General features: G+C 41.0%; 1 protein-coding gene across 1 annotated transcript; it reads right to left on the bottom strand.

Moving 5' to 3' along the window:
* Positions 1-26,784: 26,784 nt before the first annotated feature.
* LOC104286679 (opsin-5-like) lies at positions 26,785-47,758 on the bottom strand. Its single transcript, XM_009885296.1, has 6 exons — positions 47,601-47,758; positions 39,501-39,620; positions 35,537-35,707; positions 31,425-31,759; positions 28,168-28,412; positions 26,785-26,881 (listed from the first exon to the last, which is right to left on the bottom strand). The coding sequence occupies exons 1-6, from the start codon at positions 47,737-47,739 to the stop codon at positions 26,818-26,820; spliced, it is 1,074 nt and encodes a 357-aa protein (XP_009883598.1). The 5' UTR covers positions 47,740-47,758; the 3' UTR covers positions 26,785-26,817.
* Between the last annotated feature and the right edge of the window lie 22,513 nt (positions 47,759-70,271).

Raw genomic sequence — 70,271 nt, 5'->3', positions numbered from 1 at the left:
GGAGAGCCGTAGATGTCATCTACCTTGACTTTAGCAAGGCTTTTGACACTGTCTCCCATAACATCCTCATTAGGAAGCTGAGGAAGTGTGGGCTAGATGAGGTGACAGCAAGGTGGATTGAGACCTGGCTGTGTGACAGGACTCAGAAGGTTGTGGTCAGTGGCACGAAGTCTAGTGGGAGGCCTGTAACCAGTGGTGTCCCCCAGGGGTCAATACTTGGTCCAATATTGTTCAATATATTCACCTGGACGAGGTGACCTGGACGAGGGGACAGAGTGTATCCTCAGCAAGTTTGCTGATGATAACAAACTGGGAGGGGTGGCTGACTCTCCAGATGGCTGCGCTGCCATCCAGCGTGATCTGGACAGGATGGGGAGCTGGGCAGAGAAGAACCTAATGAGGTTCAACATAAGCAAGTGCAGGGTCCTGCACCTGGGGAGGAAGAATGCTGGGCACCAGTATAGGTTAGGGGTGGACCTGCTGGGAAATAGTTCTGAGGAGAAGGACCTGGGGGTCCTGGTAGATAGTAAATTATCCATGAGCCACCAATGTGCCCTTGTCGCCAAAAAGGCCAATGGAATCCTGGGCTGCATAGGGAAGAGTGTGGCCAGTAGGTCGAGGGAGGTCATTCTCCTCCTCTACTCGGCACTGGTGAGGCCACAACTGGAATACTGTGTCCAGTTTTGGGCTCCACAGTTCAAGAGAGAGAGGGAACTGCTGGAGAGAGTCCAGCGAAGGGCAACCAAGATGACTGAGGGATTGGAGCATCTCCCTTATGAGGAAAGGCTGAGAGAGCTGGGACTCTTTAGCCTGCAGAAGAGAAGGCTGAGGGGAGACCTTATTTTTGCTTACAAATATCTAAAGGGTGGGTTGAAGGAGGATGGAGCCACACTCTTCTCGGTGGTTCCCAGTGACAGGACGAGGGGCAATGGGTGCAAGTTGGAACATAGGAAGTTCCGTTCCAACACATGGAAAAACTTCTTTACAGTTGGGGTGACAGAGCAGTGGCACAGGCTGCCCAGGGAGGGGGTGGAGTCCTCTTCTCTGGAGATTTTCAAGACCCGCCTGGATGCAGTCCTGAGTGATGTGCTCTGGGCAATCCTGCTTTAGCAGGGGAGTTGGACTAGATGACCTCTAGAGGTCCCTTCCAACTCTGAAAATTCTGTGATTCTGTGTGATTCTCTGATCTTCTCGGACACTTCAGAGAGGAATATAGCTGCATGTGACATGGTAAATGGAAATAAATAACAGATTTTTCACTTACTGAGACAAGAAACATGCACAGAAGGATAATGATATTTTTAACCCTCAATCTCTCCTTTTCCCCCCAACTCTCAAAACATCTGGGCTCAGATTTTCTATCCATTTGAATACAAAAAATCTTGTTTTAATTGTCCTGCAATTCCTGCTCAATTTCTGTATTATCATCACATTACAGATATGCTTATCCAATATTATGTCCATTTCAAAATGTGGAGCCCCACTAAGTAAGAGCATATAAAGTGCCTTAGCTATGTTTGATACAATGGACAATAATAGTTTTGAATTTAGGGCAACCAAGATGATTGAGGGATTGGAGCATCTCCCTTATGAGGAAAGGCTGAGAGAGCTGGGACTCTTTAGCCTGCAGAAGAGAAGGCTGAGGGGAGACCTTATGATAGCATACAAGTATCTAAAGGGTGGGTTGAAGGAGGATGGAGCCACACTCTTCTCGGTGGTTCCCAGTGACAGGACGAGGGGCAATGGGTGCAAGTTGGAACACAGGAAGTTCCGTTCCAACACATGGAAAAACTTCTTTACAGTTGGGGTGACAGAGCACTGGCACAGGCTGCCCAGGGAGGGGGTGGAGTCCCCTTCTCTGGAGATTTTCAAGACCCGCCTGGATGCAGGCCTGAGTAATGTGCTCTGGGCAATCCTGCTTTAGCCTGGGAGTTGGACCAGATGACCTCTAGAGGTCCCTTCCAACTCTGAAAATTCTGTGATTCTGTGAATTCACCACTGCAATTTGTGATGTCAATAATCTATAACATAGCACTGCAGCATCTGCTATTATGTTATAGCAAGCGCTATACGCTGACTGTTACTCCTGGATATAAAACTTAAGATCAGATCTCAAGGGCAATTATTCTTTTAGAAATAGAAAGTATTTTAGAGATTTGGAAACTGTATGGAGGGCACAAAAAGGATGAGAAAATAGATCTGATTCCCGCTGAGGGTCTGAACACCCTCTGCAATTCACCCGCAGGCAAAGGAACACTTTGGAGCACTTTCACACCAGATCTGGGCTAAATGCATGAAGGCAGACTCCAGAGCTGTCTGTCCGTGGCATGAGGCTGCTCCCTCTGGGTCAGCGTGTCCTGCTGAGAAGCAGGTGGCGAAAAAAAACCCACCAAAAATAATCAACACCAAAACCAGCATAGGCAGAATTAGAGTAAAATATCTCCACAATAACAACTCTTCTGATCTCTTATTATTTAAAGACAAATGCAATGTCTGGAAGAAAAGATTCAAAATCCCTAACAAAAGCCTTTTTTGTTCTTATTTACTAGAATTTCTTTTGCTATCCTTGTTATTCTTGACCCTCTTTGAAGGTCACTGTGGTCCATATAGTACTTCTGAGAGCACAAATTCCACTGACCATAAATCATGTAAAAAAAAAATCCTATTCCATAGTGTAAAATTTGCCACTACTTGATTTCATTGACAATCTTGTTAGACTTGTGCTGTATATTCCTCTTTTGCTACCCCAAAATCATTCGTTGCTATGCATGCTCTTATCATGTCTCCTCTTACAAGCTGATCTAATGCCCTGGCATTAACAGAAAGTCACCCTCTTTTGGTGGGATCATGTTAGGTAAAAAAAAAGAAGAAAATCCTATTCCTTTCTTCCCTTTCACAGGCATAGATTCTTATGCCACTCCTGTGACTCCTGACATTGAAATGTAATTTCCAGAAAGCACCTATATATTTTAAATGTCTTTGATACCCTTGCATTTTTGTCCTTTCAGAGAAAGGCTAATCACATTGTCTATTTTTTTGTTTCACTTTCCCTTCCTGTATGCTCTGCTGTTTGCTTCATCTTTGAATTCCTCATGTGAAAGGCAGCGCTTTGCAGACACAAATAGTCCATTAACCCCACTTTGGAAAGCCTACTATCTCTCACCTCTGCAAAAGCATAACCGAGCAATGGTCATAACATATTTTCTGGGCCACAGTTTATAATAGCAGCAATGTTGAAAATCAGTTTTCTGACATCCTCTCCAAATTGATACCTACAAGATAATTACAGCAGCCCTAAAATGTGAGATAATGTTAGAAAATTTAGCATTATTTAAACCATTTTTATATTACTTAAGCTTCAGTACTTCCTATTTTGCCTGTTTCATGTTCTTGTCCTTGCTTTCATCTCAAAAAGGTCAGTGTTATGCAAAAACACCATCAATTTTCTTTGGTTGTTTTTTTGTGTGGAGATTGAGAATAAAGGTGAGAATTGTTACTGGGATCTCTACAGTGACTGTAACCTGAAGACTTCTGTATGTGGGGAACAGGAGAAGTTTTCAAAAGGTGGGATGAAGTCTCTTCTTTGGCAGCTGTGCCGTGACTGATGTGCCTACTCCAGGGTGAGGGTAACCTCTGATGTAGCTCCATACATGTAGACACCCAGGCAGGAGTCTGAATATGGAAACGAGTCCCTCCTGCAAAGTTAAGTGCAAAGAATCCCTTAAATTGATCCCTAAATCAAGTGAACCGGTTCCCATCTAGTCTATTTAACTGGGGGGAAAGTACCCGAACAGGGTCAGATTTTAATCATTTGCAGTATTTTAAGTCAGTCATTTTGCATCATGGTAAGTGAGGAAGGATTTTGCAGTAGTTACAATCCCACTCCATCTTTATTTATCTGCGATGGACATAAGGCCAAGGGGCTGATTTCAGGAATGCAGCCACTGCTGAGACTGCCCTGCCAGCTCAGGCACATATTGAAATGAACGTTCTCCTCATACAGCATTCTGTGGTCTGCATTTATTACTGTCAGTATTAGTAAATGCAGAGAAAAATTGACACAAAGCATTTGGGTTTAGTATACCAGATCACCCTGTCTTCCGTAATAAGGGTTGCAAATGAAAAACTGCTTCAATGAGATTGCTCAGCACAGCTTTCCTGTGATGACTAAATTCTCTGGGATCTCCAAATGATCCTAAAATCCATGTTTTCCTCCTATGCATTACATATAAATATGAATTTCTAATCAAGATATGCACTCTCCTCTTGGTGTATATAGTAGAATAGTCCTGAGTTAGTATGAAATAGCTTTCTACTCTCTTAAAAATTCAGATTCTTCTCTAGTGGGTCTTTAAATCTTTGTTCCAGGGATTGATCATCCCGCTTTGACGTCAATGGCCAATACTGAGGTTATTGAGTGCGGCAATTTTACAGCCAGCTCCTCTGTTTTCCTTCATGTTTTACAATTAGCCAAAGTTTTAGCAGAAGTATCAGCTGGGAAGAAAGCCTCTTGTCATTTTAGATTCAGCAGCTGCAGAAGCTACCAAGAAAGGTCAAAAACAAAAGCAAACATATGTCTTCATATTTACATTTAAAACAGGCAGCCCAAACAGCAGAGAGCTCTTTGCATTTGTTAAGCACAAACAAAGCATCCTCTGTAGTGGAGTTTGAAGGTGAGTGATAAATCAGCCAACAATATTTTATGGTAAGTGTTTACAAAAAGAAGTATTTAGGACAGAAAACACCACTTGTCCCCTGGGAATACGCTAACCCATGATTCCACCTTGAAAATGGCTCCACATCAAGAAGAACAACAAGAAATCTAACTTAGCATCTTAATTTCTTTTTTTTTCTATTGTTTATTTACGTGCCAAAATTTTCCTTTTATTCCATCTTTTTTTCATCTGAAGACAAATCTTCTCTCTAGATTGTTGGGTTTTTTATTCACTAACACATTTTCCTTGTGGCCCAATAGGCAGAGCTGCACAGATGATAAACCAGAGGAATCTGGTTTACCTATTGGTATTCATATAAACCACCCCCAAGCTAAATTTAACAAGTTTTCTGTTCACCTGAAAAATCTGCACATGCCTTTTATAACCTGGGATCAAGCTTGCTGACATTCTGCAGTGATCCAGACTCTGATTTAAAATTATTTTCATTTTTTTTTCTCTCTGTAGTAGCAGAGCCCATTGCCTGAACCATTTGCATCATGAGAGTACTCTTCTCTGAACTGTCCGTTCTTAAAATAGCTCAAAACCTTGACATTTCATTAAAAAAGCTTAGGTTTACGCACAACATACTTTTCATGGAGCAGAGGCACGGATGCTTGATCAGTTCTGGCTCTGAGCTCTTTTGCTTTCTGTACCCAACACAATCTGAAAAAATGTGGCTAAAACTGTAAATGATGTAAAACAAAAGCTGTGCTATACTCACTCTCTGACAAATGGCCACGCTGTCCAGTATGAAACACTTCTCATTGAGGGAGTCTTTATTCTAATAACAATCCTGCTATACACAGTGCATTTTTGGTTTCATCCATCCTATATCGTCACACTAATGCCAGGACCAGGCCTAGCCACCAGAGCTTCGTTATCTATGCTAATAACCTGTTAGAGCAGTCTTTGGCGTGGTTTTGGCCAGAACTTTGCAGTGGAGTGTCCTGTTATATCCGTCTCCCTGCCCAGCACAACAAAGACATAGTCAAACTGGGGAGATTTCACTTGAGAGTCACTAAGATGGTCAGGGAGTTGGAGAGGTATATGACACAGGTAGACTGTCGAAGTGGAGATGATTCACACTACTAAAAAGCTACATGGCTGATCTCGTAATGCACTTCCACGGTCTAATTGGGGTTAAGGAATAAATATAAAGCCAGAGTTTTGCCAGAATTGCACAATGAAACGACAAGTGACAATGGGCACAAAATTTTACAAGGGAAATTTTGGTGCGACACAGGAAAATAAGTTTCACCGCAAGGGTAGTGAAATGTTTAAACAGGTTACCCAGAGAGGTCGTGGAATTGCCATCTTTAGACATACTTAATCTCAGGTGGGCATTGAACTGCTCTCTGAAACCCAAGTGATCTTGAAAGATAGCCCTATTTGAGAAGGGGTTTGGATTACGTGACCTCCAGAGGTCATCTTCCTCTTCCAAGCTAAATTAGTTTACAATCATATGATTTTATACTTTAAAACCTTATTTTAATATAGATCTGTCCAGATTGTGCCCGTTGACCTCTGCACCAGAGGTTGGACCCTGACGCTATTTAATTCTAGTACAGATGGAGTTTTTCTGCTCCAAAAATTGGGTATTGTGTGCCAGAAATCTGTCATTTTCCTTCCTTGTCTTCTGTGATTATTCACAATGCCAAATACATGGCATTATATACATATATAAAGTACATATCTGCATCAACAAGCCTTTGTGGGGAGCAAGAAGAGATTTTCACATTACTAAGCAAAGTCATTTCTACTTTTATTTCCCCCTAAAAAATTTTAACAGCTATTAAAAGGGAAGAAAAAAAAAACCCCAAGGCATTCATAAGTGTTGGTTTGTATTTTAGGAAAGATGAAAAAAAAGGCAAAGCACAGAATCCCACACTATAGTTTTCTTGAATATTCAACGTATGTGACCAACTCTTCATCTAGAAAAAGTCATCAAAACTCTACCATGTTTCTGAGGTTCCGGATTTAATTGCATCAAGGTCAGCTAATTTGTAACAACAAACTATGACATATCCATAAAATAGTATCTAAATGATAATAAATATACAATTTAATTCCAACTGTGGCATATCGACTTTGGCTGGACACTGGGTGCCCACCAAGCCATTCTATCACTCCCCTCCTCAGCAGGACAGGGAGGGAGAAAATAAGATGGAAAAAAATCTCGTGGATCAAGATAAAGGCAGTTTAACAGAGCAAAAGCAAAGGCCACATGTGGAAACAAAGGAAAAATAAAGATTTATTCTCTAATTCCCACCAGCAGTCCAACCACTTTCCAGGAAATAGGGCTTCAGTACACGTAACTGTTGCTCCGGAAGACAAATGTCATAATAACGAATGCCCCCCCCCTCCTCCTTTCTCTTAGCTTTTGTTGCTGAGTAGACATCATATGGTATGGAATATCCCTTTGGAGAGTTTGGATCAGCTGTACCAGCTATGTCCCCTCCCAAGATCTTGCCCACCCCCAGCCTACTGGGTGAGACAGGGAGAACGGTGGAGACAGCCTTGATGCTGTGCGAGAACTGCTCGGCAGTAGCCAAAACACTGATGTGTTATCAACACTTTTCTGGCTACCAATACAAAGCAGAGCACTATGAGGGCTGCTATGGGGAAAATTAACTCCATCTCAGCCACACTCAATGCACAAATCTTGTCTACACTCCCTTCTGATACCGTACACTAAGTGCTTTTCAGGACTGCAGTGTTCTGAGACCACTTGTAGATGATCCGTTGGGATACAGGCCATGTGGTAAGGAAAGCAGAGCTCCAAAGAGCATGCCAGAGAAGTCATCTCCTTCATGGCACAATCAACTGAGGAGAAAACTAATAAAGCATCAGTGTAGGCTAATACATGAGCCATATGCAGCTATTTCTTTCTTTTCAACTGAATCAGCTTTGGAGATAGCCATGGTAGGGTTCTCCTATGTTCCTCTCTGCTTTTACTGAGATTGGTGCCAAATTCTCATTGGCTTTAAGAGGAAGATAGGAAGAGAGCTCGATCTACCATGTCTTTAGCATCTTCAATGCTTGAAGGATCAGTAAGCTCTTTCATATAGATATGAAAAGACTCACATCCAAGTGACCATTTAAGTCTTTTTTTAGTAATTAAGACCTGAATCACTGAAGTAGTTAATATATACAATAACCTTTGTACTGTGCCTTTACCCCAGAGGAGCAATGACTGTGATTCATAAGGTTCATTATGTGCTACATTTGGCATATTGTCAACAGTACTACCTTTTAAAGAGTCCGGATTAAGGGTAATGGAATGGAAAATTTCCTTTTATCCCATCACTGGGTCAGTCTGGGTGTATCCCATGTATTAGCTTGCAACAAAAAGGCAGATTGTGTGCTTTCAAATCACAAGTCCTTTGGGAATTTCTAAAGGGAATACTACCAACACAAAGGAAAAGGAAACAAAGTAAAGTGTGTTCAGTGACTTGAAAGAATTAGTTCTTTTCTTTTATTTTCTTTCCTTTTTCTTTTTAGTTGGCCTTTCCAGGTTCTTACTAAAAGCATAATTTAGTCAAGGGTTGTCTTCCTTTTTAATGCTAAATATGTAGGTTGAAAAGTACACATTGTCTGGAATTCAGGGTTACAGATAAAAACCATTTACCTTCCTCTGACAATGCAATCAGCGTCTGGCATTAGAAACTGGGCCAATTTCAGAAGGTTTTACAAGTTGCCTATGCAATCCCCACCAAAACCAAAGGGGTTTTTAATTCAATCCTAAATTATCTGAGGGAACTGGGGTTGTTTAGCCTGGAGGAGACTGAGCGGAGACCTTATCACTCTCTACAACTACCTGAAAGGAGGTTGTAGAGAGGTGGGGGCTGACCTCTTCTCCCTGGTGACAAGTGATAGGACGAGAGGAAATGGGTTCAAGTTATGTCAGGGGCGGGTTAGCTTAGAAATTAGGAATTTTTTTTTTTCACTGAAAGGGTTATTAAACATTGGAATAGGCTGCCCAGGGAGGTGGTGGATTCTCCATCCTTGGAGGTGTTTAAAAAAAGGGTAGATGTGGTACGTGGGACATGTTTTAGAGGTGGTTTTGTCAGGGTAGGTTGATGGTTGGACTTGATGATCTTAAAGGTCCCTTCCAACCTCTGCAATTCTATCATTCTATGATTCTATCATTCCATCCAAGCCAGTGTTGCCATATCCCAGTTATTACTTACTTTTATCTCAGATCTGATAAACCTCTTTCCCCCAAATTCCCTGTCTATCCTATCATGCTAGAAAACCAAACAACATCACATAATTATACTGGTAAAATAAATGTCTGTCTCAGTATAATTCTTAATTGTTATTAGGTAAAATTTTCATATGCAAACTGCCTGCTAGAAGTCATCTTGACTATGAGAAAAGAGGAGAAGGAAGGGGAGGGAAGGGGAGGGGAGGGGAGCGAAGGGAAGGGAAGGGAAGGGAAGGGAAGGGAAGGGAAGGGAAGGGAAGGGAAGGGATCATTTTGGTTGGAAGGGACCTACAATGATCATCTAGTCCAACTGCATATATTACTGGATATAGAATCAAGAAAGCAACAAACAATTCCAGTTCTTCATGTCTTACGCACCCAGGTTTCCTCCAAGGTAATTGGAAGAAGGTCCTAGGTTAGGCAGGCTTGGACACTGTGATCATTTGTTGCTTTCCAGGATCCAGTAGCTTCAGACAGAAAGCTTAGATCCTTTGTGAGAATGGGAATTACTGAAATTAAATATTTACAGCAACCTGACATTCTAGACAAACTGCACATTTTCAATTGCTGCTTCAGTAAACCTGGAGCTGAAGGCTATATGAACACACTAGCTGTTGGATAGTCACACTGAGTTAATTTCAAGAACTTGTCACTTGCACAAAAGAAGTGGTGATGAACAATGATGATTTATTAAACTCAGTGGCAGAAAACAACTGGAAAAAAAAACCCAAACATTTTGAACTGTCTCCATCCATCAACACTTCTGTCTGAGGAATCAGGTATTACACATTGTGAAAAATGGCATCCAAGTGCTTGCTTTTGGTTATTTTCCTTTTTGTTTTATTGCTACAGGCAGAAGCAAGGTTACCCTATGGAAATCATCATGCCTACTCTTTGAAAAATGCTATTCCCTTGTCTTCTCTTAAGCTTTGTGGTAAATTCCCTGCCACCCCGTCTCTTTAAAATAATGTGAGTGGCCTCAGGAATGTCTTTATCTAATTCCTGCTGCATGCTAGGTTGTATTCCATTCAGCTGGGCTGATCTGTATGCATTTGGATTTTCCAGCTAATTACTTTGCTCTATTTGTATCATTAGTTTTATTGTTGCTGTTTTTAAGAGGCTTTTCCAGCCTAACTAATTTCCAGATTTTTTTGTTTTCCTGAAATACCGAGTTACAGGAGACAGCAGCAAACCTCTTGTGTTCCTAATCATAATCCCCAGTTTCTGAAACCTTTAGGCTTTCCCATTACAACTCCTAGCAAAAAGCATTTAAAAGATGTATTTCCCTTCTTGATGTCCTCTAGCAAAAACAGGTTTTCCACATATAAAAATTCCTACACACAGGGCATTTGCAAGTTACCCCTGGAATTTTAAATGCTGAATATAAAGCACAGAGGACTTGATGCCATGAGGAATCTTGTTCCCCCAGGTACAATACCCTGTTGACATGCTTTCAGAGAGGAGCAGTATGTCTGTACCCAGGCAGTGTCCTGTTGCCTTCTCAGACGACATCAGCCACTGCGCAACAGAGCCATATTCCCACTTGCTCATACTGCTTGCAGAAAAACATGGTGCTTTTCTTCCCCAAGTGCAAGGAAAAGACTCCTCTCCCTTTATGTAAACTGCAGCCAGTTACCCTGCAAGAGACAGTCAGCTATCTCCATCTGTCCTTCAACATCACATTTGCAGGAGCTCATGAGGTTAAGGTAAGGACCACAGTTGGGCCATCTGCCTTTGGCCTCTTGCATATCACCACCACTGTGCGTCACCCAGTTACCCCCATGTGACAGGCAGTAATTTGCATATATGGCTAAACTGTATTTTCACAGAATCATAGTATCATAGACTATCTCAAGTTCGAAGGGACCCATAAGTACCGTCGAGTCCAACTCCTGCTTCTCACAAGGAGGAGACTGAAAACTAAACCATTTTCCTTAAAGGCACTCAGGTTTGAACTAAAGACATATTGCAATGGGGAATCCACCCCATCCCTCCGTAATCTGTTTCAACTCTTAATCAAGATCAGTGCTTAAAATATATTATCCTGGTTTCTTTTATTTATTTATTTATTTAGTATTTATGTTCTGTATTTTCACACAGCAAACTGAATCTCCTCTGAACCATCTTCCAGACTCAGTCACTGGATGCAGTAGTTACAGTGACTTTGTTCTGGGATGGAGGAAGAGCGCTCACACTCAGCTGCTGCTCAAAAACCTGCTCGTTGCCACCCTGCATTGATGTTAGCAGCCAGCTGACACTGCTTAACCTGCTGGTGTGTCTAGATGTCTCCCCACACCACAGTGAGGAGGCAGCTCAGGCTTGCTGATGAAGGCTGGCTGTCCCCAAGACACATGGCAGCAGTCTCTTCTATCAACAGTGGACACAGCTCTGGCAGCAGCTGATGCACAGCCCCAAAAGGTGTTAGAGACTTATTCTGGCTTTGTGGCCATTGCAACACTTGCTCTGAGAGCAGAAATGGCATGTTTAGGGAAACCTTGTGGACATCTACTGGAAACTGACTGACTTCGTTTGGATTTTACCCCAGATTTCTAGAAATAGTAGGGCAGGTATCCTAAAGGGGCTAATGTTAACATTTACATGCACATTAAATGTGGGTATTTCAATTCACCTTTTTAATGCTATCTAGATGGCAGTACCTTGAACATCAATCTTTTTGAATGAACACAGTCTTCACCATGGTATGCCTCTAAGTTTATTGATGTTTCCTTTGCTTCTGGTGTATACATGGTCCCTATTAACAGCAGAGGAGGAAAAAAGATCTTATGCACTTTCATAGGCTTGAGAGTCTATATTTTTCTCTTCCAGCAACAGTGCTTTGCCAAGTATGCCCCTTTTATTAATACAAATCTATCGGAGGTGTCACACTCTCCTACCTTCTGCTGAACCTGACCTTGGAGGAGCACTGGGCTCATTTGGTATATGGAAACAGAAAAATATGCTGTCCCCCCTACCTACTGCTTCCTTCTCAGCCAGTTGTCATCCTTTAACAAGCAAAGGAGCTGTACATGGAGGTAAGCAAATATAATAAATCGATCTTTCTCAAGATGAATTACACCTTTCTTTCTTTTTTTTTTTTTTTTTTTTTTTTTTTTACTTTATGGAAGCCTTCAGGACTGAAATCCTAATAAACAGCTCTTCATAAGATATCCGCTGTCACTTTTTATTTGTCTAAAGCATTTCTTTCCCATTGGTGTATCTTTCAGCATTTATCCAAAGCAAAAAAATAAAAAAAGAAATGCTACTTACTGGTATAAACAGGCTTGCAATATTTAAGCAAAACATATAAGCTGTTCAACAAAAGACGGGTTGACAGCAACATTTCCAAAATGAGACTATAATCTAATAAAAACATTATCCTGGCTTGTGTCTGCACAGAGAATAAGAAAATTAATGAAACATTGTGACAAATAAGGACTGGGAGAATTTTCCAGAGAAGGGAAAAATGAAAGTGGAGTTAGAGAAGAACAAAGCAAAACCTTCTGAAAAGGCTGTGTTTGACTACAAGAATTTATGGCTTCTCTTCTTATATCAGTGGCCCCTCTGTGAAGGCATTCCCCATGCCAAACAAGGATGATTTGTCAGCTGTCCAACAAACTCTTTTTCTTCAAAGAGCTTCACCCCAGTTATATGCCCATTGTATTTCCACAGAATGGTGTATCCCTGTTTCAAATAGCAGAGCTTAATGCATCCCTGAAAGCATCCCTGTCACTGGTGTTAGCAGTAATAAACACGGCGAGCTGAGGTTATATTCTCAGCAGGACTTTGACAGTACTTAATATAAGTCCCTATATGCCTACCTATACAGAAACAAATCTGTTACTTGATGATGTCTCTTTCTATTCAGCCATTCAGGTGAAAACCTTTCTCTTGCTGTCGTTCCTCTGTGAGATACAGCTTTTCTGTAAATAGCACTGCAGACTGATTTCTTGCTTCTGTTCCTTCAGATTTTGAAGCAAAATCTCTGGGAGCAACAGGCTCTGGCTGTGGCACCACCTGTGGAGGAGGTTTACGGTACTCAACGTGACGTTTATTATTCTATATGCTAATATATATATATATATATTGCCTTGGCGCCATACAGACCTTTCTGGTATTAATCCCAGCAGTGTCCCTGGAGGGTTGTTTGTCTTAACTCAATCCCTTTGTACAGGGGAAGAGGAATGGGTGGCAAGAAACTGCAGAGTTACCCAATGTCATAGCCAATGGACTATTGCCCAATCTAGCAATATAAATGAGTCAAACTGACACCGAAACTGAACAAACTGGAATAAGGCGGTCCCTTCATGAGGTGGAGTCCATGGAAGACAGCAGAAAAAGGGGAGTGTTGGAGTACAGCCAGAATATTAGTGTGCTGCAGGTTTTTTTGCTTGCCTGTCTTCAAGACTCATTGTGACCTTGGAAGAGTTAGCATGGCCATGAAGCTGTCCCACCCTTCAAGCTGTGCACAAGGAAAGCACAAAACAGACGTAAAGCCAGCTTAGTATACTTCTGTTTCTGCTCAGCAGAGTTCAGTCAAAGTATGTTGAATATTGTGCTTGTAATCCTATGATCTGTACTCTGAAGTTTCTTTGTTCATGGAGTGCCACAGGAACTGCATATTGGCAGAAAGGAGGTGGGTGGTGAGTATGTGGATCCTGCACACGCACCAGTGCCCTGGTGGCAGACCATGAAGAGGGAGAGCTTGGAGCGACCAGCGGATAAACAACTGCGTTTCACTCTTTAAAGCCTCAAGTCCAGTTCAGTACACCACAGAAGCTGACATCATCCTTTTCACACTCTGTTTCCAAAATTCTACATGGCTCTTTGTCTGCTCAAAGATGCCTGTGATGCATTAGAGCACTAATGCTAACCAATTCCTATGCAAAACTCCGTATGGCTATAATCCAGTGCATATTTTGCACCTTCTGGAAGACTATGCATTGGATGAGAACAGACCAGGAATAGAAAACTTCAAAGTTTCAACTTCAGACCCTGTCTTATTTAAAGCTGGCAGTTTTATCTCTGCATCATTCGTGATGCCTTCATCCTTTATTCTATTTCCTTTGCATAAAAAGAAAACTTTTATTTTTCCCAATATCTCCAGACCTACCTTACTGCAAGTGGGGTACAGAGAAGCAAACTGCTTTCAACTAGAATATATTTTTTTTTATTTTTTTCCTCTCTGTTCTTTTTTTTCCCTTCTGATTTTATTCTTCATATAGCAGTAATTCACATTGGTTACTGAGATAGGCACAGAATGACATCCTATAGCTATTGATTCATGCAAAACCCTAAGCACCTTTCTAGGCACTCCACTAAGGGATTTCAAAACCCACAGAATTATTCCAGGATAAATTCTAAGTATTGCAAGATTCATCTCTATTTAAATGAAGGAATCCCTTGCTAAAAGACTTTTCTTTCACCATGGTATCGAAAATATAGTCCCAGGAAATAACTTCAGCGAAGACTGATTTCGTAATTTAAGACACTGGTCACTGAGAGTGAATTCAGTGAAGAAGACATTCAGAGACATAGACATTGAGATGCATATCCGTATCAGAAAAGTTTGTGTGTGGTATTGGGGTAGCTCTTTCAAGGTTACAGTCTGATTCCTTGGACGAGAATCCTTGTTGCATGACGGTCATCTTTAGATTGATGAGGAAAAAGTAAGAATATTTCTTGGAAAGGTGGGGATGAGTCTCGATTTCTACTTCTCAGTCTCTTCAGAAAGGCAACTCACTTTGGCCAAAAATTGGGCCAGAGAAAAACAGAGAAACTAACTGTACAGGTATGTATGTACAAGTCAAGAGTCTTTGAAATACAGCAGACCCTGATTAAAATCTCTTTTCCTAGTGGGAGGGAAGAGACTTTTGAACCTTCATTGTCCACTTGTTCAGTGTACACCCCACACTACTTGTTATTCTGAATCTCAACTAAAGCTTTCAAAGGTCTTAATAGAAAATGGGAAAAACATCATGATTACACTTGGTATACAGGTGAGGAATTTAGGCAAAGAGCAGAATTTTATGAAAGCCTGATATTTGACCCCCACTGGATGTATGTAGCCTTTAAGTCCACCAGAGCTTTCTTTCTGATGGGCAAATACCTGTCATTTGCTCGACATGGTTTTAAAATATTCTTTTAAAATCAAGCATGCACCATTCCAAGTGGAAAAATTATGCACACAATTTTCCACAAAATATCAAGACAAGTGGAAGCACAGCAGCATACTTCACAATATTTTAATCAGAAAGAAACTCTGAAAAATCAAAGTTAGGAAAGAATCAAATTATAAAAAAGAACGCTCCAGAGGAATGAGATCAGTGAGCAACCCACTTCAAACTTTTTCCAGTTGAGTCGTGTCCCTTTCTGATGTTGTTGTTGTTCTGTTTAACAGTTAAAAGTAAAGAGAAGGAATTGGGGGAAAAACATCTAAGCGAAAACTTAAATTGTGGTGACCACCCTGAAATATCCTAAAATGGCACTGCTTTCCACAAGGTGAATATCCATCTTTTTTGAACACTGGGTCCCTAAAGGTGCCTTCACCATTCCTTCACCCTTTCTACCTACTGAATCCTTGGGGAAATTAGAGTAAAACTAAAGATGGGTTCACACAAACTTGTTTTCCTGTTACACAACAATTTTAGGAGCCCGTTTCTGGCCTGACCAGATACCCACATACCGCAGCCCTGCACCCTCAGGGACTGCAGCTACTGCCGAGCAGGGAGAGCTCTCACGTGGAGAAGGTTTTAAAAACTCAGTGTTGGCCCAAAACACTGACTCCATGCGATCTAGGATTGCTCCAGTGCCACATCATAGACATACTCACAGTTCACTGTATTTTACTCTTGAAAATAAAGCTCAGATAAAGAGCGAGCCTTAGTTTAATACAACAGTGAAACCAACATTTTATATTGATGTTAAAGCCCCTGTTTGACTGCTCGCTGCAAACCCTGGTTGTTTTAACATTCACACATAAGTTTTACATGCACCAAAACCTCTTCTTTTTTTAAATCCTTATTAAATTCTTCTTTTATTTTCAGCTTCCACTACAGAAAAAGCTTACCATAAGCAGAAAGCTCCTCACTAATCTCCAAATCTCCATGGAGAGTGAATCTGTTACGGTGCTCTCTCTGATCTTATAGTTTTCCTACTGATCTAAAAATAATTTTTTTGCTCATAATTTTTTTTTTTACAAAAGCTGTTGTTTCTTTTTCAGTATATCAGAGTATCAGCTATGAAATAAAAGCAAAAAAAAAAATCTGTTCTTTTATTCTGGCTTTGAAGAAAGCTAATAGAAATAACCCCTGATTCACTCAGAGAACTATTTTTATGCCATTTATAGCCATGACCTTCAAAGAAAGACAAAACACCTTCTTCAGTGCCTTGAAATACTTGACGTTGGATCTAAACCTGCATGAATGAAATCAAAGAGCAGCATGCTCAGTTTTGGTGGACCCATGCGATGTAGGGAGGAGCACCCCTCTCCAGGGCCATTAAAGGAACTCTGTTCAAGCATCCTTGAAAGCTTTGTCAGCTAACATGCTTTGTGTCACCTCTGTGGGACCAGACCCTGTCAGGAAGAGCTCCTGTGGCTCCTACAGAAAAGTCGCTTTGTACCTCTGCCTTTGTATGATCACGGAGTGCCTCTGCGCAATCGGCCAGCGGCCCAAATGCTGCTGCAGGATGAGCGCCCCCCTGCCACTTAATGATGTGCTGCCAGGACAATGCACGTCCTTTTCTTTACCTCAAGCCTACTGTTTTACACCAGAACGTTTCATTTGCTGCCTTCCAACTTCTGCATTGTGAAAAAATTGTAAATCAGTTCCTTTCACCCTTTCTATGCTATGGGTGATCCGTACTGTATACCATCAGACTTCTCCCTCTTCTGAGGTGGGCCCATTTAACCTGTTGCTGTGCAGAAGCTGTTCCATGTCTCATAACAAGGTTTTGCTGCACTTCACCAGAACTTTCCCTCTTCCACTATTTCCTCTGAGACAGGGCATTGGAGCTGTGCATCTACAGTGCAGATGCAGCATATGTTCCAGCTCAATCCCGTCCCTTACTGTTCCTCCCGTCACGTTTTTGACTGTAGCTGAGCTCAGTGTGGGGACCGAGCAAAATAAGATTGAAATACAGCCATGTCCAGTGAATACCACCCAGCATCCAGCTTTGCGCTGGTGTTATCCCCAGCAGTTTCTGAGCCTTGGCTGGCCAGATTCACAAACACATTACTGCTGAAGGGGGGAGCATGAGTCTGGGATTAAAAGATCCTGAGCGTTTTACCTGCTGCCAGGACTGCCTGGAAAAGTTTCCCACTATGCATCTTTTGTCAGATGAAAAGAAAAAGGAAGATTAAGAGTGCTGACTACCTTCCCTTGCTCTTCACAGCTGGACTGCCCACACGTGCAGGCCACCAACCCCTCCAAGCCATGAGAATCCAACCTCAGCACTGCTGTTGCTCCAGAGAGGCTCCAGCTCATTTCTCACCAAGCATGACCACTAATCAGAGCACTGTATGAACCAACAACATAACACTCTTCGGTCCACCTCATGTAGCAGGGACCCTCCTCTACCCCTCCTCCTATTGTCCTTTCACGTGGAGGCTGAGCCACCCTCCTGAAAACCCTGCAGGGTGTTGGGGACATTGTCCTTGAGCCAGGGCAGCCCAACTGCAGAGCCCAGAGCAGGAGGACCAGCTCCAGGCAGAGTTTCTGGGATCTCCCTTGCAACCATCACACCCTGCATAGTGCCCAGTGGCAATGTGCTGTGTGGGTGGAGGTGGTGGCAGGAGCACCGCTGAGGGCAGGGAAGCCGGGCAGCCCTGCCTGCCCACTGCTCCCTGGCCACACACTTGCCGCTCATCCCATCTAGTCAATCCCCTCACTTTTGCCTTTTCCATGTGATGCTACTGTTCAGCTGCATAAACAAATTCATCCTGGATAGCAGCTATCAGCCCATCTAAGTTGACACCCAACCCAAATATCGATGTCTGTTAAGAGTAGAAACTGCCCCCCTCTCCCCAGTTTTCAACTCCCCTCAGTTGTTTCAAAGAAGAACGGGGCAAGCTACTTATAAGAAGGAGAGCATCTCAGTTTAATGTCCCCTTAGGGAAGAACATATTAAAAACCTGTTCAGGTAGCACTCCACTAGGCCAGGATGCCCAACCCATGGTACCTCCTGAAGCTTTGCAGGATCCCTTGGCCAGAGCTGCCAGCTGCCTTTTGGGTTCATGAGGGCAGAGGGGAAAAGAAGTGGAGAAAATATTTTGTTCTGTATTTAGGTAATCCTTTTAACTAGGGTGGTAGAGACAAGGACAAACAAATTCTAACCTCAGGTTTTAGGTGCTTCTCAATACACCAAAATGGGCCTCACCTTCTTTCTGCAGCCACTCAAGTCATGGCAAAGCACTTGACTACAGACATGTGCAGGTTGTAGCTTGCACTGAAATGGCACTAAAACCAGCTGTGTTGTGAAAACACACAACTTTGTAATCAAAACCCAGAAACAAAGCAACAGGTAATGGCATTGATCCATTCTCTTGCTTTATTTGAAAGCACATTCAGATAACAAAGTGCAGAAAATAAAGTCTGCCCGTGATGCCATCAGTCTGGTTGTGTGTTTAGAGGAATAAAAAAGGGCAGAGAAAAATGAAAATAACCAGTCTGTTGTTCCAATACAGTGACAGCAAAGTGTCCCCTGCTGTTAAGTGCAGCCAGGATGTTGGGTTCTTTACCGCTTCATAACACAGTGTTATACATTAACAACATATTAACTCAGCAACACCACTTGAGAACTTACACAGTTATTTACAGGTTCACTCCATAAATTTTCTCTTACATTGTTGATTGCAGTTCCAGGACGTTGCACTGACATACAATGTGTTGGAAACATTTATGGACACTAACAATTGAATTTCGTACTGAGTTACAAGACTGTAGCAGTTTATGACGTCTCCCACCGCTCTGACCTCTGACGTTCATCAATAACCATACTCAGAACTTCCATGACCCTTTGAGCTCCAGTATACCAAAAAAATGTAGTAATAAGTATTCTAGAAAAGTTCTGTATTAATGTCTTACAGCTGCATACAGCTTTGAACGTTGCTTGCAACACCAACACGCTATTACTGACACTCCAGCTGTGTAGTCTAGTAGGTCATTGGGGAGGTTAAGTGCATTTTAAAAAGAAGGTAAAGAAGCAGAACATAGAGGAAGCTGAAATCACTCAGCGACAGGAACAAAGTGGCCTTCAGCCTTCCTCGCCTTTGTGCTACTGGTCAACTTAAATCCTTGCTGCAGTCAGTACCTCCTCTCAGCCAGAGGGACCCTCTTAGCTCAAGGTCTAGTTGTCTAAGTCAGAGCTGGAGAACTGGCCCCTAGGAAGTGGTGAATACATCTGGCATTTCTTGGGTCTGTCATGATCCCATAAAGCTGACAAGGCACTTTGTCCTTTTATTTCTGCCATCGTTTCAGAGCATGGCCATTCCCACGATTTCAGTGGGGTTGCTCCTGATTTATCTCATCTCTAATTGAGAGAGAAGCCCAGCCCCTGCCTAATTTGCCTTGTCCCTATGGACCTGGACCCTCTATTGTAGGTGTTGTAAATCAGGTGCAACACCAGCAAGGCTGGTAAGGCTGCTGTGGTGGAAAATGTGCAAGACAAATAGTAAACGCAAGACCTTTTTTTTACAGTAGAAACTGGCAGCAGGAAGGAATCTGATTCCCTAAACAAAGAAGGAGAAAGCAGGCTAATACATCCCTGTGATTTCTTGCTCTACAGTACTAAGCAGTATCTAATCAGCATCAGGACATTAAATGTGAATACAATTCTACTGCCAACAAACTGAAACAATAAATATAGCATATACACTAAAAATTACCCTTGAAATAATTTCTTAATAGGACAGACCTTCAGTAGTAAGAATGTCTTTCTATACAATGAATACACCTAAGCTTTGAGATGACAATCATATTTCAGTTATTTTGGGTCAGTATCACTAAAACTCTATCGATATCTTTGTAAATTTAACTCTATTAGAAATAGAATTCCTAAGACTGAAAATGTAGATTACAAACCGCCAACAAATTTTTTTCTAAAGGTAATTTTCTCACGTAATTTCCCTGTGGTTATTTGGAATATTTTATTTTAATCACTTTGAGATTCCAGATTTATTAGCATATTCTCAAAAGCTCAATAGCATAACTGGAAATATTTTATTCCAAGAAATTGTCTATGGCAGAAATTACAGCGCTTTAATTCAGCTTGAACTGCAAGTGTTGCAAAATGATACCTTTCTGAAAAGCTCATCTAATAACTGAGAAAGCAAAGCTACTTCTTTCATAACAAAGTTTAACTTGGCGTCTGCACATGCCACTGCATTGCACCAACTTTGGATTTTGAAACAACTTCATTGGAAGTGCAGTTTCACTGCATGACACGTCTTTTGAAGCAGGTTTTAGTGTATAAAATCTATCTGTCCATACAGCGAAGTCATCACTCATTTCCCCAGCAATAAAAATAGGTCCTAAGGTAAGATACTACCAATGTTTAAATTTGGAAATTTTTCAGAAAATCAGATATCGGTACTAAAAATGACTATTTAGATGTATTTCCAGTTGTAAATAATTTCTGCCAATGGATTAGCTAATCTGTTCTTGAATATCTGACAAGTCATACCCTAACTTCTCCCCTTCAATGTCTTCAAAACTTGATTGTTGCTGTAGTTCAGAAAGTCTCAGCTTTTTCTGCCTTAGCTTCCAGCTTTGATTTCGTATTCTATCACCTTATGAGACTGTGAATAATTCCCTTCCTTCATTTACATTATTATTGCCTTAAAACTATTTATAGACTGATATGATTTACTCTCAGAACTTTCAGCTTCTAGACTACTTAACTTAACCCTGTCATCTTCTCCTCTTACCTTCCATTTCTTAGGCATGATCACTTTTTTTTATTCCCTGTTACAGTTTCTCTGAGTTTCTCTAAAGCTTTCCTTAACTTTGAGGACCAGAACTGCAGGTAGACAGGCAGGTTCTCCACACACTGATCAATCTAAGATAATGGCTTGTAATTCAGGATAAAGGATGTTCAAATGCTTCAGAGGAACACTTTTAGGTGTTGCAAATTGCCTCTATGAAAGCAAAAACCTAAGGTAAGATCTATTTCTTGATACATTTTGCAAGATTGGTGCAGAAAGAGCAAGACTTTCACACCAGACTCTGATTTTAGGATGCCAAGCCTCTGCGTAGTCCCTTTTAAAAACTGAAAAGATGTTCACATCTCTATTTTCAGATCTATTTTCTACTCATATGTTTTTTCTAAACATTTAATTTTTTTGCTAATGTAGGATTATACTTCATGCAATGTAAACATTATTCATCATTTAAAATATGTACTATACCACACTTTGTGTCCACCACCTATGACTGAAATACGTTCTGTGCAACAGGCAGTTTTTGGACGGTGCACTATTTACTTGATATTTCACAAATTTCATTGTCATTTTATACAGAGTAAGAGATCTATTGCCAAAATTCCCTTTAGGTGCTAGGTCCAAAATACAGACCAACAGTCTACCTTACTGACTCGGGGAACCTGCTAAACCTTTGCTATTTATTGGTATCTTTCATTCCGATTTTGCAGTTACCTGATATGATACTGAATGTCTCTCTTAGAATAGATCTCCAACAAACTAGGTGGTCATTTTCTCAGGTTTTCTTCTCTACCCACTTGAGACACAAAACTGCAGTCAGTGACTGATAAGGGCTCATTATACATAATCAGTGAAGAATCCTTTAAGTTCAGAAGTAATGAAAGCATGAAATCCTCTAAGCTTTGCATTTCAAAAGATTTTGTTCTGACCTATAGGTCCAAGACCTGCCTCACCAGCTACAGAGTGAAACAGAGGCATAACTGGGGAAGTGAGGATGATGCTGGGCAATTACAAAACTAACCCTTTCACTGTACGCACCATGTGCTAAGTAAAAGGGAATACAAGCATGTAAAGAAGAGAAAGGTCAGTATGGGATGCACAATGGCTCAAGTACAGGCTCAACTTCTTTTAGGAAGAAGTTTTTCACTTTAAGGGTGGTGAGGCACTGGAACAGGTTGCCCGGAGAGGTTGTTGAGGCCCCATCCCTGGAGGTGTTCAAGGCCAGGCTGGACGTGGCCTTGGGCAACCTGGTCTAGTGGGAGGTGTCCCTGTCTATGGCAGGGGGGGTGGGACTCAATGATCTTCAAGGTCCTTTCCAACCTAAACCATTCTATGATTCTATGATTCTATGACATATGTAAACATGGTGGTGATAATAAAGGCCTCTTCCCGTCATTGCAATGTTCTAAGGTCAGTGACATCTTTCCAGAAAATCTAGTTTCAGGTGGCTAAATGTTCTTCCTTGGGGATGGAGAATGTCAGAGACGTGTGAAACTTGGAAAGATGCAGATGTGGAGGAAACCAGCCAATCATCCATCTGTCTTGGGAGAGGGGAGGGAGAGAAATGGGTGTTGCAGTGAACATTATTAAGAGCTTCTTACCCAGGGCAAGACTCATCTGGGAACATCCTGAGCTGGGAAACGTAACTAAAAAGATATCAAAGGAGCTTTCCTGAGGGATGCAGACTGATGTGTCTGAAAGTCCCCTAGTGGGAAGAAGAGGTAGAAACACAATCATAAAGTGAATAATGTAGAATTACAGAAGAACTAAGTGCCTAGTCAGTTAAAAGCAGTTCAGATTTATTTTCATGACCAAGACTGCCCTGCACACTGGAGATAGGTCATCCTCCAAAAGCCATTGTCCATACACAGTCATCCAAGAGAAAAGTTCCACTAAAGAATCCAAATCACTAGCACTGTGCCTGTCAATTCTTAAATCACACTCTTTTCATATGAAGGGGCATCAATTTTCTCTCCCTCTGGATGCCACAGAGCCAAAAATCTTCTGGATGTGATCTTGCACTGTAGGCCATAAATATTTTTAACAAACCACTTGTTGGGTTAAAGTTTTTTTCATTATTGTTACAGGTGTAGAAATAAATTTTGCTGCAACTGCATTCACCTGCATGGACAAACAGTCTCTATGATCTTCCAAAAGCTCGCAACCATAACTTTCATTTTTATTGCTTACCTTTTTTCAACTTTTTCTGCCATGAAAGTTTGCTTAATTCCCCTATTTCAAGTGCCCCTTCAAGCATTGTAAATCTTGATAGTTCTACATTGTCAACAGATTTCCAAGTCTATAGGAGAAGATTTATAGGCATTTTTCATTTACAACTGAAAATGATCAAACTAGAAATCTCCATATCCACATGCTTTGCACAATTTCACTGTCTGTAACCTTGAAATAGAGAGTAGTGGCTTAATCTCACTGGGAAAATCTCACTGTCCAGGTCAGCTCATTATCTAAACTGAATCTTAATCTGCGTCAATTATTTCCTTCAAGCCACTGACAGTGAATTTAGATAATATTTTGCTTCTTGGCAGCTCAGTCTGAAAGTGCACATAAGATACATAACAAATGATTCTCATTCACAGCTATTATTCTTGATGGCATTATTTTCATTGAAAAACATTTGGTTTCATGTTAATACATAAAAGGATGAACTTTCTTAATGTAACAAGGAGGCTGAAATATTGAAAACGCAATAAACAAATCTTCCTCCACAGTCGTATTCCTTACTCATTCATCACACTGAGTAGATATTACTTTGCTGGTGATTTGACTAAGCTCAAAACAACATAAGTTTAAATCTTGCAAAACATTTAGAACATTTCTTGAAGAGAAAGTGAGAGATTCGCTGCCTTTTGATGACCTTAGGCCAAGGTTACATGTCTCAGTTTTATACAACCATTAATTATTAGACTCAACACATGGAGAGGACAAAACTTTGTCCTGAGCATCAATGGCCAATGATTACCTTTTGAACAATCAGGCTACAGCCTTCAATTCAATTCAGAGCTGACCTTGAAAATTTGAATCCATAATAAGGCCCCTTATTCCTCTACCACTGTGATCCCAAACAGAGCACGAACTCACTGTATGATCTATTTTGTACAGGTGGACAAAGAAGGTGCTCCAGTACTCTTTTATCATCAAATCAGATGGGACCCGTGAGTTTTTAGGTTCAGATTCTGCATTCAAATTACAGTACTGCATGCTTGAATGTCTATGTCTTGCTTCATTCAGAAAAACATCTTTCACTCAAACACATGCTCTCTATAAACATGTCTCTAATTCCTTCTCAACTTGGAGCCCTAGTGTTTCTTACAGAGCAAAATACTATTCAGTAGCGGTAAAACAGTGTCTTCATTGTATATAATATAATTATGTGCCATAATATAATTATGGCACTGAATAATAAAAAAAAAATATATATATTTAAATAAATCATATGAAGCATCTTTATCATGATTCTGGAAGTTCATATTTAAAGTATACTAAACCTGTATCTAGTATATTCCCTATGGTGGAATTAAAAAATACTTTATAGTTTTTAAGAAAATAAAATTTAGCCCAGCCACAAGTATGTATCCATTTCTCGGATTACCCCGCAGCAATTTCAAAGAAAGTACGTGATTTTAGGACATAAGGAGAAAAGCTGCCCCGACTGAAACTGCAGAAAGGGTTCGGTTCATGCACAAACTGTGAATTGATCTACTCTGAAATCTGGTCAGACTAGTGGGTAACTCCTTCAGTCTTACCAGCAGCTCTGCTCCAACTAATTGCATTTGTGGGGCCACAGCATGTCTGCTTCACATCAGACCTTAATTACAATAAACATCTATAGATATCAACCAAAGTTTGCCTGAATGAAGAAAGGAATACAAGCTGCAGGAAAATGGAGGGCAGATTGGTAATGGCTTCATAACCACATCTGGAAACATTGTGAAGGAGGCCTTCTGCTCTGGATCTATTCTTGGATGTAACTTGCAACCATAGTCAAGAAATAAACTTGCCTTTTACTAAAAGGTCTATAGAGGTGAAAGAACTCAACTTCCTGGAAAAATGTATTATTAAATATTGTATAGGTGACATAGCAGCGCCTTGTACCTCTGTGAGCTGTCTTAGTGTTTATTCAAACTTCTTTTGCTCAAATATTGCTGAGGACGAAACAACACTTTCATGTGCTCAGCTTAGGAAATTCAACAAAATTCAAATTCTGCTATATTGTCTAAATATCATTTGACAAAATAGCAACTGTTTGCGCTGCAGAATGGGAGTGCTGGGACATGCCAATAAACACCAGATTACTTTAAACCTTTATGATATTATTGTATAAAACAAGATTACCATCACTACAGATCAGCTACAAAAGAAGTTCAGTTCAGTATGGCAAGGAATACATGTTAAACACAATTGTGAAATAATAGTATGGTAAAAGCACCATTAAATGTTAAACAGGAAAACAACTGAAACTCTTTCATAAATGTTTTTTATTCCTCAAAGGAACAATTTAGAAGAAAACTTTAACCCTTGTAATTTCCTTTCTTTTTCTTTTTTTTTTTTTTCTAAAAAGCACAAATCAGTGTGGAAGAATCTTTGATTTACAATTAACTTATTTTTATGGTATCATATTCTTCCCAAAGAAATTACTTACAAACATTAAAATCATTATTTTAAGCATTAATAATCTGCTTATACTGGACTGCTAATTTTTGGTCTGTAGTGATGCCTCTTCCTTAAGGTAAATCCAAAAAAAAAAGAAAAAGAAGGGAATAGGAATAATTACAGTTCAGATCCAGTGCAACTATTTTGGCTTGAAAACATTGTTTTCTATTCAGTGCATTAGGAACTTACAATCTTTGTTTTAGTGGGACTGTTGTTCTCCTAAATCGTTCCTAATCCTCATCCTTCCAGGACTTAGTGTTTAAAAATTAGAAGCAACTGCACCTGAAAAAGACTTTTCTGTTACCTGTGCTGTAACCTTTCTCACTAACTGAGCAGTTTTGACTCTGGTTTCATGCTTAGGATCAAGGATTCGTTATTTTATATTTAATAATGAACTCATAAAGAAGGGTGAAATGTACAATACAAGTTGAAAAAAGTCAGTTACCATTCAAGCCAAACCTGTCTGCTTATTGCCATCACATTGCAGTGTGGTTTTGGCCAAAGAATGGTAAAAAGATGTGCAGGCTCCGGCTTTGCTCCGTTTGCCTTTCAGGGGGCTGACTTGATTTGAGTTCTTCTTATTTATTAAAAAGTCATTCATGATTCCAAATTGTTTAAATGAAACTAGCATTTGAACTATCTTTCCCCTCTCATTCACAAATACTGATCATCTGTGCTGTATGTGTGCCTTGACTAAAAGTGAAATATTTCTGAATATTGAAGGACTAAAGTCAGTGGTTTTAAAATAGCTTGTAGCCACATGAGTTGGAAACATACTCACAAGGGATAATCAGTGGGCTAATGTTTCTCTAATGGGTGATTCAGAGCCCTGATAAGTGAAGCTCTGACTCTGATTTGTCCTCTAAGGAATCTTTTCTCTCATGCTCCAGTTCTCCAGAGACTGCAGTAAGAATACAGGGAGATTAGCTTTACTACGCTAAAACTGGCCTTTGTGAATATTTCCCTTTCCATGAAGGAAAATATCATCCAAACTATCACTTCTGTTAGTGCTAAAAAAAAAAAAAAAAAGTATTTTAAAGTCTCTGAAGTGAATAAAATTTTTTTTATACATATGAGTCTTCTCTGTTCCTTCTTCCTCTGAGTACTTAAAGTATTTGCCCAGCTCTAATTGCACTATTTTGGTCAGGACGGAAAGAACTACACTGTACATAGGACTAGGGAGTAAAATAAAACTGTCATCATGTTTTCATTTATTTACAGAAAGAGGAACTTGAGACAGTGTGATTGTTAGTCATCAGGTTTTCATCTGCTGTATGTGAAATGAGCCTTCATACTTCCAGTTGGGTTTCGTTCATCGCCGTTGAGCCTCTGTGTGCAGATATGGTATACATCCTGTGGGAAGGAGAAAGCACAACAATCATTGTGTTCGTACCAAGCTGACAATTAAATTCCTAATTCTGGGAAGTGATTTTTCCAGGTCATTTTCTTCACTTCACAGGCCTAGGAAAGCCAACTCGCATTCAGCGTGAGGGACTAGGTGAAAATTCCTTCCTCCTTTGGAGTCATAACCTGGAGGTTAAACACAAATCCATCCTCCAAAGATTCACTGAACGCTACTTCGGATTTGTCTGCCATTTGCCTAAAACCGCAGATGGGTTTTTGATAAACTATAAGTTCAGCACCTCAAATACTTACAACATATATAAACACTATATGTTCTGCAGATGAGATAAATCTGAGCATACGATTGCAGAATAATCTGCTATGGGAAGCTGTGGAAGTTCAAGATACTGACTCACTCTCTGAACAACACATCAAAAAATGCTGGAATTGGTATGAATGATGAAATGGGCCTTCATGCCTGTAATAAGTTCATACCAGGCTTTTGAAGCAAATTACTCTACTGGAATTCTATGGATTCAGAGTCAGATATATGTGGTAGGGCATTTATTGCCTTTATATCAGCCTACACTGTCAGATTAACATCCCTCATTATCTCATTGTTGCTCAATCATTGAACTAAGAGACTTGTCTGGCATAACAGAACTAGAAGCATTTTTCCTCCAAGTGCACAATTAGTGTTTCCAGAAACTCCACTGGTGGTCAGCACAGATTTTGCCAGAAAGTTGTAAATAGAAAAAAAGGCCTTTTTATGAGACATTATTACACTTTGATTTGTTTGTTTGGGGTTGGGGTTTTTTTTGGTGTGAGTGGTACCTACAGGGTGGTTAAGGAACTGTTGTCTCTCCCTGCTAATTCTGTGGCTGAAAGGCATAGTATTGATAGGTTAATTATGTAGGGAATTAACACAATTCTCTCCCTTTTACTTCACAGGCAATGGTGGTCATCAACACATTCTGGAGATGACCCATATGATGACATGAAAGAAAAGGAGCAGGAGGATGGGACTGATCCAAAAACCACTAAAACCAATGGGACTTTTTCCAACTAGATCACTGGAGTTGCAGCTGGATCTAAAAGTAAGAACATCTCCTTGCTTCTCTTTTTACACTTAAAAACACCTTACAAATTTCCATGGCAAGAAAGACCTTGAATAGGTCATGGTCAAAAACAAGAAATAAGATTCGAAAAGCTGTGACTCTTGGTAGATCTTATTTTGGTACATTTTCAGAACATTACGTACTTAAAGATATCTGACTTCTGAAAGAAGTAATTACCTTGATTTCTTCAAAGAGCCCTTCTTCTGCAGTGTCTTCAAACCACCTGACCGGCAACAGGCAAACTTGCAATCAATGACCTGGTAAATAATTGGGTTGTACATGGCTGCTGACTTTGCAAGCAAAGTTGGTACCACTGAAAACTGAATGGGAACGGAATCCGGCTGTCCAAAGGCTGACCACACGGAGACCACAGCGTAAGGGATCCAGGCAATGAGGAACCCTGCGCAGATCAACATTGCCACCTTGTGAGAGGAACAGAAAAAAAAAGAGAAAGAGGTTAATCTAGCAGAGTTAGACACTGACAGCACAGCACAGGGCTCGGCGGAACGCAAGGGAACATGCCACAGAATGGAAAACTAATAACTCACTTCAGATGAACTTACAATATGAACAAAAACTGTCACGCATTTCTCTTCTCTTTATCTACCGCTTGTTTTTCTTTCACCTGACATAGAGCAGTTAATGAGTCCGTTACCACAGACCTTTAAAAGTGCTGTAAGGTCTGGCTAAACATGAGGAAACTAAATGAGATCTCATAAAATAATAATTCTTTGATATTAAATTTAAAATTTTTTAAGGAGGAGAGTCCTTTCAAAGCATACAGACTTTCTTTTTTAGGTTAATACATAACATGGAGGGGTGAAAGTTTTTGAAAATCTTGGCAAAATCTTTGAGATCAACACAGGTTAAACTGGAAACATTTCCTACAGGGTTTCTCCTTCAGTTTTTTTCATTTTCTTGCTTATTTGAGGAGCCTCTCACTTCTATAGTCTCTTCCAAGCAAACATTCCTCAGATTGTCAAAAAGAAACCCAGTCTCTTTTCCATTCCAGAGTGAAACAAGCATGCACTGAGAAAACAAAACCAAAGAAATTATTAAGCCCAGGTCTTCCAGATTCTGGGTCCTTTGAAATCAGATTCCAAAGTTCATAAAATCAAAGCCTTTGAAGAAGTTTCCAGGACTGAATTAGGTCCTGATGGATTGTGTAAGTGGGGGACCCTGACTGCCTCTGTAAGTGAGTTTGTTTAGGAGGGTGTATTCCTGTCTTTATCTACTACAGCTCCTTTTTCTGAATCACTCAGTATCAGTCACTGAGGCAAAAGCAACAGAAATCAGGGAAAGAAGATAGGAGAAAAGATCTAATGCAGGGTGTTTTCCTCTCTTGTAGGCTGTGCTGATGTCCCACAGAGAAGGTGTCAAACCACAGTGGGACCGATAACCTGACACGAGGATGACCACGAGGAAAGAGAAGAGTTTTGATAAACTAGGTGTGTCTTCTGCCTGCACCCAGGAGGGGGTCTATGGCCTATCTTCCACTTGAAAAACGCCACCAACTGAACCCCTTACAAGACACATATGGAAAAAGGGAACATAAATTCATTCAATAAGGCATGAGCTGTCAAGTCTTTGGGTACACCCATTCCAGCAGATAAAAAATGACTGTATTCACCTGGGTAAGCCAGAATTGAAACTATTGGGAATTTAATTGAGAGTGAGAACGCTAATACAACGTCTAGTTTTCTTTCTCTTAGGCCACAGCATGGGTGTGTGCTCCATTAAAATCTGTAGATGCTTTATAAAGCAAATTTCTACCAAAGATTCAGGTTGCATTCCTGGTAAATGAGAAAATGATTTCCTTAAAACATGAGGAAATGTAGCCATAGGAATGTTTAGTATAAATAGTAAAGAAAAACTATTTGGGGCCAAAATTTGTGATTTCTATACTTTACCTGAACCAGTCTGACTGCACTCAGTCACATCCTGATATAGCTTCACATGACATCATGTAATAGCACATCCTGAAGAACACATGCCATTATACTGCTGCCATTGACAGATTATTATTCTGCATCCAAATTGATAGTAGTACATGTGCACTTATTTGGAACAAGGCAGGATTGCAACAAAAAAATCGTCAGAAAACACAAGGGCTTTGGATATCGCATAACCTTTTGTGCAGGCTTTTGTTCCTCATCTTGATAAAATATTATTTTCAGGAAAACTTCTTTCTTTTATGCTTTTTTTGTTGTCAGTCACTGAAGAAACAGTGCCTGTGAGCCAAGGATCTCAAACACAGCCTGTTTGTTATAAATTGTGCCATGAAATTAAGCACGTTATGATGGAGGCTCATTTTCTGTATTTATATCTACCCCAACATTATGGTCTCCACAGTAGATCTAAGGCAGAAGGGACAACTGCTAGTGTTTCAACTCAAATCACATTAAAGTTTTACATGATCCTTCCAGTATGGGAAAAATAAATATGCAACCTCAAATCAAGGGTTTTCATTGTTCTTCAAAGGAAAGGTCCTGAATAACCCCAAAACAGTACTACATTGAAGCAACACTTTTAAAAGGCAAATACAGTTTTACCAGCTGTATTGGCAGCACTGACCATACAGGTAGCTAGCTGAGATTCTTTGATATGTTTAGACATAATGTCACTTATCGCTGTGTATTATGTAACTTTCAGTTCAACTCCCCAAAAATGTAATAAAATTCGATCAGCCAAGCAAAGGATGCTGCTTGTTTCCCTCTTGGCATGGCTTACAGAGGCTGATGAGTCTTTTACAGCTAAGGAATCTGGTTTTGTTCAGTACAAGTGCTTATTTTGAGAGATTTCCTGGCACAATAGCCAGTATCAGTGAGGATCATGGCTGTCACCACTGCCAAGTAGAAAATAGATTCAATCAGAAAGGGAAAATAGGGTATGGTCTGAGATGGAAAATTAATTTTGTCACTTGAACGCCTTTTTATCAGCAGCTCATGGCTGAACTTAAATGATAAATTATTTGCATAAAAACAATTGCAATGTCACAGGAGTGACTTTGGTTTATATCTTCATTAACAGAGGAATGTAAGCTGTCTGAAAGTTTTATTTCCCTGTTACAATAATCTGTTTTTTATCTGTTTTTCTGTTATGATTCCTGGGCACCTCGAATGCCTTAATATAATTCTTCACAACTGCTTCTGAAAGCAAAGGGACTTTCATGATGGGGAGCTGGGCCATGAGGAGATGATGTGACTTGTGTAAGGTCACAGTGAATCACACTCTCAAGGACTCGAGTGCCCTAATCACAAAATTATGTTTCAACTCCTGTCTTTTCCCATCTTGATAGTAACAGAGGAGAAAGCTAAAAGAACCACCTTCAGAGCATTGTACTATTGCTCAGCGCAGGAGAGCACATGGCTGAAGTTCTCCAAGCCCACTTTCACAGCTCAACAAAGCAAACTGAGTTAAATCCTCCTACCTACCTTGGTCAGCTTCATTTCAAGTATGTGACTGTTCTGAATCCTGGTGTCATAGTGAGCAACCTCTTTGGTGGATGATTTGACTTTTAAAATTATTTTGGCATAGGAAAACACGATCACTGCCGTTGGGAACAGGAGGCAAAAGAACAGAATACTCAGAATAAAAGCCTGTCCAGCCACTGAAGCCTGCGCCAGCCACCAGTCCAGAGTGCAGGAGGTCCCAAAGGGCTCAGGGGCATAGCTCCCCACACCAGCAAAAGGTACCGTAGCCCAGAAAGTGGCATAGGCCCAGATTATTGCCAGACAGATAAATGCATGATGTCTCTTAAGCCAGGTACCTAGAAGACAATTCAAGAGTTACAACCTCAGGTCCATAAGTATTTGGCACAATTGAACATGTCATTCTACACGCGCAGTAGGAGTCTGCTTGGCTGTTTGACAACAAGTCTGTAGGGTCAACCATTCAGAGGGCTGGAGCATGTCTCTTATGAGGAGAGGCTGAGAGAGTTGGGGTTCTTCAGCCTGCAGAAGAGAAGGTTCCGGGGAAACGTTATTGCAACCTTCCAGTACCTAAAGAGGGCCTACAGGGAAGGTGGGGAGGGACTCTTTATCTGGGAGTGTAGTGATAGGACGAGGGGTAATGGTTTTAAACTAAAAGAGGGTAGATTTAGATTAGATATTAGGGAGAAACTCTTTACTGTGAGAGTGATGAGACCCTGGAACAGACTCCCCAGAGAAGCTGTGGATGCCCCATCCCTGGAGGTGTTCAAGGCCAGGTTGGACGGGGCTTGGAGCAACCTGGTCTAGTGGAAGACGTCACTGCCCATGGCATGGGGGTTGGAACTAGATGATCTTAAAGGTCCCTTCCAACTCAAACTATTCTATGATTCTATGATTCTGTGACTAAGTGTTTAATTCAGCCTTTCAGTATGAAGGCTCACTACCTGCAACTGTATAATGGAACTTACGTTATTTCCTGTTCCTCTTGTCATATATTAACTGGCTAAAGTTTGATCTCAGGACACTTGCCAACATAAATTATTAACCAAAGTGACTGAAAGACAAGGATTTGTAGAGGAAATAACATATCCAAGATTTATTTTTACCTTGTCATTCTTTTCCAGTACAGTAAATCACCATGTACATAGTGTCAGAAGTATTTTTACTAGGTTTTTTCATGTATCCTTGCCCATTTTTCTTATTAAATGCTAATGGCATGCCTTGAGTTGTGGAGTGGAATATTGTCTCTCTGCTCATCTTGCATACAACTCTAATTCATCTGGAAAATGCTTCAGTCTACAAGCTTTCCATCATCACCTATGTTCAACATGTTGAATTCACATAGGACTAACAAGTCTGATTTATGCAGAAACTCAGCCTATGGTATTATAACAGCTCCTTCCACCTTGAAAGCTCTAATCTGTTTTCACTCCCCACCCACTGACATTGAGGAGCTTTCTTCAGAGTTTGAGAATGACTTAAAACAAAACCAAAACAAAGAAATAACTGTAATTTGGATGTGGCCAGTGCCCCTTCCCCCATTGATTTTACATTTCCAGATCACTGGAAGGAAAATGAACACTGACTGACAAATGATGTATTCGAGCACAGTGGCTGAGAGACATAAAAGTTGTTTGTCATGTTCAGGTGTGAAAAAACAAAGCAACAGTAGCATGAATACTAAAAGAATGACATTATTTTCACTGCTATTGTCAAACCATAGCAACCTATTACAAAAAAAAAAAAAAAACCAACCAAAAAACAAACCCAAAATAAAACCAAAACCAAAAAAACAGTTGCTGTTTTTGGAGGAACATGAAGATGTAGGTATACAGTCAGGTGTTCCAGGTTCCTGATGAATGATTTAGGTCTTATCCAGAAAATGGCTAAGTTAACCACCTAGACTGAACATGTTAAATATGTTTATTGCTCTCCATCATTTTGTATGGACAGCCATGATGAGACAGCCCATGAAGAAAAAAGTATTGAAGTGTTCTGTCTCTCTGGATCAAATATGTCACACTAAATACCAGAGCTCACGGCTTGAATGCTGCAGGCCGTGAAATATTTACTTCAGCTCCCCAACTCTGGGAAAAATTGTCTATGATTTGGGTTACCACTGAATTATTTTGATAAGACTTTTATAGAAAGAACTGAAATCCTGCTTAATGTGAATGGTGTATTTAAAACTCAGCTAAGGAGACCTTCCCTGCATTCACTTTTAAGGAAAAAGTATAGACGTGATCCATGACAGCAGATCTTAGCACAGTACCACAGCTTTTAATTGACAGCACACTCAGTTACTGGACAGGCTGGTGTACTTACACTTCCCAGCTGCAAACATTTCTTATAACTTAACATTACATGATTGATATTATATGTCATTATGAAGAAATGTGTTGTATGTCCCTCAAGTCACATAGGCAAGGTGTTTCTTATATATAAAGTCACCTTGAATGTTTCCTGTATTTTGTTGGGGAGTTAGTCCCCTTCAATGCAAGAAAAATATCTTTTCTAAACTGTGACAACATCTTTTAACCAGAAAGAATGAAGCATATAATACATCCTATGCGAGAGATATAAGATACTGATGTGTATGGTGATAACAGCTTTCATTCCCAAACTCATTTCATCCTCTCAGGTTCCATCTCTATATTAGAGAGATGATACCACATTATGACCTATTGCATATCCAAATCTTTTAGCAATAGCAATAGATTGCCACATATCTTAAAGGTATTTAGGCATTTCATAAGGAATACTTTTGTGTGTTGGTGTGTGTTGGTCCATAAGAGAACCATAGAATCATAGAATCGTCTAGGTCGGAAGGGACCTTTAAGATCATCAAGTCCAACCATCAACCTAACACTGCCAAGTCCACCACTAAACCATGTCCCTCAGCACCATGCCTGCGCATCTTTTAAATACCTCCACCTGTTTAAATAACTCCACCTGTTCCCTGGGCAGCCTGTTTCCAATGCTTGATAATGGTTTCGGTGAACAACTTTTTCCTAATATCCAATCTAAACCTCCCCTGGTGCAACTTGAGGCCATTTACTCTCATCCTATTGCTTGTCACTAGCGAGCAGAGGTCAACCCCCACCTCTCTACAACCTCCTTTCAGGTAGTTGTAGAGAGCAATAAGGTCTCCACTCAGCCTCCTTTTCTCCAGGTTAAACAACTCCAGTTTTCTCAGCCACTCCTCGTAAGACTTGTGGTCTAAACCCTTCACCAGCTTTGTTCCTGTTCTCTGGACACACTCCAGCTCCTCACCAAAACTAAACAGCGCACTCAAGGTGGGGCCTCACCAGTGCTGAGTACAGGGGGATGATCACTGCCCCAGTCCTGCTGGTCATACTATTCCTGATACAGGCCAGGATGCTGTCGGCCTTCCTGGCCACCTGGGCACACTGCTGGCTCACATTCAGCCGTCTGTCAACCAACGCCCCCAGGTCCTTTTCCACCACACAGCTCTCCTTTCCAGCCACTCTTCCCCAATCCTGTAGTGCTGCATGGGGTTGTTGTGACCTAAGAGCAGGACCTGGCACTTGACCTTGTTGCACCTCATACTATTGGTCTCAGCCCGTTGATCCAACCTGTCCAGATCCCTCTGTAGGGCCATCCTACCCTCAAGCAGATCAACACTCCTGCCCAACTTGGTGTCATCTGCAAACTTACTGAGGGTGCACGCGATCCCCTTGTTCAGGTCATTGATAAGGATATTAAAGAGAACCGGCCCCAGTATCAAGCCCGGGGGAACACCACTTGTGACCAGTCACCAACTGGATTTAACTCCATTCACCACCAAGATCTTGCAATATGTGCAATACTTGCATCTGTTAACATTGATAGACACAAGGCGATTTATCTATGAGCAATTACTAAAACTCATGGCTCTAAGCAGGCAGCAGAGAGACACCAGCGAAGGTGGTATGTCCAGCAATACAAATTTAGCTGGGATTACTTGGATCATGCAAATATATTTCTCTCATCTGTGTATTCCCCTCTATATTCAACAAAAGCATTCTGAAGAGCTTAAGTATTATTTCAGTCTAGAAAGCGATATCACCTAATAGAGTTTTTCTGTAGTCACTTAATATAGTTTTCTTTCTTACCATAAGACAAGTGGCAGATTTTTAGGTATCTATCCAGGCTGACAGCTGTCATGGTAATAAGGCTTCCACAGCCAAAGAAGAAACCAGCCCATCCATACCAGCGGCAGCCCATCCATCCAAACACCCAGCGGTGAGAAAAGAAAGAAATGATACTAAAGGGTTTTCCTACAACTGCAAAAGGAGAAAAGAATGTCAGGCGACTGACAAAATCCATCACTGATAAAACCACCCTCTTTCAGAAAAGCAAACCCTCCCCGTTGTCTAAAGCTAACACCAGTAAAAATGCTCTGCAAGGTGTAGAGAGGGCTTCAGGCACAACAGATGTGATGACTTGTGCGCCTTCCATCCACAGGACTAAGCCTGAGACAGCTGTAGCTAGATCCTATAGCATCTATGCCATGGTAGGATGAGCCAAGCCTGCAGAACGGCTGGAAACAGGTCCTTTACTACAGATCACATAAACCAGAAGTAAATCTGGTACTGAGCATGTGAAAGCTCTTCCCATTATGAAAACTTCAGAGTATGTGTTAAGTCCACATGTAAACACATGTAAACAGTACAGCTGATGGGTGAGTCTGGGTCTGAAACAGGCACAGATCTAGTTAGGCTACATCCCTATAATCAACTGAGTGTCTTCAAACGTAGGATAAAGAAATTTTCCTTCAAAAAGGACTTCTGCAAACCTACTAAGTCCCAACAGTAAGATGCAGATTGCAGTAAAGTGTTCGATTAAAAGGAAGACAGTGCTACGGTTGCAGCAGGGACTTGAGCTGCAGAAGTGGTTCCAGCTGCTGTCCATACCACACTCTTCTATGATGACTCTCAGAAAGCCACCTGGTCACAGATATTAAAAATTTTTAAGCATCCCTAACCAGAAGGGAAGTATCGAGCTATTTTGTAGACTGTCCTAGCAGCACCTTAGCTCGTTTCTCCATTTGTAAAAGTTGGGGGTGCACAATGGAGTATGTTGTTCCATTCTCACCATAAAACAGATTGACATTATTCATATTCTTTGTAAGTATCATGAAAATGAGAAAGTTTGGAAATTGCAATTTTCTAGTTGGAAATCTCCATTTCCTGATTTTTATTTTTTTTCTGTCTCAAACTGGACAAACAAAAAAAAAATCAAATTTGATGTAACAGAAAAATCAGAAATTTACAGTGTAGGAATATCAGCATGTTTTCTGAATCCTTCATTTCTACATACCAAACTGACCTGAAATGCTCCTGGCCTAAGCAGTTCAACTGTGACATCCAGAAAACATTAAATATTTAACTCTACCGTCCTGTGACTGTATTCCTGCACAGGAGTTGCCAGAGCACCTCAAAGAGCTGAAAGCGTCTCAGCTGCCCTGGGCTAGTTTCCCTTACTGAACCACACTGGGTTCCATGGCAGCTCAGTGAATTGGTTTATAAAGACAACAAAAATTGTCTTGCAAACTGTAATTCCCACAAGGTGACCTATTCATAGAAGTCAAGACAAAAGTCTCAATTTTGCTCAAGTGAGCCATAGAAAAATGGTTTGGATTGTTCTCGAAAATATTCCATTTCAGATCACACTGATGCGAAACTAAACATTCTGTTTTCATTCTTAACAGAAAATTAAAACATTTCTACCAAAACAAAATCTTGCAAAAAAATGGCCTTTGCTCCATTTTCATTTTTGCCAAAAACATCATGATTGAAAACCCTTCAAAATGAGACTTATTTTTAAACAAAGTATTTTGGGATTCTTTTCCTTTAGCCTAAGCCTATAAGGAAAACTCTGTCTGAGCCTGAAGGTTGTGCTAGGGTCAATAATATATTATGTGCTTTTCTCCAAGCAGAATAAATGTACTTTAATTTTTCAAGCAAAAGCTGACCCCAGTGATTAAGATTTCAAGAAAAGCATGAAATATGGCAAGGTCTAGGATATATGATAAGAGTCAGCAACTTTACTCATGTAAATCATCACCAGCTCTAAAGGCCAACACATTTATTTGCACAAAACCGAATTTCTCTTCAGCGGCACTGGGCTCAGGGTATGGTATCAGTGCAAAAATGAGCCTGATGCAGTTTTGAACAAGCGGCTGGTGCCACCCTGTGGAAATCTGCAGGAAGCCACCGCAGAACCCATTTCTTGAACAAGGTGCCAAGGGAAGTATGTGAAATATGAAGATTTTGGCAAAGTCCCATCTTCACTCCAATCGGTCCAGCAGACAGAACACATCACTTTTCTCAAGACAACATCTTCCATTAACAAAAAAAATAAAATAAAATAAAATAAAAAGATGGAGGAGAAAAAGCACGCATGGCTGTGCCAATCACTATTATTTTTAATTACAAAACTTAAACACACAGATAGATTAAGATCCCTATAGAAGACAAGATGAACAAGAGGTATGTCGGTGACAGACCTTAATAGAGAAACTGGCAGCCCTCATGTTAAGAGGGCTCCCAAACAAGCTGTAGTTTGTGTGGTCGGGATGTACAGCTTATGTGGTTGGGAGATATCTGTTTACATTCCAAATGTATATAGCTACATATGTATAGCATATATATGTATTCTGTATATAGTGACGGAAACTCTCCTGAAACACTCTGTCTCATTGAAGTGACTCTCACTGGAGTCAGATATGAGCCTTATAAAATAGGGCAGACTCTAAGGCCACAAAGGAGATGGGAGCACCACAGAAGAAAAAAAATTGACTTTTTTCTTTTTTTTTAACTTCACCTCCAAGTGCTACATGATGGAAATAGTGTTTCCATGGCAGATATGCCAAAGAAATCTTTGGGATTTCTTTCTGTGATAGCAAAGCAGAGATATTTATGGTAACACCTTCCTTCTGCTGAATTCACAACTATTGCCTTCAGAAAACCACGTTTACTGATCACCGAGAGGCTTCAAAATTACTGGAAATTGAGGGAGTGAGCAGCTCCTTGGCCGTGTGCAGAGAGAGCGCAACAAGCTTCAGTTTTGGGAGGCTGGAAGCCATCATTTTATGTTGTCCAGTACTATTTTAGGCATTTGGATGAAGGCAAAAGCATTTGGCAGAGTCGAGGGCAGGAAAAGGGTGCACTGGAGCTGGGGGCAGGGGTTCTGGTGTATGCAACACATAGGGGACAAACAACTTTGGGAGCATGGGAACATACTGTCGTTTATATTGCACTGGGGAGATCCCATGGTCAGCTGGGTCCCATCAGGACTTTATACCCGTCGGATTGTCTGCCATCCAAAATATCCTTTTCTAAAGGACGCCCAGTCCTCCCCCGATTTGCATGTAGCCGTAAGCAGCTGAACGAGACTCATGTCAAGGGCCAAAGGAATGATCTCCAAAGGCTTCTGACTCTGCAGCCTTGTGCAAACCTTTCCAAAGTTCCCTCCTCTCTTGCCAGGGCATCCGGGCTGTGAGACTGACATAAAAATCCCTCCAGTTGGCTGATGTTGCTTTTACTCTATAGATTGACAGAAATGCTTATTTTCCTGATACAGAGATAACAGAGGATGGTCACTAGACAGAAAATTATTAACTTTGATAAGCTGATGGCCACTGGGATTTTCCAGTTCTCTCCCCTCATGCCCACCCACAGTCATATTTGGCTAAATATGCATTTTTGAGGTACTTGGATCCCTCCTGATGCACCTTACAGCAAGAAAATATAATTTTCTTCAACCGTAATCCTGAGCTATTTTGTGGTTATTGTGCCAGGACACACATGGGAGCTGTCTTTGCAGGCCTGCCCAGAGCTGGGGTGAACAGGAGCTTTGCCTGATTGATAAATCCAACCCTATTTTTTCCTCTGTACTTTACATTTCTTTCCATCATGTTGTTCAGAAATGTTGTTTTCTATCCTTCTCTTATTTGTATGCAAATAATAGAGCAAAAGGCAGTTTGGGCTCCCCATGATTTCCAGAGGATCATCTCTTGCTGCTGCCAGAAATAGTGCAATAGTAAAAATGAGTAAAAATAAGACAAGAAATTACCTGAAATGCCCAGATCACACACTGCTAAATTAACAGTCATTATCTCAGCAGGTCTCAACTTCTTTTTTCGCTTTGAGGACATAAAAATAACATACCCATTTCCCAGAGTTGAAAGAATCCCTATAATAATGAAAAAAAGAAAAACAATCAAATTAGAATTCTCCTCAAAACCAGCAATACCTCTATCCCAACCTTCCTTGTGAAATTCTCTGATATTTTCAGCCTGAACCTGTGGCCTCAAGGCTAGACATTTTATTCTGAAACATGACCATCTCATCCTCATTATGCTGCTCATAGAGACATCCACTGCAGACATCTCCCTCCCACAACAAATGCTAATTTCCCCGCTGCAGCAGGGCATTGTGTTCACCACCTGAGCCTGCACAACTATTGACTGAATGAAAGTAATAAAAATCCCCTAATTCCCCTGTTCTCACCAACACCATCTGTCTCAAACATTTATGCAGCCACGAGAATGAAAACCCCAATCTCTGACCAACCTTAATTTTATTGAATACTATAATCAGAGGTTGAGGGATAAATTTCTAATATAATGTAAATTAAGATATTAACATCACATCTTAAATTTTACAATAAAAAATTATTTCTATCAGGAGGAAGAAAAATAAAATATATCTGATTTTAACTTCCCACTGGATTTCAGTGCATGAGGGGGAATCCTGTTCATGTTGGCTGACATCTTTTTTGCCATCCAAGAACCCACAGGGACCAACCTTGCAAGTGGTTAATCATCCATGACACTTGTACCAAAAATTACAGGGTTTCCAGTTTCCTTAAAGAAAACTGTTTCCTCACTAAGTCACGTTTGAAAGAGTTTGAGCCTGGAGAGAGCGTTTTGCAGTGGAAACGCAGGACAGCACACAACATCCCTCTCAGGAAGCAAGAGTCACCCCTGAAGGTGAACACCCCAAAGGGACCATTGCCCACAGAGGCCTCACACCAGAGCAGAGGAGACAAGTAAGAAGGAGGGAGATGGAGAAGAAAAGAGTGAAGAGCAAAGAGTGCCAGAGACCCCAACCTTCTGTGCCACCATTGACTCACCAAAGGGACCTACAATGGTGATGAGGGAGAAGGATAGATGTTGGAGTGAAGTTCAGCCTGGGAGAGGGGGAGGAAAAGTGTTTTCCTTAAGTATTTTATGTTTGTCATCTTTGTTTCTCACTACTCAAATACTGTTTTCAGTTAAGTTACGTTCCCCACAGTGAGTCTGTTTTGCCCACAACAGTAACTGGTGAATGATCTTCCCATCTTTACCTCCACCCTGTCTTTATCTCCACTGTTTTTGCTCTTCTTATCTCCTCCCTGTCCCACTGCGGGGGCTGTAGGCAACTGACTGCCCTGGGTGCCTGGCTGCTGGCCGAGGTCAACCCTCCACACTACTATAAAAAAAAAAGTCATAAATAACCCAACTTTCCTCTACTGATGAGGCAGAAAAGTCACTCTTCGAGGTGCCTTCCTACACTTGGCTCTGGTGGTGCAAACTCAGCCATATTCCATGTTTCAGAAAGACACCAGCAGCCCCCCATCCGCCCAGCAACACCGCTCTCCCCACATATTGTACCTTTGAACACCACATAGTTTTCATCAGAGTCTGCTGGGAGGCCAGGCCTCAGGAACTGAACCTCAGGAATTAAACGAGTATTTCCTCTGGCACATCAGTGGCCTTGCAAGGGGGCCATGTTCTCACAGAACCAAGAAACCCAAACTGGGGACATCCAGGAGGCGGAGAAAAAAATGTTTCACAGAGGCTAAAACCAGACTGCTTCTCAAGAAATATGAGTAACTGTGGAAACAATGTTTACCGAACTCAGGAGAAAAATACTTTGATTTTGAATTTTTCAGTAATAAATGCAACACTCGTCTAATTGGAAACACTTCTTTTTTTATACTGACAGTATTGCTTTCTATATTATTTTTAAAAATAAACTGGACAGAAGCCGGCTTATCATTGAATCTTAGGTTTTCTCAGAAAATTTGATTTATCCTTGGTGAATTGAATTTAAAGAACATCCTATTCTTATGGCTCTGAAAATTTAATCTGAATTATAAGTAGATACAGGTATTCATATGAATTATATTCTTCCTTGCAGCTAAGGGACTGAATCTCAGTGTTGCTGATCATTTTTCATATATCTTAACCCTTTTCTCTCTTAATGCCATTTTCTCTCGAGTGATATTTAGGATATCTAGTGTGCCAGCATTTACTTTGAAATAACTTTTGAAAGCACTCGACATTTTCCCCGAATCTTTTTCAACTGCCTGATAGTCCAGAGAGATGTCTTCATCAGATCAGTCTCTGAAGCAGCTGCTCATTATTAATGGCAATGCTTCAGAGGCCCTCAGCCCACTGACCTCCTAATCCTACAGCTGGAAGGCATCCAGCGGTAATTTAAATTGCCTCTTGTCTATACCTGCATCTCACAATTGCTTGTCTGATGTCTTTTTTTAACTCCTCGGTGATAAAAACTTCATAATCTCCTTAAGATGAGCCACCTAATGCTTCATTTTTACTACTATTAAAAAGATTTTCCAAACAGCTGGCTGAAGTCCTTGCTGGTGCAGAGTGCCAGCTCTGGTAGGTGCTGGCACTGGTGCCTGGGCAGAGCCCGGGCTTGGAAACAGGGGAAAAAAGATTCTTCAGATAGAAAATAAAGGCTGTTTTCTAGGACTGAACAGTTCAGGGCACAACTGTCCATCGCACCATAGCACTATTACACGTATACACACAAAGAGCCACAGATGCGATAACCAAAAAAGTGACACCTACAGAGGAAGAGCCAACCTGCAGCGAAAGGTGAAAGTGTATAGAAGTAGCAATCTGAACGAATAAGACCTGACAGCAGTGCTAAACCATCAGAGGGAAAAAAAATATATATATAGTTCAGGATTTTGTTTTCAATTAAGCTGTTTCATAACATGCTGAGGAAGCGTGCAGCAACAGTTTGCAAATCAATAGTTACTTGCCACGGGCTTTCAAAGGAGCTGACAGCCAGTGGGTCTCCGGTCAGTAGTTAGTCACCGTACCCGGCCATACAGTACATCAATCAAGTCAGTGATGAAAAAGCTAGTGGGGGAAGTGACAAAGTAAAAAGAACTGGATTCTTATAACCACATGTACCGTTGATTGTTTGGGTTTTTTTTTTCCCCAGACAATTAAAAAACTACATGTGGAAATGAACTAGTTTGGACAAAAAAAATCACAGATTCTCAGAGGATTTATCACAGAGTGGTCAAGACCTGTGATTTTCTTTAAAGACAAAAAAAAATATATTTTTATATTTACAAACTGCGAAGCTTCAGTTGTACAACCAGCCTGACCCTAAAAGCTCTACCGAGTTTCCTGGTAGGATCCCAGCCCTGTTCGCTCACCGTGTAGCTTCTTTCCCTTTTTGAAATAAATTTTCAACTCACTTGCACCTTACATGCCTCAAGCACAAAAAGATGCCCAATAGCAATCCACACCTCCTGGCTTCCCACATTTCCGCAGCTAGTGCCTCTCTCTGCTATCGGGATGTCCACACAGGACATCCTCAAGAGGGGCCACCATGTCTTGGAAGGGATCTGAAAAGGAGTAGGGGACACGCTTCAGTGGCAGAATGTGAAAATGGACAGGTTCGGCCTGAAACACAAGTTACAATAAAAAAACACAGACATACCCTTGCTGCAGATGGGAGCTGAATGCTCTGGATCTGTTTTCTGCAGATTACACAGTTTATAGAGTAAATCTGCAATACTGCAGTTACCCCAACACACGACTATGCCCAAGAGCTATTTAAGTACACAGTTTTTGCTTACTATTTTGGATACTTGGGAACTGTGATTAACTATAAAGCTGTCAATTAAAGCAAATTTACAGCCTCAGCGAGCCACTGGTGTGGAATTCAATGTCAGTGAATAGTTTCACAGAGCTGGACTTCCTTCTCCACTACATCAAGATCCACGATCCACCACCAAAAATCTGCACAGCAGTGCTTCATGTCCCAACAGAAATGTGGAGGCTTTGAACTGCCAGAAATCAACTTAGTGGAAAAGGAAATTTAGGATTTTTTTTTTTTTTCAGAATGTAAAAAAAGCCTCTCAGAGATTTACCTGGGAACAACAAAGATGAATTTCCTTTTAAGTTCTCATATTTTTGCAGGCCCAAGTTATTATTAAAATGTTGCCATCCACCTATATGGGAATGGGTAATAAAATACGGATCTGGACATCAACAGGAGTTAATGGTGGCATCCCCAAGGTGCTAGGCTAAACTGATCTTGTAAGCATTAGCTCAAACAAAGCCTTTTCTTTTTCATGGTAAGAAAAATGTGTTTAAAGACTACTTTACTCCGTCTATTCACAAGCACAGAAGAAGACCTGACATTGCTCCTTCCGCCAGTTTTGGTTTATTCACTCTCTTACTGGTGGAGCTCTGAGGTGTAATTCAGCTTTACTGGTAAAAAGCATAACACTCTCCTTCTTCACACAGACCCCTATAAAAGGGGCAGTTCTGTACTTCTCTTGGCCTCTGGCAAATTAATATCCATCACTGTATTGCACACAGTGCCTAAAATGCTGCTGCGCAGGTCTAGAAAACATGAAACTCATTGCTGTTTCATGGCTGAGGGCACGACTGACCAGCAGCTAAGCGATGAATGCTTAAAATCACAGAATCACAGAATTTTCAGAGTTGGAAGGGACCTCTAGAGATCATCTAGTCCAACTCCCCTGGCAGGATTGCCCAGAGCACATTACTCAGGACTGCATCCAGGCGGGTCTTGAAAATCTCCAGAGAAGAGGACTCCACCCCCTCCCTGGGCAGCCTGTGCCAGTGCTCTGTCACCCCAACTGTAAAGAAGTTTTTCCGTGTGTTGGAATGGAACTCCCTATGTTCCAACTTGCACCCATTGCCCCTCGTCCTGTCACTGGGAACCACCGAGAAGAGTGTGGCTCCATCCTCCTTCAACCCACCCTTTAGATATTTGTAAGTAGTAATAAGGTCTCCCCTCAGCCTTCTCTTCTCCAGGCTAAAGAGTCCCAGCTCTCTCAGCCTTTCCTCATAAGGGAGATGCTCCAATCCCTCAGTCATCTTGGTTGCCCTTTGCTGGACTCGCTCCAGCAGTTCCCTGTCCCTCTTGAACTGGGGAGCCCAAAACTGGAGCCCAAATCATTGCAATGATTGTGAAAAGGAATTAAAAATATCTGTGCAGGTTACCAGTGGTACCTTATGCCATAGATGCGAGTCCAAGCAAGACGCGAATGCAGCATTTCCATGCGTATGTGAAAAGCATACTTGGCTGTAAGGGCAGCTGATACTGGAGTGTGCAATGACCATAAGGGTAAGGTAACTAACCGAGTGAAATGCAATGCAAAACACATGAAAAAATAAGTTAAACCCAGAACAAAATGTAGAATATCATGTCTGAAGCAGAGTTACACATGTATGCCTGGAGCATCCTGGGGTTCAGGCAGACCAACTCGCTTTGTTTCTGTGTCCCCAGCTAGCTTCAGTGTCATTACCTGTGCTGTATTGAGCAATATAGATGAGTCTATAGACATTTCTGACACTTTTATTCATTCACTTTACTTTATTTCTCATACTTGGGTGATTAACTTGGGCCTGATATCATTTAATTTATTTGTTGGCCTTAAATCAATTCAGTAAGATAAATCAGAGAATTTTTGCATACTTTAACTTTCTTCTGCTTCATATCCTGCTGCCTGCTGACCTGTTCTCTCTTCACTATCTCTTTCCAACCTTGCTTACAGTCTGCCTATTTATGACCTTTAAAAATGATGTAATTATTTCTATAATGTATGCACATTTGTAACTAAGACTCTTTGGCTTGAGAGCAATTTGTACAAAAGCAGACTTCGTACTGAATCTTCCTGCGCAAGTGCTGCATCTCTGTTCTTTTCCCCGGCTCCTGTAACCCGTGGGATTTCAGTAAGTGGACTGGAGCGTAAGAGAAGGGATTGTGCAGGTACAGGCATGTGCTGCACAGAGTGTGCACCGGCACCCCTGCCTCCTAGGAAGAGGAGGACAAGAGGCCTCAAATTGCACCAGGGGAGGTTTAGAGTGGATATTAGGAAAAAATTCTTCACAGAAAGAGTTATCCAGCATTGGAACAGGCTGCCCAGAGAAGGGGGGGAGTCACCATCCCTGGAGGTATTTAAGAGATATGTAGATGTGGTGCTGAGGGACGTGGTTTAGTGGTGGTTTTGGCAGTGTTAGGTTGATGGTTGGACTTGATCTTAAAGGTCCCTTCCAACCTAGACGATTCTATGTATACAGCAGAGCTATGGCTTGAACTTTCCTGGCTTGAGCCTCTGAGCACAGTGAGTCCCCCGCTGGCTGTTAGATGTCTGGTCTGCGACACTGGGAAGGTGGGAGTCTTACTGATAAGTCCAATATCAAAGTGATTATCAGCCCTCTTTAAACTGTAATTTCAGTCTCCTCACACTGCTTATGGAAGTCTGTGCTGTCCTGGTTAGCTTTTGATTTTTCACTGGAAATTCATGATTCTGTTCCTTGCCTTAATTTGATTATACCTATGTTTTTCAAGATGTTTCAAACTTGGCAGAGGGATTTCTTTGGAACTGAATAAATCTACACTGAATACTGCCAATATAACAAGGCAGCACGGTGTACATTGGAAGGATTCATTTCAACTACTCAGACATATTTCCTGGGATTAAAGCTAAGTTTGCTTAACCGAGTGAAAAACAAAGAACCGAGGGGGGTTGTTTTGGACAGTTCAGTGAAGACATCTGTCTGCATAGCAGCAGAAAGAAATATATACATGTGAAAAGGTGGGATACATACGAAAAGGTGCATGAATACCATGAGCAGCACAGAGATACAGCTTCACCTGCCACCTCAGCTGCTCTGGATTCCTTTTTTATAAAGGCATAAGCAGAAGACAAATCAGAAATAAGCATTATTCAAGCCTCCTCCGCATAAAAGATTAGATTACTTAGAGCAGTGGGAGGAAAGGCAATAAGAGAGAGTAGGAAGGAGGGATGTAAAATAATGAATGAGAAACATGAAGGTAGGGCGGAAACAGCTTTGTATTTTGTGCAGAACTGACAGAACAAGAGAATGAATCAAAACCAAAGTAAATGGCAAGGAATACGCTGTGTATACCCTGTGTTCAGCCCGGTGTTCAGCCGTCTGACCCCCGGAGCCCCATTCCGCGTAGCACAGTTACATGACCTTGGCTCAGCTTTACTGAGAAAATAGCTGCTGAGCTGTGAGGAACTGCATAAAATAAAGTCACAAAACATAAGGAAACCTAAACCGTGGAAAGAAGTGTAAGTGTTGAGGCAAGAGTTAGAAGCTCAAGTGCTCGAGAACAAAAATAGTGACACAAAAAGGTATAACCTTGGCCCCATCCCCAAAGCAAAGATGGTAAATCATCAAAACTGAGGACAAGTTTATTCCTAGAAGCAACAGAGACCGTTATTTCCCATGTGAATGACAGCTCCTCAGCGTGTAAAAACTTAGCGTAGAAATCAGTCCCAGATATCATCTGTGTGCACTAACCAATAAATAATTGCACTTGTTCTGCTTGCAAAGTCATTCTGCACACTGTAAAAGACTTCAAAACAAAAGAGAGGGAAGGGTGTTAGGCAGAAAATATTATTCAATATAGTATGTAACAGGACAGCTGATGCCAGGAGATGAGCAAGACTCAAATGAGCATGTCTGTTCTCTTTCCTGCGAAGGCACATGAGAAAGGCTTTGAAAACAGGCCATAAAACCCACACAGCAGGAGGGCAACAGTTAGTTCTGGTCGGGAACAATTAAACTGCAAGCTTGTAACCGATCAGTAGAAAAAAAATTGAGTATTTCTTCACTTTTTGCTGGAAGGTCTCTGCTAGTCACTTTTGGCTACCTGGAGCAGCATTGTCTGTTGACACTAACTGTTGACACCATATTTCTAACACATTTCTCCTCTCCCTCCTCGATTTTTCTTTCTAGTATGATGAAATACATAATTACACATCTAATGCACAGTAGCTTCTGTCTTCTTTGTGAGCGCCTGCAAGGATGCAGTGACATAGTCATATTTCAAAGACAAATTAAAAGTTCATTACCAATTACTGTCAAATAAAACCCAGCTACAATGTCAGCTTCTCTAGAAAGCTTTGATGCAAAGGGGTCTTCCTCCTGGAGATAGTGAGGGAGGTAGTCTTCCTGGGAGGAAGTGTTGTGATCTGATGCCATCCCATTCATGTCCAGGTCAGCGTCTGAAAAACAAGAGAACAGAGTTTGCAACAGATCACGTCTGCCACCAGAAAATGCAAAGGTATTTTCGTTCATACACAAGATGCATCCTCCTGTCTTCATTTCTGCTCTGCCACCTCCCAGGGCATTTCAGGATCCAATTCAAAATTGCATAAAGCATCCTGCCATGATTTATTTCATGACTTACTTTATCCAAGAACGTCATTATTCATACGGCACTCATCACAGTAATCCGTCTGAGCAGTATCTGGGTACCAGTGTGTTGCGGAATTCAAGACAGGACCTCTGCAGCACCTTCCCTGAATACCTTCAGGAGCTTCATGTTTCCAGTGAGGTATAAGAGTGGCCCAAGACTGACAATACGGAAAAACCAAGCAGGGCAATTGTTTGTGTCTGAACAGCTTCATTGCTCAATGTGTTTAATGCATACTGAACTTGTTGTCCTTATCTGTACGCACTGTTGTCGTAATCCCAAGAAACTGGGAATTATCAGTAAGACAGTCCCAGCAATTTCTTCATATCCTGAGGGGCACTATGTCTACAGATGGTAGCTCTGCAAATTTTACAGTTAAGTGAAAAGTTACTTCCATACATTCTCCTTAGAGTTATTTAGGTGGTGGGTTCTAATGTAAATAACTTTACATGGTTATGGTTATAAACAATAATTGGCTATTACAGCAATGAAGAAGCAGCAGGAATATTAAATAGTAGACCCATCTGGGCAAACTTGTTGAATTTTCTTTCCATTTTCTTATGTGTGGAAATGGGCTATTGAGGTCAGACGTGCTAAGATCAATAAAGTGAACCCTGATATGGGAAAACTAGAATCCAGCAGACATCCGTGAAGGTTACCTCTCCAGGAAAACTGAAGAAGTAAAGTAAGGAACTCTAGCATAAGACAAAAACATTTCTGCAATGTTTGAAACAACCCAGCCAAGAACTGTTTAGGACGTTCAGTCTTCCCAGTTCTTCTTGCCAGTGCTTGGTGGGGCAGGAGTGGTGTGTGAGAACTTTAGCACTTGATTCCCAGGGCTTCCATACTTTTTGCTGGGACAAGTTGTGAAGCTCTAAATTTCACCCCTCAAAAGTTCAAACTTGCAGAGACACTAAGCAAGGAGAGAAAATGTTTCTTTATTTTGCCTGTTTGCTATCTCTTCTGCATCTTGAAGGCAGACAGTCTTTCAATAACAACCCTGTATAACTAGAAACGTAGCAGATGACACCTACCTGCACCTAAAGCACGAATAACCCCTTCCCTGTTCTCCCTCTAGCTTTGAAAAAAAAAAAAAAAAGACCTTATTTAAGGGAAAAAGACCTCATTTAAGGGAATCAGGTCATGGGGGCACATTGCCACTCTAGACATGGGAGAAGCCAAAAGGTGTCTCAGGCATATGGCTCCAAGTATTGATGATCCGAGGGCTGGAGTACCTCTCCTGTGAGGACAGGCTGAGAGAGTTGGGGCTGTTCAGCCTGGAGAAGAAAAGACTCCGGGGAGACCTTATTGCAGCCTTCCAGTATCTGAGAGCTGGGGAGGGACTTTTTACAAGGGCATGTAGTGATAGGATGAGGGGGAATGGCTTCAAACTGATTTATATTGGATATTAGGAAGAAATTTTTCACTTTGAGGGTGGTAACGCACTGGAACAGGTTTCCCAGAGAAGCTGTGGAAACTCCATCCCTGGAGGTGTTCAAGGCCAGGTTGGATGGGGCTTTGAGCAACGTGGGAGGTGTCCCTGCTCATGGCAGGGGGGCTGGAACTTGATGACGTCCAAGGTCCCTTCCAACCTAAACCATTCTATGATTCTAAGTAGCACTATATCTTTAAAGTTCAGCAGCTTCGTTGCTTTTCTTTTTTTCCCTGATGAAGGAAAAAATAAGCAAAGGCTGATTAATTAAAAAGAAATACCTTAGGTGACTTCCCGAGCACTTCTTTCACAGCCATGGAGAATACTCACTCCAGATTAATCACAGCTCCAGATGGCAGAGCAACCATTCAGTTTTGGATTCGGTACCATGGTACAGCAGCCCAGATACAGTCTAAAGAGACTGTCTTTAGACGGTACAAAAGGGTGGACTAAGGCATGAATCCGGGAAACAAAATAATCAGAGAGATCATCCTCTCCATCCAATCATAGCCACAGGTCCTGATCCAAATGCTACCTGGCCTTTTAAAGGATCCTGGTGGCTTTCTGTCACTGAGCCTGCATGGTCCCACAACTCTCGTATCGCCAAAGCATTTGAACCATGTGGGTGGCTGAAGTGATGCAAAAGGAAAAGCACATCTGGGACCTGTCAGCACAATTTGGATTTGATATAAATAAGTATCAAAGTGGTTAAAGGCATGTTGCTTTCCTGAGACACACTAAAATCTCCCACTCAAGTCAGTATTAGGTGGCTCACAAGGACAATATTGTCCAACTCACAAGCATGCGAAAAAATAGGTAGCATTAAAGAGGAAATTTCAACTTCTGTATGCACCAAGCACAGCCAGAAGCCCTGTTATTGGGATTTTTAACCTGCCTTAGAAGGAAAGGTGCAGATTTCCCAAACAAATCACAGCCATGGGGCAGCAGGAAACTTTCTTTGATCAAACTGGACTGCTACAGCATGGCAGATTTTGCTGCTTTGCTCAGTATCAGTTGTTTATCTGCTTGCAAATGTTAATGTTATGACAGACTAGTCCTATCTGGCTGCTGAAAAAGACAAAAACCCTTATCTTGGTTTTAAACAGAGAGAGCACATTTTTTTCTTGAAAACTTTCAACAAAAAGAAGAGGGATTAATGTCTAACTTCCAAAAAGACACACAAACTTTCCTCATTATTTTAAATCATGTCCAACAAATTAAGAGTAAAATAAGTTTCAGATAGAATAAGATAAAAAAAACAACTTTGCTTGATTTACACAAAATGTGTTCCACAGAGATATAATACAAGATTTTAATAAAAGATGATGACTTTAAAAGATTTTCATCATCCTGATTAGGTAGTAATTAATTGTGCTTCCCAAATGAACTTCTATTCAAGAATCAAATCACAATTTTAGAGTTTAAAAAACAGAAAGGGATGTAATTAACAAGGCAGAATAATTATCCCTCTCATAATTCCAAGTCAAGAAAAGCCATAATCCTGATCAGCATTTAGTGCCTAAATGTTGGGTAAAAAGATAGGGAGATGGATAACCTTTAAACTATTAGGTAAAGCCTAGCAAATGTAGGGAATGTATATTTTCCCAGATGAATTATTTCAGGAACCGAGATTTGCACTGCTAACTCTGGTGGTTTTGTTTATATGTGAACTTTCTAAGATACCACAGTGTTGAATGCCTGATAAAGGTCATAGAGTTCTGAACCACAACCCCTAAAAGTTAATGAGACGGGGCAGGGACTATAAAATGTTATTTTAATATAAACTTCAGTGGTATAACTGATCCATACTTGTACCGATCTTCTTTCCTTTCAAGCTCCTGTGAACTCCTAAAACATATTGGGAAGCTGCAGAGGTGAGCTGTACTAACCTAGATTCAAATTGTGCCTTCTTCCACATGGCCTAGCTAAATATTGGCAAGTATTGGCAAAATTGAAGTCCCTAATCTAAATTAGTAAGAACAGAATCAAATTGTGCCTTCTTCCACGTGGCTCAGCTAAATATTGGCAGGTATTGGCAAAATTGAAGTCCCTAATCTAAATTAGTAAGAACAGAATCATTATACTTATGTTAGCCTGCCAAAAAGGGATGTATTCAGTTTATGGAGAATCGCCAAACTGGTGGGAAGTGGGGAAGGTATTTCTGTAACTTTGCAGACAAATGAAGGAAATATTAATACCAACCATTAAAAAAAAAAAAAACCAAAAAAAAACCCTGAAAAAAACTAAAAGTGCGTTGTAGCTCAGAGACAAAAGTTAAGCAGTATGAGAAAGTTCAGTATGTAGTATGTGCCATAGGAGTAGCAGAAATTGAGCTACAATCAGATGCTGCAAAGAAATTCCTCTGTGAAAGGTACTGCAGCAGCAATGCTTTGATGGGCTTGACAAGGGAGTACAAGGAATGAAATATTATATTCAAAGTCATGAACCACATATAAATGTTGCAATCATTTGTAGAAGCAGATGAATTTACCAAAGGATAAATGGTAGAGTGAAATAGAAGATGTCTGTGGACCCAGTGCCACCTCATAGATAGAATTAGTAGAGCTCATTTCTGAAGAGTTAACACAGCTAAAGTGATAACTTTATCAATTGTTTTAATTAAGAAAATAACTTTCTGCCCTCTCATGGTATGTTAAAAACAATAAAACTATGAATAATTTTATCCGAGTCAGTAAAACACAAAAGCTAATAGGATACACTAGTGCCAGAGGGTATTGTCTTTGTAAGAGGAAAAAAGGGAATGAACTTTTTCTTTAATTTGTCCAATGGCAACCATTCCTCAGAGTCTCCATAGCAAAGTTTGTCAGCTCACAGTGTCTGCTGGGTCCCAATTCATACTGTCAAGTGTCATTCTTATTCTAAATTTCCCCCGTGTATTTTGCGCAGCCCATCTCACAAGCATGGGCTGTGGAAAGCACAAGCAAAGGCATTGCCTTGTCCTCCTACACCCATCCTGGCTGCTGTGCTGATAACACAGACCACGAGTCCAACACACCAGGTGACAAACACTGTTTCACCTTTTAAAAACCTGCTTTTCAGTACTTTCTTTTCTCCAGTTTGATGGCGACTGTCAAAGCTCATTTCTGTGACACGCATCATTAGCCAAGTATTTCCCAACAGTCCAACTAGCTGCTCTCTTTAGGAATGTAAATAACAGTGACCAGAAAACTTATCTCAAAACAACCACGGAGGCACATCCTTTTTTTTCTTTTTTTTTTTTTTTTTTTGACCTCCTAATGCAGTAGAAGAGATTTCCTTAAGAAAGAAGGAAAGGTTGATTTAATCTCAGTTTAGGGCAAAAGTCTGAAGACTTATGGACTGGAAACTATGGACTGGGAACCTGTCGTTTCTCCTTAGCAGACTTGTTTAACTACCAGGCTGCTGCTTATTCTAGGGTAGATTCTTTCATACCTGTTGAAGATGAACCATCACTTTGAATTCACCAAATTAAAAGTTTAGACTAACATTTCCTACACTTCAGGTGTGCACGGTGCTTCATCACATCAGACTGCTGCTTTTGTGCTAATGGCAACAGAAATCAGTAAAAATGCAATGTCTCATATTTCTCCTATAAAAGAGAATCAGAGAGATTTTGGAACATCAACTTTTTGGATGTTGATACTAGGAAAATACTTTATGCCTACCTATCACAGAAGATCCGCCCAACCACCCTAATGCGGCATCACATCGCAACACTGGAAGGGCACAGTGAGGAGAAAAGCTACACTCAGATTTCTGTGGCCCCCATCTCAGGCTAAACACCCCCCTGAGAGGTAAAACCTAAATTTTTTATTAAAGCCCTGGTTAGGTGCTTCAATTTCCTTTCAGTCTTAAAAGTATGCAGAAGACTTATTACTGAGTTTTGAAACAATGCAGTAATTATAGAAAATGGGACAATAATAAATTCACAAGTGGTTATGTGGGTGTCTGCAGCTACTTTTACATTAGTAAGCGGTGCAGACCAACAGCAGTGGATCTGTAGAGCAACACAGGTGCTGCTGTCATCCTTCTGAGGACATTCATTTTTCCAAGCACTAGTGCTCAAAAATATAGAATGATAGATACTAGGAAAAATTTCCTCACCGAAGGGGTTATCAAGCATTGGAACAGGCTGCCCCGGGAAGTGGTGGAGTTGCCATCCCTGGGAGTATTTAAAAGACAGGTAGATGTGGTGGTGAGGGACACGGTTTAGCGGTGGTTTTGGCAGTATCAGGTCGATGGTTGGACTCAATGATCTTAAAGATCCCTTCCGACCGAGGCGATTCTAGGATTCTATCACAAGAGAAGCCTTTTTTAAATTGAGTCCTTGATGCTGATTAATAAGCATAGGTTAAAACCTAAACTCTCAAAAGATGTTTTGCAACACTAGTGCTTCACCTAACATGGTAGGCACACTTAGGCAGGCACTGGAAAATAAAACAGTTATCACGGTCTGATTTCTTCTCGCGGCCTTACAGGACCAAAGGATTCCACTTTGCAGTAGGTCTCCAATCACCAAAGTGTGGGAACAGAGAGCACTACACCACAGCCTACCATCTAGCTCATCTACAGACCATCTTTCCGGCACATCCCATGCTGAGAGGCCCCCAGTGCCTGTGAAAACAGATTTAAAACCATAACAAAAGAAACCAATCTGCTGCTTCCTACTAGAAATGGACTCACGCTTATTCTTGTGCTGCAGACATTCATATTTAATTAATACAAACAATTCCACTTTTAAATAATATATTCTTTAAAATGGAACTGGTCCACTATAGCCAACCTCAGGAGATCCAAAATCCTGACTCAGACACTATAAAAAGGCAAGGTCAAGCCTCAAAACTTCTAAGACTGGAGGGGAAAAAAAAAAAGTAACTGGAGGCTTTATGTTTGATTTAATCAATGCTGTTTTACCAGCCCTACATCACTTTTGCTCCATGCTCTCTCCTCATATCCTGCGAAGCATTTCACCATATCCTTTGCGGCTTGGCCAGGCTCTTCTTACCCTGAGGAAGGTAAGGACATGCCATCCCCACCTCTGGCAGGAAAGGAGCACACCACAGAATAGCAGCAACCTTCCTGGTCCCTTCCTCCTACAAGGAGAGCACCGAAGGAGGGAGGAGAAAAAACTTGGTTGTGCCTGCAAAGCACTGACCTGATCCTTCTCCTAAGGTTTGGACAAATCCAAGGAATTTTCACATTCAGGATGTTTCATAGGAGGTGACTGAGAGCAACCTGAATGGACCTGACCACTACCTGTCATTTATCAGGCACTGACATTTGGTTTCAGGGTTTTGTAGACTCCTCAGTGGCTGGCACACTGCAAACAGAGCACGGGACTTTCCATGGCCCAAGCAAACTCCAACCTGTGAGCTTAAGGTCACATCTGCCTCTACAACATCATCTGGAGAACACAGGAGCTTCATGGTAACTGTGACCTCAGCAGCTGCAAACCACTAATGCAATCTGTCCGGGCCATGTTTTTGTCCCATTATATTTCATCACACACCATGACTTTGCCACTCTCCATCTTTTCCATCCTAGTCCACCTGTCTTCCCATCTTCTGAAGGACATTCTTACAGTTCTCTATCCTCCCGAGGGAGCAGAAAGGTGGGGGGGACCAAGCACAGAGCAACCCTCTGGATCCTGCAGGGTCTCGTCCTTTCTTCTACCTAATGGGTAATTTTCAGCAAATCGCTAAACCTCTACCCCCAGAAGGAGAACAGAGTGATTTTGTATCTATGGCAGAGGTGGGCGAATGTGGGCAGGTGTAATGGCTCTTAAGTCAGTGATACAAGCAAGAATAATGTGTTCTGCTGTTTTGGAAAATTATTATAAACCACAAGCTGTCCTAAGAGATGTAAAGGCACGCAATGCTTTTATGAAGTAAGAATGAACTTCTTAGCTCCGGTAACAACAGACTATGATTTTGCAGGTGATGTCATACTCGGAGCTGTTTTTTTCCCCAAGACAGAAGCTTTAGAAGACAACTGATTTATTTACAATAAGGGGATCAAAACTGAAATTTCAGATTCACCTCAGCAGTCTGTTATGTTTTCAATTTTTGATGTGACAAATCACAAGCTTTACGTTTTCAAAGTGCTGCATTTATACAGCTAGTCCTCAATATCCAAAGGGCACATAACAACATCCACAAGGCTGAAGTCACCTGAATTTTACAATTTATTTGTGTGTTTGTTTTCCTATAGCTCAACAAAACAACAAATAATGCTCTCTGTGGTGTAATGCCTGCTAATATCCCTGACAGCAGCCAGATAGATGTTTGTGTCTGGGAGCAGAATCTGAAGGTGCTGAGGCATGCAGACCATGGAAAATTTCCTTCTTCTGGAAACAGCAGTATATCTGAGCAAGATGGGTAGAGCAGCAGCCTTCACAACAGTCATCTCTTATTAGTAAGATAAATCTCTTAACTCTTTACTGATAAAACCCCCTGCGTGTGGTTCCCAAGAGGCCAGAACCACGACACTCAGTGATAATTCTGGAAGATTGGGTGGTATCTCCAAGAGTCCCAGCTGAGTGGTGATTCGGGCTTTATACCCTGCAGAAGGCAGACCCTGAAAAACGCAATTGTGGTGTACAATCATCATTACGGCCCTTATGGCTGAAAAATGGGCTGGAGACAACATCAAGGAAACACTCCTTATGCAATTTCAAGGAGGGATAAATTCTGGTTTTGTTGTTACAGGTGATTGTCCAGCCTAATCTTAAGAATGGAAAAGTCACAGCCTCCCTAGGCAATTTTTGTCCTGAGGCTAATTAAAATTCTCAAAGACAGAAACTTGAGACCACTTACTCCTTAAACAGCTCACATCACTAGATCAGAGAGACTCATTTTCCCCCAAAATCCTTAATATCTGATATAGGCAGATCCTTTTGGGGAGGAATAATATGAGGGATTAATTTCACTATTTTAGGAAAGTAATTAGTTTAGATTGAATAATCTGCTGAATTCAGCCTTGATAAAAGACTTCTTAATGCAAAACGGATTATGAGCAGGGCTGCACACAAGGAAGGAGAATTCAAGTCCCCTGAAGAGGTAACACACATATGAAGACATGCACTTGTACGGTGACAAGTGTCATTGCTTTGGCAAGAAATGGGCATCAACAGTGCTTTTTAGGGGCTCTAAAAAAATGGAAGTCACCATGACATTATATGACAAAATATAAATGAACTGAAAGAGATACAGATGCAGGAAGGAGAGAAGAAAACATTAAGGAATTTGGAAGAACCTGAATTCAAACTTTATTTTACCTCGAGAATACAGGGTGATTAAGTTTCACTCAATGATTAGGAATCATGATTAAGAATCATTGAGAGAAACTTGATTTGGGAATTAAAATCAAAATGAAGAGCCACATGAAAGTTCCATAAACAACAATACCGATTTCTTTCTACTGATGATTTAGTTCATAAAATCAACCTAACTGCAAAGCGCCGTGCACACCAACACCGCAACAACACGCCACCCAGCACCTCGCGCCTCAGCCAGTGCCCACAGCAGAGGACATTCCCAGTGCCCTCGCCGAGGGGCACGGGAAATCTCCACCCAAAACTCATTCACAGCTTACCCAAGAAGAACGCATTATACCAGGTGCTTTGCTTGGATTAAAAAACTCATCTCCAGCTTTGAGCCCTCAATGCAAATTCCGCAACTTCAAGAGACAGCATATTAGGAGGAAAAGATCTGTGTTCCCACTGTACCCCCAGGGAGCCCTCTGGCACACCAGAATTTCCTCGCATCCATGTCTGAGTTCACGCTGCTTACTGATTTCAGGTCACACAGCCCTGCTGTTGTCTGGGGCTATATTTTCTTGCAGTAGTTTTCCTGGCAATCCTGGTGGCGAGCAGATCTTCGGCGGTGTGAACCTGCTGCGGTGGAGTAACGCTGACTTACACGTGCCAAATATCTGCCTCTTCCCCCCTCCTAATCTTGCAGAGAGAATTAGTGTGTCTTTACAGACCTGAGCCAAAACAAAGCAAAAGAAAACTGAGCCAACTTCACAGGACCTAAAGAGGCTGCAAAGGTTTTGTTGAATAAGAATGTTTGTGTGGTACCTACAGCACAGCAGCGATAAAGCAGGTTTCACACTCCTGCTTTCCTGAGGTTGAAAAAAGCGTTTGCCGCTCAAATGCGGGACCTACATAATCAGCAGAGACTGTCTCGAAGGAAAGGACAAGTATTCATAGTCAAGGCATGGTTCAGAGAGGAGAAAAACAGGGCTACATAACACAGCAAGTGCAATTTTAACCAAGAAAACAGTACCCCAATAGTAGCACCACAGGAGAGCGAGCAACAAGGAAAAGCTATGAGAACAAGACCAGCTGAAGAAGAATAGAAAGGCAATGCCAACTCAGAAGATACAGCATCCTCAATTTTGTTTTAGGTCCTGGAACACTTTTAGGTGGAGTTTTCCTATTGCAGAGGCAATCCCGTTCCTCAGCTTTGACATTGCTGTCTGTTTGTCCATTGAGCAAGTGTCCTGGAGACACACAAAAACCTGATCCTGTCCCAAGGAGAAACAAGTGGCTTTCTGGCTGACCACCTTATGAAATCTCACCTGTTCCTTTCTCATGTAAAACAATAAGGCCTGGAGTAAATACATGCATCGCTATTTTCCAGCTCATAAACCCAATTAGAGCAGCTCAGTGATTTACGTGCAGTCATATAGCGAGTCAGAGCCTGGGAACTTAACTTGGAAAGGCTGACTCCCTTTCCCTCACTCTCTCTGCTGGATCTCGCTCCTATTGCAGGCTGAGACTGATATCGAAATTGTCCTTTTGCTGCCTGTTTGCTGCTGAAGCAGCAGTTCAGCCCTGCAAACTGCGGTGGAGGCGGGCAGAGAGGGTGCCTGCATCCCGCCCAGCCAAGAAACACTCTCCAACTGCATGCCAACGCCAGGATTTGCTGATGCCTGACTCTCAGATGAATACTTCAGTGCTAATTTGCAACTAAATGCAGTTTAGAGTTTTGCTAAATACAAAGAGCTGTTTTTTAATTTGGTGTGAAGTGCCATGAGGACACTACGCTGACTTAGAGTTTTACACCTCCAGGCAATTGCCTTTGCTCTATGAACAAGGAAAGCTGTGAGGAAGGCACATGAACAGAGTTTCTGCAAATACTTTCTTGTTGTAATAGAGTATTTGGGGACATTCTTTTTAATTTCTTACTCTAAAATCAACCAATAATCAGTATCAAATCAATATCATTCAGATAATCAGTATCCAATCAAACCAATCAAGACTTTATGCTCCTGATATCACCCAAAGACACAAATGATCAGTTCCCTTTCAAATTCACTCTGTAATAAAGATAATGCCAGATCTGTATAGAACTCCAAAAAGACTAAAGGAAAACTATTGTCCAAAAAGGACAATATTTATCAAAAAGCCATTACTCTGCCCAGGCATGTTACATCATGAAATTATTCCTGGTTATATCACACATGCCTGGAGACCCTAATGCCATCAGAAGGAGCGGAGGAGAGAAAGAAATAAAGGACACTGTGCAACCACTATACATCAAAACTTTCAGGAAATTTTCCAGACTTTCTCAGATACCTTTCAGAAGGCTGCACCCTAAAATCTTTATTCCTATGATGAAACATTTTATTCCACAGGAAAGACAAGAAAAACAGAATGGCAATCAAGAGGATTCTCTGTGAAACTAAGTATTAGTGAAGCTAATATGAAGATGGACCTAAATTAAGGACACAGTGAAAATACACAGTGTAAGCACCTAGATGTGTACATCTGCATGCAATTTTGCACCTGCAGTTTTCACCCATACTTTCAGGATATTATAAGAACAGGAGGAGAAACAGGACGTACCTTATTCATGAACTCCGTATAGACCATCACCCCTGGAGCTCCACAGCTGCTTTTATTTCAATGTCTGGACCGGAGCTATCTATAAAAGCATAAATCCACAGCGCTTTTGGCGTTTGGAGTTTTAGAATTCAAGAGGGAGAGAGGGAAAATCACGCCATTCCTCAGTAAAAGGCAACCTCTCTCCTTCCCCCCCTTCCCGAGTCGAGCTCCCAGCCTCTGGATGCTGTGCTGTTCCTCCCTCTCTCGATCTTCCCAGCGGGGCCACTGTCGATCATCCACTTCACCCCACAAAAATAACTCTCCGGAGCATCCTGCCCCTGCATCCGTGCTGATCGGCTTTCCAAAGAAGCAGTGACACCTCGGAGAGACACCCCGGGAGGGTACCACTGGCAGAGGAAGGGGTGTAAGCCAGACCTACCGGAGCCGGCCAAATTCTATGCAAACACATGTCACATGCTGCTGGATCCCTCCTGCCAGCACAGCTGTAATCCTGTTTATTGCCCGCGCCACAAAACGGAGAACACTTTTAAACTTGAAGGCTTACTTGCTTTTTCTCACTAAGTGATTCTTACTGTCTGGTAAGAGAGGGGAAACAATCTGCAGTCCTAAAAGGTGCTTTGACAGAGTTAATAAAAGCATCTTTTAGCATTGTATTTCACTCCTGTTCACCAGAACCACCAGTCACTTGCAAAACAGGACTGGGTAATAAGGAGACATGCGTATAAATCATCATCACTACCCTGAACTCAGTAAATTTTTACATTAGCTGAAGACCTGACTTTCAATCCCCACAGCAGTAAAATCAAATTTAAAGGCTGCAAAAGAAATTTATAAATATGAAATAGAAGAATCAATCCCAGATTTCTGAATCTGTACAGCTCTGCCCCACAGAATCTCTTTGCTTTCATCAGCTGCCGAGTTAAGAAGTACTTTCCTGGGTAACAAGGTAAAATGAATCCAATCCTGGATATGGAAAGAATTTTGCAGGGAACATCTTAGTTGCTCTGTAAGCAGAGACTAACGCTGTCACCTTTCTGCCAGGGGCTAGGAATTAAGAGGCTGCAGAAGTCACTGAAAGATTTTGGTAAATAACAACTTCACATGGCATTTTAATACAAAAGGTCAATACGAACTATGACACTTTCTTAGCTTCATTTTAAAAAAGATTATCACCAATTTCATCGGTATTTCTATGCTTGCTGAGAGGTGTAAGGATGGCATTTGACAAGTAAAAAGAGAAAAAAAAGATTGTATCTTATGACGGTAAAAGAAGATAAGAGGAAACAAATGATTTCCAGAAATATGGAATTTCTTCTGAGCCAGGGCAGAGTCTTACAGTAAGGCTGGATATCACCCTCTGATGTGATAAAAAAGAGATGCAGCATGCTCCTAATGGAGGCATTGGGAGTAGCCCAGTTTTTGGTTACAGACTGGCCCCAGTTACTTCACCTAGACTGTGTCCTCCTTTGGCGCATGCAGAGATCTGTCAGCCCATAAGCACAGCATATAGAGGGAGGAATCATGAAACTCCAGAGAGTAACTTTCTAACTGACCCAAAATCCAGGCTACACTATCAAAAACCTTGTGTGGCAAGTGACTTCAGGACAGTTCACTACAGAATTGACAGGAACACAGTGCTTTATGGTCAATTGACTTGAAGCTGCTTTGCAGAAAATGCTCATCGTTAATGCAATGTTTTATTTACAGGGTGAAGAATAAGTGCAGACAAAGATGAAAAGCACAGTTTTCCAAATAGAAAATTCATTCTAGGTAAGATCTTCAGTCTTCCAAATTGTCAGTGTGTGCCAAAACAGTTGTAGCCATCAGGAAAGCTCTTGAGATGCGAAGCTCCAGAAGCTCCAGCCCCTCCAAAACCACTCTTGCTCTGCTACCCTGCAAGCCTCAAGAGAAGAAGACCAAGGCAAGTGGCTGCACTGTAGGTGATAAGTCCCCAAAACAGATACTACATGATGTCCCTCCTCTCCTCACCTCCACTTTTTTCATGTCAAAATGGAGAATAGTGGTAAAGAGCAGCATTTATTGAGGGTTAAAGAGAGTGGTATAACACAAGAGGGTCAGGACTCGGAAAGGGCAAAGAAGAATGGGTGAAAAGGAGGGAAAGGGAAAGATAAGTGTAAATTATAGCATCACTGAGAGCCTTTGGCACTAGGAGACAACAGGGGCATGGTTCTCCTCCAGAGAAGTAACCAAAGAACCGGACTTTCAGGGCTCTCACTGATACTTCTGACCTATAACATCATTTTTTCAGGAAGATTCTGACACTTGCTATGGAGTCAAACACCAGTAGATGTCAAGTACAAATTTAAATCCTTCTGGGGCATGCCACGTATTTTCAGAAAAGAGTTTGCTCCCTAGTTGCAGAAATCATGGCAAACAACTCCTGAAAGGCAGCAGCGGAAGAAAATTTAGTTTATTCCTCAGTTTATTACAGGTGGTGTTGGTGATATGATGTTGTTATTATTAGTAACAGGCCACTGACCTCAAATCTTCCTCTTAGCCCTCATCTTAACTGGTCTTGACTTGCACTACTTGCTCTAACTGCAAAGTAGTCAGGTGGCTAAACTCTTAACAGCAAAAGAAAATGGTCAGAGAGTTATTTTTTTAACCACAGTCCTTGTTCAGTAGCTTTAAAATTTGGACTTGTTCATATTTAGTAAGGTTTAGTCATATCATATATGGCAAAAGTCCAGCAAAGAACCACGTGTGAGTGAAAATCCTAGCATAGTGTAGGATCATAGATCACTGGGAAAGAAGTTCACTCACAAACAACAGTATAAAAATATCCCCAAGCAAACCGCAAAACCGAAGAGTATCAGAAGAAGAAACTATCGCCATCAACAGCGACACTGGCAACTTGGGGCACTGACAAAGTGTTGTGACAGCCCTTGGCCAGCACCCACAGGAAACCACAGGCAACCTCGAGGGTGGGAAAGTGGCTTGGAGAAGAGGGACAGCAAGAAGACCACGCCGCCAGGATATTGCTATTAATTACATTAGTAATTTCTCACCTTTTGTTGTAATTAAACAATTTGAATGATTGATGCATGGGTGTCATTTTAATTGGACTAGTAGCAGCTTTTGCCTTGTTTTGATTTGGCTAGCAATTAATTCCTGTATGTGTGTGCAAGGTCCGTAAGAAGATTTTGACTGCACCAGGCCAGGCGTAGGATGTAGGACCAGTGCAAATGCTGTGCACTGATTGATGAACTAGTTTAGGCATGTGGGGCTTAGTGAAGATGTGAGACTTAAAAGATTCAAATTGTGGAATATATTTTCAGGAACATTGGGTAAAAAAAAAAGCCATAATTTGGAAAATGAAGAATCAGATTGTTCCAGTGGCTGAAGAGAACCAAGAAGCTGCTGGTCTTCCCAAGCTTGAAAGAATTCAGGTGGTACATACCTTTCATGTCAAGACCGTCATAAACAGAGAAATGAAAGCCAATAGTGAACATGCTTGCAAGAACACCAATGAATATTTAATTGGGTTTTTTTTTTTAGGAAAAGAAAAAGTACAGGGGGAAAAACCCTTTAGCATACCAGTTCATTCATAGGTTTTTTTTTCTATTTCTAAAGCAGTCTTATAACAAATTATGTATTTAATACAAAAGCCAAAAAAAAAAAAAAAAAAGATCAAAATCGTTGTACTTCAGTTACTGGTACACCACAGCACTGTAACACCATTTCAAGAAACAACATGATGCACAATGAAGCCCCATGTTACCTGCATCATTTGCACAACTATGCAGTATTCTTGGTGCAGCAGGTTGAACATCGGTCCAAAGTAAACGTGGTCATGGACCAACTGCAGGTTGCCTTAAATGTTCAGCATGTTCATTCACATGGTTATAAAAAAAATTCATGGCTTGATGCTTAATGTCACACTGATCAACTGAGATAAAACTTAAGTAACTCTCTGCTCTGCTTATGCAGTTTCAGCTTGGCTACACACAATGGCTTGAAAGAGGGAAATTTGAGTGCAAAAGCCTCATCCATCAGGATGCGTCCACGCAAATTACTTCTATGGCACTTACACTCTCTCAATAAGAAATAGACGCCAGGACTCATTAGAGGGCAAGGCTGTGCAAAACTCCAAGACATACATCATGACATGTGACAGAGTGAATTAACGCAATGACAGCACAAAGCTTAAGGCACAGAAGAGCTTCACGGTGGTGGGTGCCATCCTTTCTTGGGGCCTCATCTTCTAGCTGCCAAAACATGTTAACAGAGTCATTGACTATGCTAAATCTACTAGCACCATTTGGGTGATATTTTAAGTATTAATTCTGGGACAGGATTTGCCACCTGTAGCCATTGTGCACATGCCCAGGCCTTCCCTGTTGGCATGTTATCAATTGGTCACCTGTAAGTTCTCGAAAAATTATAAGGCAGCTAGAAGCACAAAAACTACAGTGCGTTTTCTTCATCAAAACACAGCTCTCTCCCTCCACACATTGTAGGTAGCTGCTTGCAGTACCATTCCTTTTGGACAGATAACTGGAGTCAGGTAGGAAGGTAAAATATTTCCATTTTCTTCTACCCCCTCAAGAAAAAAACTCATTCTTCTTAGCATGTAATCCTCAAGAGAAGTAGAATATTTTCTATGTGAAAAGAAATCCTTGTATGGGTATATGAGTTTCTCATACCTTGTGCAAAGTGACTATCTCCACTACTCCACCAGCAACTGGACGCTCAGGGCAACATGTTCCACCATATCTAGCTATGGAGGCCCCTCTCTTCTCTTGTTTTCTGCCAATCTTTGTCCTCATCCTGTTACAAATAACCCTTTTCAACCTTTTGTCTTTCTCTAAGCCCTTCCTGGTTTCTTGACTCCCAATTCCTTTCTTCCTTGTACTTAGAACATTTCTCAAATGTGTTGTCCAAAAATCCCTCAGCCACTTTGAGATGCATTGGCACAGGATCCATCTGCATTAAGCTCATGTCAGTCACTGCAGAGAAACAGGCAGTTTGAGTGTCATTATCGCCAGAGGCCATTTCACCTCGTTATAAAAAGAATAGCTGAGACTAGTAAAATGAGTTGCTCTCTAAAAATGCCAGGTTTTCTAGGACTAGAGAACTAGGTCCAAAATTAGTACTAATTCTAACTTGTCCTGTACACATCCCTCCAAAATAACTTGTACCAACCCCCACTGTAAATATAAGCAATGTCTCCTTTAATATGCATGCATGTAGGAATATTTTTCTCTTACTAAGAAATAAAAAAAATCTGTGTGATCAATCAAGCCACGAATTCTGTCCTCTGGCTCTGCAGAACTTGCCCAACCTTAAATTAGGCCACCTGCTGACAGTTCACTCAGGCCACCTGGGTACGTCTCACTTCAAAAAAGTCCTGTCTCAGGCAATGACGCCAGCTTGGCATCTGTGTCCACAGTCTCCCAAGAGGAGGAACATGAAAGGTACAAAGCAAAGAGACAGCCGAATGAAGTGCAACCACCCGTTGTGTACAGGTGAGCAGACTTCTGGACTTAATTCCATAAACTATGAAGATAATTACACACGCAGGCTAAGATTCATCTCACCTAACGTTAGCTGATGTTATCAAAATTTAATTATCTATATGCCTTTTGTCTTTAAGCATGAGAAATGAAAAGAAAACAACACCTCCATCATGGAATCATTCAAAAGAGGTTAAATAAGGAAAAATGGAAAAATGTAGTTTTCTTAAAAATTTGAAATTAAGATTTCTGAAGTTGAATACTTCTTAAATACTAATTTGTAATTTCTTTAGCCCTGAATATATACATTAATTCTGAAAATTAAATGAAAATCAAGCCGTTGACTTGCTTCTTGGATTCTTAAGGAAATGAGGACTACACAATTACACTGCCCAAATTTTCCTCAATAAATTTTGAACTTATTAATTCCCTTCAAAACAGAAATTAATAGAAATCTCTAATTACATCTCTTTTAATGTTTTTCAAAAATCAGTAAGAACATAGATAAAACAGATGCAGAACCATAACCCTCAGGAAAGAAAGGAGGCAGAACCGTGACCTGTGCCATTGATGGTGGCTAATGAGGGCATTAAACTTTGTTCAGTGCCTCACAAGACAACTGAAACACCAATATTTCTGTGTATAATATTTCTCTTTTGACATCTTTTAAGGTTAAGAGGCATGGAAAGAATGTCACATGATTGTATTAGAGGGAAAAGGGAAGATACGCATCGATGGGTGAAGAATAACAGAAAAATCAAGCTTCATCAATTCCACTGCTCATGATAAAACTGGTTATTTGTTTGTATTTATTTGAAACTGTAAAAAGCTCACCAGTTTGAGAAGCTGTACATATCACATATTTGAGTTGGTAGGCTGGTAAGCATATTTAAAAGCCCATATTTAAAATGAGAAATGTATCCACTTGGGAGTCTAGGAAAAAGGCAATAGAATAAGCAGAACTGCAGAAAAAAAGAAAAAAAAAAGAAAAAAAAAGAAAAAAGCCACACACAAGAAAAGATATATGAAAAATAAAGAGTTTAATCTGAAATGGAAACTATTCAAGAGAGACCTCTGAACAGTGTAGAAATGTTTAGAAGAGTGAATAAATTTGCTTCCTACCCATGCTAGAAAGGACAAGAAGGGAAGGGGGCTTACATTTCAACAAAAGAGGCTCACACCAGACATTAGGGAAAAAGCCAACAAGCTTGGACCGACATCTAGTAGAAATGGTTACAGAACAGTTAAGGGGAGAGAGATGGACTAGATTACTTCTCAGATTCCCTACTTCTCTTGTTTTGAGTATATGCAACGTAACTATATCCATTTATGAAAACAGCCCATATGCCAAGTAAATATTGGTTTAACCAGCACAGAAAAAGACTTTATGTACCAAAAGGAGGTAACAGATACTGAAATGCATTAAATAACAAAGTTCAAAAGAATATGAAACAGCATTTGATTGATTTGTGTCTACTTGCATCATACATTCCTCTACTTCATACCATCAGTTCAAGAAAGAAATCAAACACATTTGTTGACAGAGATAAACCTTGCGGGGCTGTACATGACTGATGTTAAACCCAAAGGCAACTCTTGTGGGATCTGAAACAAGGAACTGCCTGTTTGAATCTTGACTGCTTTAATAGTTAACATTTCATTTGGAGTCTCTATTTAGCAAAAAAAAAATATAATAAAATAGCCCCTTTAAATGTTTCCTTTGATGGAAGGATTTCTCCTGAATTTGAAACCAAAGACCCTCCAGCAGTTTCAGCAATGATTTTGTCTTTTCATTGCTAGGAACTGTGGCAGCTTCTTGCTTTATTTGATTTCTGTAGATATAAAAAATAGAGTCCAAATACCTAATTCTGCCTCCATCTAATTATTAAACACATTGGTGGCAGTCTGAGGAAAGGGAAAATCACAACTCACCCTGAATCCATCTTTTCCTCACATAGACTCTCGTTATATTCATTGCAAATGAAAAAAGGACAAAGGAAACTTGTGGGGGTTTTTTAACTTCCTAGTGTATTAGACAAGCTTCAGCTTCTCAATTTCTCTCTGTTTCTCTCCATTTAAAGGAGACAATAAAACTTAATAGTGTTTAAACCACTCCATATTTATTGTATTATTGAAACAGCTCAGACAATACTGAGGTAAGACTATTTAGTTAAGACAATTAACCCTAAGCTAAGGTACTGACTTTTAGAATAGTATTAGAAGAACTAATATTTGGTTGAGAAGGTCAGAGTCTTTCTAAAGGCAGTAATATAGCTTAATAGCTAATAGAAATTAGGATGTTTTTACTTATGCAGGGTTATGGATCAGTTTGGCATTTGCAGAAAAGAAATAGAATCTCCCCCATAGAGAGCTCAAACTAGGACCAAAGACCAAAACTGATCTTTTTCCCCATAAAGAATTTTAATATTTTGCTACCATTTTACTGTAGATGTGTTGTCTCAGTAGGCTTTTGGGACCCTTTTTAGAATAGCTTAGCTAATGTAACCCTGATCAGTTCACAATCACATTAAGCACAAAGGGATTCTTCCCCTGGTCATGTTTGCTTCTGCGAGTGTGCATGCACACACACATGCACGTGCTTACCTGCTCTGAGGTCCTTCATGAACACATGACTTAGCGTGACTCATAATGGGGCACAGAGCTGCTAATTACTGTGCTTTGAAAGTTACACAGCCCAATTAATCCACTGAAAAGTGACCAACAGCAACTGCTCTACCTCCTTTCCCAAGAGGAGTGCTGCACAGCAAAGAGAATTTGATAGTCAGGTTTATCTTGAACAAAGTTTTGAACATAAGGAACATGAATGTTACTTCCTACACACACAGAATCATAGAATCGTCTAGGTTGGAACTGGCCTTTAAGATCATTGAGTCCAACCATTAAACTAACGCTGCCAAAACCACCACTAAACCATGTCCCTCAGCACCACGTCTAAATAATAAAACAGGATAAAAAAGATAAGGTCCATATTCTCCAAGCCTTTTACTGGCTTCTATTAAAAAATCCTCTCCCTGCCTTCTCTCCAAAACACTCAGTGTCTCCCCAACAAGGGGAATCTCCAAATATCCAGTTTGGAGCAGCCCCTTTCTGTGACAGCAAATAACTTTCCTGTGCATCCTTACCTGGAGATGTGTACTTGCGTTTGTACCTGCTATTACTTTAGCTACAAACTTCCTTGTTATTTGTGTAAGTTTTGTTAAACTAATTAACTTATGCTGGTGGTTTTAGTGAGTGGGTTTGATAAGATGTCATGCAACACATCAGAGAAATAAGTCTCTGCTTGTGCAGTTACCACTGCTCCGACACCATCCTTTACAGATTATACTACTTTAACTTTGCGGTTCTCATTTGGCTCCTGTTTGTTTAGTTTTTGAACCCACTGGTGGCCTGCTGGTTGGTATATGTTTGCCTGCATATATAACTACCTCCTGTTGAGTCAACAGCTAGAGAAGGATAGATGAGAAGTTGAAGTTATTGATGAAGCCCCACATCCTTGAAACTGTTGTGTCTTCACTGACGGGTCCAGGCTTTCCTCAAGTCCATGCTCCTGAGAGAAAGAGGGGAAAGAGACAGAGGGAATATTTGTTGTCCATCTTACTTGATTTATCCCCATCCCACAGCCCTGTGAGCAGTTGTGTGACACAGATAAGAGAAGAGAGCAAGAATAAGTATTTGTCAAACTTAACACTGCTGCCAAAAAAAGGTACCCATAGCTGTATCCTGACACAAGCGTTCATGTAAAAGCAAAGTTTTGTGCAACCACAGAGAAAGGGGACTACATATTACGCACTGCATTCCCAGGATTTCTCACGAGTCTTCACTGGAGCCACTGGTTTATTCACCATAATGAAAGGATCTTGATTGTGCAACCTGCACAACCTCCAACAAGGTGCAGTGGTCAAAGAACCATAAGCATCAGTTCAGCCAGTTTAATGCAAGCGTGAGCTTCCTGAGGCTGCCAGGTGAGTTGTCCAACAGCAACTATATGTGTAAATTATATTTTCAAGTTTTTCGATGGGTGCTCTTTGGGTACAAAAAAAAAACCCAAGAAAAAACACAAACTCTGGCCTGTTAAGCAGAATCTCTTGAAGGGAGAAAGAGTGAATGCAAAAGAGATGAAAAGGAAAATAAAAGAATCATAGGATGGTTTTGGTTTAAAGTGACCTTGAAGATCATCTAGTACCAAGCCCCCTTGCCATGGGCAGGGACACCTTCTGTTAGACCAGGTTGCTCAAAGCCTCATCCAACCTGACCTTGAAAACCTCCAGGGATGGAGCATCCACAGCTTCTCTGGGCAACCTGTGCCAGTGCCTCACCACCCTCAGAGTGAAAATTTTCTTCCTAATATCTAATCTAAATCTCCCGTCTTCCAGTTTGAAGACATTCCCCCTTATTCTATCACTACATGCCTTTGTAAAAAGTCCCTCTCCAGCTTTCTTGTAGGCCCCCTTCAGATACAGGAAGGCCGCTATAAGAAGAATGGGCAGAAACAGCAAGTAGGAGGTGGGCAAAAAAGAAGGGTATTCAAAACACTAAAAAGCAAGAGAGAAAAGACTTGAAGGACAATGGGTCAGAAGATTAAAGAGGCTCAAAGGAAACAAGACAAAGTGAAGGAGTTTCTGAAAATAAGTTGTCATACATTTAAACTACATCATCTATAGTTCAACAAACCCCAACATCTTCTTTAATCTTTCAGGGTAGGGTCATCCTCCCTTTTCATCTCCCCATGCAATTCCCGCCCCCCTCTTAGCCTTGTTTATCACTTGGCTTTTTTTCCTTTCTTCCCACTCCCTTCCCAGGCACTGCTGCTTCCCTGTGCATGTCACACATTTAGTCCTTGGACCACAGGCTCCTCATCATCCTAGTCCCACAAGTGTCAGGCTGAAGTCTATTTGCTATGCTCTATTTACTTCCAGAGAAAGAAAAAGTTGTGCCTGGGCTGGATTGTGTTCGTCATTCCTTGCCAACACCGGTTGTACCAGCTGTGTAAGAGCAAGCATGGTAGCAGGAAAGTCTCTACACGCAGCAGTGTGGTAGGCAGACTCTACCATCAAATTAACATTTTTATACTACCAAAAACCCACCCCTAAATAGCGTTACCTTCAATGCAACAGGAGGTGGCAGCAAAGAAAAATGATAAGTCTCCCAAGTAACCCAGAAGGTGGTAAAACAACAAAATTAGTGCTTGGAGATGTGAAATACTAGCTTGGCAAGCTTTTGTCATTGATTCATTTCTGGTGGATTAATTTAAAAAGAAAGACATAAAAAACCACTTACTATCTTAAGTGATGCAGAATGGGTGAGTACTGGTATATTGATAAAAAAACAACAACAGGTTTTGGATACCTGTTTAAAATATAACGTGATTTTTCCATCCATATTTGAAGTTTGTGAAAAGACCATGGAAGATTTAATATTAAACCTGCATCTGTTGTAGGTGACCCTGCTCTGGCGGGGGGGTTGGACTAGATGATCTCCAGAGGTCCCTTCCAACCCTAACCATTCTGTGATTCTGTGACTCTGTGATTCTGTGATCTGTCACAA

This window comes from Charadrius vociferus, unplaced genomic scaffold (assembly GCF_000708025.1).
Source record: "Charadrius vociferus isolate BGI_N301 unplaced genomic scaffold, ASM70802v2 scaffold173, whole genome shotgun sequence".
In the NCBI taxonomy this organism is placed as follows: Eukaryota; Metazoa; Chordata; class Aves; order Charadriiformes; family Charadriidae; genus Charadrius; species Charadrius vociferus.
The sequence above is the reverse complement of the archived record's forward strand: the minus strand, read 5'-3'. Positions and strand labels throughout refer to the sequence as shown.

Bases quoted from the DNA above. Each gene is read 5' to 3' on its own strand.
- LOC104286679 (XM_009885296.1), bottom strand. From the start codon at position 47,739: ATGAATGGGATGGCATCAGATCACAACACTTCCTCCCAGGAAGACTAC. The intron at 31,760-35,536 runs GTAAGAAAGAAA...ATTGTCTTCTAG, and splicing joins AATCTGCCACTTGTCTTATG to GTACCTGGCTTAAGAGACAT. The intron at 26,882-28,167 runs GTAATTACTTCT...TCCTTCCCACAG, and splicing joins GGCTCTTTGAAGAAATCAAG to GATGTATACCATATCTGCAC.